Here is a 69331-nt window from a genome sequence, read left to right as displayed (position 1 = left end):
GCTCTGTGCTCAGCAGGGAACCTGCTTCCCCACCCCTTTCTCTCTGCCTGCCTCTCTGCCTATCTGTGATCTCTCTGTCAAATAAGTAAATAAAACCTTAAAAAAAAAAAGGAGACAACGATTCTAAGTTCTAGTCCTTGAAGGAGGATAACACTGATGATGTTAGTGACAGCCACTCCCATCTTTGGAACACCTGTTGGTTCTGGGTCCTCGGCAATGGTCTCAGGTCACTGGACCACAGAACCGGAAGAGGGAGATACCCTTGTCCCCAGTTTACAAATGCTAATGAGGAGGCTCAGAGAAGCGAAGTAGCCCGAAGTAGATGGCACAGTATTCAGATGAAGCGCATTCATTCAGCCCAAGAGTCCTTGTTCCAAAGCAGGCACCTGTAGACTCTGCTGTTTTGTCTTCATTCTCCCCATGTCGGAGATGTAAGTACAATTCACATCTCTCCTACCTGAGGCTCTTAATCTTTAGCACCTTTTTTTTTTTTTTTCCAACTTTGGGATCTCTCTGGGTATTAGGCCTCCTTACAGAAGAATGAACTGAGACTCTGAGCAGTTATTGAGTTGCCCAAAGTCACACAGCCAACTAGTGTGTCTACAGCCATTTTCCAATGATCCGCCTTCTAGGCCTCCAGACCTCACAGCCCAACCATCTCTGCCTCTTCGACCAGCCCCAGACAAATCTCCCTGGCTGGACGGTTTTCTCTCAGGGCTGTGGCTAACCTGCCAATCATTGTGGCCCTCCCCAGAAACAGTGACCCTGTGGCTTTCATCCATCCTTGAGAAGATCCCTGAACTCCCTGGTATGGACCCCCAGGCCGCCAGCATCCAGCCCCCCCACCCCGTCCCCCTCAACACGCCCTTCTCTGCCCATTCAAACCACTTGCATCCACTCTTTCTGGAGCCCCCAGGACTCTGCCTTTCTCCTCTTCCTTCACCCCGACTCCACCTGAGGCCAAGGCCAGAAGAGGTAGAGGGCTCCTCTCCCCCAGCAGCAGGAGGAAGAGCTGCCTTCCATGGAACACTGACTCTCTGGCAAGAGCAGTGCCAAGTTCAACATTCGTTCGACTTCTGTTCAACTTTGTTGTTCAACTTTTACTGAAATCTTTGTTCAACTTTGACCTAAATCTCATAACAATCCTGTGATGGGCCTCACTAGCCTCATGTTACAGAGCCCCATTTTATGGAAGGAGTAAGCTGAGGCTTAAGAGACGTTAGATACTTGGTTGAGGCCACATGGTAGGGAAATGGCAGAGGAAGGATTGAAACTCTAACTTCACATGCAAGTTCTTGACCCCTTCACAGGCTCCCAAACCCTCCCCACCCCGCCCCAAAATTGCTCTCACAGCGCCCATTCATTTCTCCATGATCATACCTCGTGGTGCTTTTTTTTTTTTTTTTTCAATAGACTTTTATTATTTCTTTTCAGCACTTTTGCAGAAACAGTGAGGGAAAGGTACATAGAATTCCTGTCTACCCCCTCATCCGTGCCCCCCACCCGGTTTCTCCCATCGTTAATATCTTGCCTTAGTGTGATACGTTTGGTACAACTGACGAACCAATACCAAGACTTTATTAACTAAAGCCTGTAACTTACATTAAGGATCACTCATGGTCATGTACATTCTATGGGTTTTGACAAACGTATAATGACATGTATCCCCCATCGCAGTATCATTCGGAAGAGTGTCACTGCCCTAAAAATCCCCTGTGCTCCAGAAATGCATCCTTCCCTCCCGCTAACTTCTGGCAAGCGCTGATCTTGTTACCGTCTCCATAGCTCTGCCTTTTCCAGAATGTCATATAGTTGGAATCACACAGTACATAGCCTTTTCAGATTGGCTTCTTTTACTCGGTAATATGCATTTAAGGTTCCTCTACGTCTTTTCACGGCTTCTTAGCTCATGTCTTTTTATCTCTCTTTCATCGTGTGGCTATATCACACTTTGTTTATCCGCTCACCCTCGGAAGGACATCTTAGCTCTGAGTTTTGGCAATTATGAATAATGCTGTGATAAATACCCAGGCGCGGGGTTTTGTGCGGATATAGGCTTTCAACTCTTTTGGAGCCTTGCCAAGGAGAATGATTGCTAGATTCTCACATTGTGCTCTTTGGCCTGCGGTCCTGGACCCTCTTGCACTCCCGACAGCAGAACTTTGGAAAAGCAAAGAATGTACCTGGTATTTCTCAGTCTCTAAGACTTACACGTAATAGGTCCTCAATAAATATCTGTTGAAACCGAAAACACAAGTAGACAATTGTGTAGCTCAGATTTTCCAGGACGCTTTAAGTCCCGTATCATTTTATTCTTTGCACCAAGGTAATTTATTATAAACACAACCAAATGGAGATTGAAAAGGCCTGCTTAAGGCTTTCTGTGCTAAAATATTTCACAAGTCAGTCTTTTTAAAGGTCCTTTGCCAGGTGCTGACTCCAGCTTTGGGGGCTTCCAGTCTGCAGCTGCTAGAGGGAAGGTGAGAGAGACATCCACTGGGCATCGGGTGTGTCCTCTCTGACCTTGGCCTCGCCTCTTTCCCACAGGCGCCTTGGTGTTCCTTTATGAAACAGACCCAAGACAGGAGCTCCCTAACCTCTGGGTGGCTTCAAGCTGGACTGTTCTAGGATTCCCCATCCAATAAACCACCCACCCCGACCCTCTGGGCTGGACTGGAGCTGAGAAGGCAGCCGTGGGCGTGAAGGCCACGTCTCCATCACCCACTCATAGAAAGGGTCCTCAGGCCCCAGCAACAGATAGACAGAAGGTAGGAGCACCTTTCTGTCTTTTACTGGGGATGCCCCTTTGTACCTTTTATCATTCTAAACCATTTTAACATATTAATCATAACAGCATTCATTCACCCTACACTTATCACCTGCCAGGCAGGTGGCTAGGGTTAACAGATTGATCTAAATCTGACATAGCCCAGTGATATAAGGATTGTCACCCACATTTCTAGATTTGATCCACTCCACAAGTAGATACTGAGTGCATACCACAGGTGCTCAGAGACACTGTTTTAGGGCCATGATGGTACGCAAGGGAGGCAGAGTCCTTGGCCTCACGGAGTTGATCTTTCAGAATAGGAGACAGTAAGCGATCTCACAAGGGAGCTTTACAATTTGTTAGAAGATGACCAAGCTACATGGAAATAGCAGAGCAGGGAAGGGGACAGGAATGGTAGGGCACAGAGCAGGGTCAGACTTAGCTATTAGAGAGGATAGCCAGGGTCCACCGGTTGAGAAGGTGGGGTTCTTAGCAACAACTTGAAGGAAGAGAGAGGGGGAGCCCAGTGGATTTCTGGAAACAGCAGGAGGGAGTGTGTCTGGCATTTTGCAAAAAATACAGAGATGGCTTTCTGTAAAACTGAGAGTACCCCCTTCCACAGCTCTCTGTCCCCACCCCCCGTGCCTGCGTAGGCTCCTGACAGAGTATGGGTTTGGGAGGGTAGGAGTTCCACTTCCAGTTCTGCCCACTTCCTCTTTAACTGGAATGCTGGGCCAGGTGACTGGGAGGTCAGCCTCGGGGGTGGGCAATAAAGAACCCAATCATCATGCCATCCATGGTTATACGAGGGCAACTTGGATTGGGGCCCTGCACTCTGGGAAAGGGGAGGTGTAGGGGGTACTTCCGGCTTCTGGGGTGGCCCTAGTATTGCCATCCTACCTGGGGAAGGAGCAGCCCCAGAATCTCCCACAGAACTGTCTCTGAGCATGGGCTGGGGAACGGCTTTTACCTTGGATCATTCACGTGAACTACGATTTGCTCAGGAACTCATGATGGCTCCACCTTGCCAATAGATCACAAATCCCACCTCTTGTCACCCCTCTGCCTTGACCAGCAGGTCCTAGCCTCTTATCCTGTCTCTGCTGAATGCCTGTAGCAGCCCCAGCAGGAGGTCTCTGTCTTTCTACTTTTTTCTCCCCTTTCCAAAGTGTATTCTTCTCAGAGAAGTCAGAAGGATCCCGTCACTCTGCTTCTCATTTTTCCCTGAGAAAGACCCAAGTCCTTACAGGGAGCACCCCCAACACAGAACCCCCCCCCCCCGCCCCCCAGACCCCCCATGAGCAGTCCTTCTTTCTTGTCTACCCTGCTCACTCCGCATTTTTTGCAAAATCTCTACTTTGTTGCCGTGAATCCAGCGCTTAATGAGCTCCTACTGTGTGCCCAGCCACTGAGCTGGGTGTAGTTTGCACATAGGTTTAGAAACCAGCCTCTGGTGGAAACAGCCCTGGCATTCAACTAGGCAGATCAGGATCGCTGAGTCCTGTTTTGCACTTCTTAAGGACCTGGCCACCAGCACCCCAGGAAACACTCCAGGCCTCCAAGCATCAACTTTAAAATAGGGTCAGTGGAACTTATTCAAGAGAGCTATAACATGAAAAGGTCTTGATAAACACTGTGCAAAGGTCAAAGGCTAGAGGGACAGACCCACACATGCCCAGCTAATCACAGGGCAGGACACTCTGGGGTGAGGGCGTCAGACACAATAAGGATGTCACCAGAGCCCAGATGTGTGTCTGTTTGGTGGGCAGGCAGGAGGGGGGGGGCTGCTAAGTCATTCTGACCTAACTGGAGGACAGGGAGGGCTTCGCAGACTGCGAAAGGACCTTGGAGAACGGGTGGGATTCCATTGGCTCAAACAGAGAAAAAAGGTACTGGGACTCCATGGGCAAAGGCTAAGGGTGCGCAAATATGCTGCCTAGGGCTACGGGGAGTTATGGAAGGGTATTGAGCAGGGCAGTGGCAGAACCTGATTTGTCTTTGAGGTCAGCCTGGCTCCCAGACAGGACTGGAGTGGCCCAGCTGACCATCACACAGAAGCTTAAGCCAGCTGCACTCTCCAGAAGAGAGGGGGACACAGGGCACTGGTCGCCCCCAAGTCTAGTCCAGATCTGGCCTAAAAGGCAGATGGAGTGGGAAGTAGTTGGGGAGGGGAGGAGGGGCAGGGAGCCAGGGCCAGGCTAAGCCAGCTGGCTGCCCCTGCCCCTCCCCCCATTCCCCCTCCTTCCAGCCTAGCCCAGCCCACCCCCTCCCCCTGGGGGCCCAGAGACCTGTTTGTTTTCCTTGTAAAGAGGGGAGCCCTGCCCTTTGTGAGATTTCTGCTGGGGAAGGAGCGAAATGTCTGCTTGTGCTGCTGCCTGGATTTCCAGCTATTGACACAGACTCTGACGAGGAAAGCAAAGGCCAGGAGAGGGCCGAGACAAGGTGGCTGATGAAAATGTTCTTCCCGGGGTGGCTCAGCCCTGCCCTGCGGAGGCTGGCTGGAAAACCCGGGCAGGAGCCCGTTCCACCGCCGGAACTTCTGGCCCGGAGAGAGGAGGGGCTTTGGAAATGGTTGGGGAGGTTCTGCACCCCTTCCCTGGCCCGCTCATCCCCGCACCTAAACCCACTGCTGCCCTGATTTGATCCTCCCTTAATAACCGGGGCCACTTACACGACTTACACGACTGTTAACTTCTCGGAGGCCCAGCTTTCTAAAACAGGACAACGGTAGTGCTCCCTTCCTGGAGCTTCTTATAGGTCACATTCCCCAAAGAGAATCTGAGATGAAGCCCGGTTATAAGATAAGATATAGGACACCCAGTTCAATTTGAATTTCGGATAAACAATGAAGGATTTTTTTTTTTTTTTAAGGAGAAGTATGTCCCAAATATTACATGGGACACACTTCTACTAAAAAAAAATTATCTATTGTTTAACCAAAATTCAAATTTATTTTTTTAAAGATTTTATTTATTTATTTGACAGACAGAGATCAGAAGTAGGCAGCGAACCAGGCAGAGATAGAGAGGAGGAAGCAGGCTCCCTGCTGAGCAGAGAGCCTGATGTGGGGCTCTATCCCAGGACCCTGGGATCATGACCTGAGCTGAAGGCAGAGGCTTTAACCCACTGAGCGACCCAGGTGCCCCCAAAATTCAAATTTAAATGGGTGTTCTACGTCTTTACTTGAGACTCTAAAGGGGAGAATGTTCCAGGATGGGGTGTGTGTGTGTGTGTGTGTGTGTGTGTGTGTGTACTGAGAACTTCTCTCAGTGTCAAGGAAGCAGGATGGGGCAGAGGGAGAAGGCAGGGTGTGATGCTGTCACACGGAGGTCTCAGCTGATCCGCGGAGTGGGGGAGGGGCGTCCCACTCTGGAGCTTACCTGGCTTTCAGAGCAGCTCCAGACTGAGGCCAGGTGGGGCTCCAGGCCTTTATACTCCCACTCCCCACTTGTCACTGGATCCCTGCTTTCCTGGAGGGGTGTGACTCTTGGCCGGCCAGGTGGCTCTGATCTGCTCTGCTGAGGGCAGTTCCAGAGGGGGGACTCAGCTCAGAGGTGGGGGTACCCGAGCTCTAGGCCTGAGGGGGCATCCGGGCAGCAGTCTATCACCACAACGGTGACCTGGTTGTTACCCTGTTCCAGGAGACAGTTGTGTAAAACAGCTTAGCCTGAACCTGACACTTAGTAGTGACTTCGGGATCCTCTGAATTGAGGGCAGGTCACTTAGCTGGGGCCTGGGAGCCCATTAACCAACCACTCCTGTCCAAATTCCCTGCTGTGTCCATCTCCCTCCTTTTAGGACAGTCTTCCCAAATCCGGTCTGTTGATTTAGCATCTGGGTGGGAGTGGGGGGCACACTCACAGTCCCCTCGTGGATCCGATGGCCAGATCTGCTCCTGCCCTGAATTCTGCAGATGCCAACCCATGGCATTCACCTCCTATCTCCCTTTCCAAGGATTCCAGGGGCTGTCTGATTACCAGTGACCTTCGCCATTCCGGCCCCTGGGCTCCAGCCGCCCTTCTTTCCCTGCCTCCCACTAACATGAGACATATTTCAGTTCTGGGAGCAGAGAATCTGGCTTTAGGAAGAAAGGCGGCTAAGCTTGGAAGTCGGTAAAGAGGCTGGGGCTTCTGAACACATGGAGACACAGTGGCTCACGTACCCTCATTCATCGCAAATCACTAAGCAGTCCGGGAAAGCATGCTGCCAACCCTTGTGATCCCCACTTAATTTCCACAACCACCCCGCAGAGAGGCATGACTCAGCCCCATTTGACAGATAAGGAAACGGAAGCTTAGCAAAGTGTCTGGCCTAAGGTTCCACAACAACAACAAAAAAAAAAAAAAAAAGAAAAAGAAAAAAGAAAAGAAAACCAACCCCCCCAAACAACAATAACAACAAAACCAGGAGACTCGGGATAAGAACCCAGCTCTGTCTACCACCAACAGCACTTGTGCTCTGAACAGTAGAGTGTGTTCTTAAGTATAGGCTGCACAGTCACCTGCTTGTGGGCAGACTGGATGGCCACGAGTCACTGGATTTTCAGTCACCATTCTCGTGCAACAGGTCAACAACAAAGAAAGACAAAACACCCCAAAATCCCAAGCCAGCCTGAGATTGGCACAGCCGGGGAAGTTTGCAGGAAGAAGCAGGAGCATACTAGCCAGCAGTGTTCAGGAACAGAAGTCCCTCAAGCTCTGTGACACTGACAACATTCAGGGGAAGAAATGAGCATGGGAGACGCCATTGGGAGACACCATTGGGAGACACCATTGGGAGACACCATTGGGAGACGCCATTGGGAGACGCCATTGGGAGGGCCAGGGGATGGTGTTGGGGGCTGACCGGTAAGAAGTCTCCAGAACCCACAAGTCTCCAGAACTCACTTGCTGAAAGGGCTGCCTCTTTTTTATTTCCATTGTGGTAAAAATCATAGAACATGAACTTTACTGTCAACCATATTGAAGTGTACAGTCAGTAGTGTTAACTACATCCACATTGTTGCGCAACGGGCCTCTAGAACTTTTTCATCTTACAAAACTGAAACTCTATACCTATTGAACAACTCCTCATTCCTTCCCCTCCCCCCAACCAGCCTCTGGCAGCCACCATTCTTTCTGTTTCTGTGATTTTGACTACCTTACATACATCCCATAAGTGGAATCCTACGGTATTGTCTTTTTGTGACTTACTTCACTTCATATAACGTCCTCCAGTTTCCTCCCTATTGTAGCGTATGACAGGATTTCCTTCTTTATTAAACCTGAGTAATATTCCATTGTATGTATAGTTCACTTTTTCTCTTTTTCTTTTTTAAGATTTATTTATTTATTTTAGAGAGAGGGCGCATGTGTGTTGGTGGGGAAGGAGCAGAGGGAGAGGGAGAGAGAAACTCAAGCAGACTTCACATCCAGCTTCTACCTCTTGGCTGTTGTGAATAAAGCTGCAGTGAACATGGGGCAGGGGACAAATATCTCTTCAAGATCCTGCTTTCAATGTTTTTTGGTGTATGCCCAGACATGAAATTGCCGGATAATACAGTAATTCTATTTTTAATTTCTATCTTTAATTTTTTGGGCAACCTCCACACCATTTTCCAGACTGGCTTCACCATGTTGCGCTCTCACAAACAGTGCACAAGGGTTCAACTTTTTCCACATCCTCACCAACACTTACTTCCTTCATTTCTTTTTTTTTTAAATAATGGCCATCCTAATGGGGTCGAGGTGATATCTTATTGTGGTTTTGATTTCCATTTCTTTAATGATTAATGATATTGAGTATCATTTTATATGCCTGTTAGCCATGTGTGCATCTTCTCTGGAGAAACATCTATTCAAGTCCTTTGCCACTTTTTAATCCAGTTACTTGTTTTTTTTGTTGTTGAGTGGTAGGAGTTCTTTATATAGCTCGGATATTATCCAGTTATCAAATGTGTGATTTTTTAAAAAAGATTTTATTTACTTATTGAACAGAGAGAGAGAGAGCGCGAGAGAGCGAGCAGGGGGAAAAGCAGAGGAAGAAGGACAAGCAGACTCTGTGCTGAGCATGGAGCTGGAGCCCTGAGCCTGATGTGGAGTTCGATCCCAGAATCCCTCATGACATGAGCCAAAACCAACAATTGGACACTTAACCCTTAACTGACTGCACTCCCTCCCCGCCCTGTACCCCTCCAGACTTGGGATTTACAAATGTTTTCCACCATTCCACAGGATGCCTTTTCACTCTGTTGATTGTTTCCTTTGAAGTGCAGGAGTTTTTAAGTTCGATATGATCCCATTTGTCTATTTTTGTTTTTATTGACTGTACTCTTGGAGTCCTGTCCAATAAATCATTGCCAGATCCAATGTCATGAAGCTTTTCCCCTCCGTTTTCTTCTAGGGGTCTTGGGGAGAGGGCTGCCGTTCTGGCACAGGTAGGAAGATGGGGAAATGACTAACATCGAGAAAATCTGATGTCACCAAGATTCAGAGCTTAGAAAGCGGCACCACCGCACCTTCCCGCCCCGACCACCGCACTTTACCCTTGACGTTTATGAAGTCAGTGACTAGACACCGGAACCTGGGTGCAGAGAAACCCACCATGCCCGCAGACACGTCAGCAGTGAGAAGTAACTGGGGTAGCAGGGGTGGTCTCTACCATACGTTTGCTTCCCAACATCTAATCCTGGAGCCATATTTTTGTTCAGCAGCCAAGGAATCTAAAAGGGTGGTGTTGGGTTGTCAGCCTCTGCACTGAAACAGAGGCCCAGTAAGGAGGTCGGAACAGTTGAATGGATGATTAAGGCCCAGGGAGGGGGGAAGGGGGGTAAGGTAATAAATTAGATGATACACCTCCAGGCTCCCACTTAGCAGATAGCGGAGTGTTAGTCTGTGCCTCGACTTTCCAGGTGTGAAGGCATGGTGGAGTTGATGAGGCTGGTGCTGGGTAGGGTGGCCCCACGGCCCTGGGCACCGTTTCTGCACCTGGACAGGGCTATAGAGGAGTCCCACTTCTATCACACATGAGCTGGGTGGCTTGAGCAGGTCACTGAGTTTTTCTGGATCTCCTTGTTTTCCCCCTGTCTCTGTAAAAGGAGTAGCCCAGAATATCTTGCAGCTCTCTCCTGGGCTGCTGGGCCATTTCTCACTCAGGTCAGCGAGACCTGACTTTAAGTCTTCCTCCTCGGCCAACCTGCTCTGGGAGGTGAGTGTGGCCCTGGGTCTCTCGCTCCCTTTTCCCCTCTGCGACATCTCTCAAGAGCCAAGGAGACGCTGGCTCAGAGCTGCAGGGCCTCCTGAGTGTGATGATGGCATGAGGCCTTCTGCTCTCCAGCATTGTCTCTAGGCCTCCCCTCAGAGCAAGAGAGAATTTTGCAGTCACAGCTGAGAATGGATGGATGGATGCTATGTCTTGGCCCAAGAACCTCCCCCTCTGGTTCCCCCAAACAAAATATTTTAAATAATCGAACCTATAAAACAGATTTAAAAAATTGGGGGTGCCTGGGTGGCTCAGTGTGTTAAGCCACTGCCTTCGGCTCAGGTCATGATCCCAGGGTCCTGGGATCGAGTCCCGCATCGAGCTTTTTGCTCAGCAGGGAGCCTGCTTCCCTCTCTCTCTCTCTGCCTGCCTCTCTGTCTACTTGTGATCTCTGTCTGTCAAATAAACAAATAAAATCTTTAAAAAAAAAATTGGAGCTGGTCTGAGTAAAGTGGTGGAGGGGATCCCTGCGGCCCTATGGAAAGAGTGAACACCAATGCCAAAAGGCCTAATTCTCTCCCAAACTTGCTGTTATTGGCTTGGATGGTGGGGCTGGACAAAACCACTTAACTTTCTTTGGTCCTCAGTTTTTTCATCTATCAAATGGGAATAATTTCCCTACTTTCTGTGCTGTCTCTTGTCTCTGAGTCCATAGATAGGAAAGTACTTTAAGCTGAAAACACAGAAGTATGGGCATGTCGGGTTTTGTTTATAACTTGCTTTGTTCTGCATTTTTTTTTTTTTTTTTTTTTTTTTTTTTTTTTTTTTTTTTGCAGTGGGGGTTAGTAATAGCAGAATCAGTTAGACTTCCGGGCTTTCAAGATGAGTCTTTCTTGTAATTCTACTCCAACCTCAAAATCTGAAATGGTCTATCGGCTTGATCTCTTCCTTTCTTACAATGGAAGCCCCCTTCCTCCCTGTCTTTCCATGTTCCCAGAATTCCAGGGTCTACCTGCAGCCTGGACCTCTAGAGTCTCCGATTTCCCCTTCTCCCAGCCCCCTCTTCCCTGCCACTACCCACACTTCTTTGGTTGCCTCAGTCTCCCTCTGGCAGAATCCCCTTTCCAGAAAGGGCACTCCCAAAGAAGCCAAAACATATGTCATTTCTGGGCCACTGAGAACAGAGAAAAAAGAAGAAAAGGGCCTGACCACCCTGATAAAAGGGTTGGAGAGAGAGGGACCGAGCTCCACAGCCCCTCCCTCCCTTCCTGCACACGGGAGATTTTCCTTCTTGTATCTTAGGTTTGCTAGGCTGCAAATGGGGAGGTAGGGAGCCACCGTAGTTCTTCAGATTCAAAGACAGTGTTGTCTGCCATCCTCAACCCCAGCACTGGGGACATTGGGGACCAGAGAATTCTCTGCTGTGGGAGCTGCTGTGTACACTCTAGGATGTTTGAGAGAGTCCCTGGACTGTACCCGCTAGGCACCAGGAGTCCCCTGACCCTGAGTGGGGACAGCCAAAAGTGTTTCCAGACAGTGTCCAATGACGGTCCCCTTGGAAGCAAAACTCCTCTCAGCTGAGAACCACTGGTATAAGTTGAACACACTGGAAAAAAGAGACCCTTCATAATACTACCTGTATGTGACCAATACACATTTATAAATTCATCCGCTGAAAGACATAAACTGAGAGCAGATTTGGAAATGAGCATCAAAGCTGTCAGGCAAAACCCTTCTCTCCTCTCCCCACCCCCACCAGCAAAGACCCAGTACGCTCTGTGTGCTCGGGCGAGAGTCCTGCCTTCATCATCCTGGCTGACCCCCGAGAACTCCCCTCCACGGGCCCGGATAATTCCCGCAGCGTGGACCTCACCCTTGTGAAGTCGAACACATTAGTACCAGCAAAATATTTCTTAATCTCCTAAGCCTCAGCTTTGAATCCTTAAAAAGAAAAGAAAGAAACAGCACAAATCTCTTAATTAGGACGCCCAATCACTTCGATAAATATTTACCCGGTTCCAGCATGAGGCTGGAAACCCCAAGCAGTTAGTCAATAGGGGTCAGCACAGTGCACCCTGGGAGCCGCCGGATGCAGTCCAGCCTGGCTTTGGATGGTGGCTTGGAGGATGCCTCTTTCAGCGACAGGTGAGCAAATACATTCCATGCCTACTCTGCACACCTGCCCCCTGACAAAGCCCCAGGTGGGCATGGGGGGCTTATCATAAATCATTGCCTGGCTTCCTTGGCTTTCTGGAGCGAGGTGGTGGCCTCCTGTGCCAGCTGGGCCACCAAGCCAACCAAACCATCCCCTGCATTCTGTCACGTGTCCTGGCTGAGCACCTTTGCTCCTATCTGGAACTCTCCTCTTTTCCTCCACTTAGCCATGTTACAGGCCACGCTCTACAGGTAACTTCCCCGATTGTCTCCTCCATCCTTCTACCCAATCCTCTTTCCCTCTATAGACTCTTTATAGCTCTTAGGACCTGTACCCAGCCTTGAAGTAAGTAGGAGCTGTCTGGCCTTGCTACACTCCAAAGGCGAGGGCTTCCCTTAAATTTTGGTACCTCCAAAGGGGTCTTGCATAAAGTAGGTTTTCTGCCCATTCTCACCAGGTGAGCAATCAGATGCCACTATTCCGTTCCCATTTTATAGAAGTGGAAACTGAGACCCCAGGAGTTTCAGGTTTTGCAGATCCTCAGGCCTCCTGACACAAGTGGGAGCCTTCAGTTGCCACTGGAGCCTGAGATGGAAGTAGGAACTAGGGAGGAGGTCTTCGGGAAGCAAGCTCTTAGCTCCCTTCCTTGGAGAACAAAGACACCTTGTCAGGTGGCAAAACAGAAAGGATCCAAGGAAGGTTCATATTGGCCCTTTCCACTCACTGGAACTTCTGTCCATCCTTCTGGACTGAGTTCAAGGTCCACCCTTCCTGAAAGTCCTCTGAGAACCACAGAACGAGACTGCACGTTGATATGCAGGTACTTTTCTCTGAGGCTTGTCTTCTCAGAAAGTTAAAAACTCCACTGCTGTTGCAATAAGACCTCTCTGCCTGGATTCCCCCCAACCACACCCCCACCACCACCCAAGGTGTGGCTTTGAATTGCTCTCCCTGTCCTTCCCTCACAGACATACCCCTCAGGGGTCCTTGGGCAGTAGGGGTCTCCAAGGTCACCCCAGGGCCTAGATAAAGAATGGGAATTCCAGAGAGGGAGGGGACCACCCACAGATGTCAGGGGAAGGGAACTAGGTGTTCCCACTTGAGTGTGGTTACTGCCTGGTTTATTCCCCCTAGGAGCTCTGACACTAGATCTTCCTGTCTCTGCAGACACCCAGAAAATGCACAAGAACTTGAATCACTCCTGGTTCTGCATCACCATCGTGGCCACCATAGCTGACTGTGATTGATTGCTTCACATGCCAGGTTCTGGACTAAGTACATCGTGTGCATGATCTCCACCGAGCCTCAGAACAATCCTCGGCAGTAGACAGGATTGTAATCTCCACTTTACAGATGAGGAAATGAAGGCTTAGCAAGATTAAATAGTCACATAACTGGGGCCAGCCAGAGAATTAGAAGAGGGGTTGGGAGACCCTGGGAAGTCCCCCCCACCCCACCTCTCAGAGCTTCGTCCCCTTCCCTGATAAGAAGTGGCTCCCTGATATGCTCTCTAGGGGCTCCCTTTGGGACTTCCTGCGGCCCTCCAGTTTCCTGTGCTGTGTCCTGAAGCCTGATCTGCATTCCCAGGGGAAGCCAAGCTCTCCTAGTGGTGAAGACCTTGGAGCAGAATTGCCTGGGTTCAAGTCTAGCAGCCTGCAGAGTGACCTTAGGCAAGTCATTTTACCACAGTGCGTCAATTGGTCCCCTGTAAGACAGGAGTGACCCTGATAGCACCCACTCCATTCACTGTGAAAGGATTAAGTGTGTTAATATTTGTCAAGTGCTTAGAACAGTGTCTGGCAGAGTAAGCACTATGTAAGAGTTTGTTAAATAAATAAAAATTCTCTTTCCTCTTGCTCTATGGCCAGGTGCTTGCTTGCAGAGTAAGGCCTAGAATGACTAGGGGGGAGGGGCGGGCGTGTGGCAGGATTGCCTTAGCAATGGAGCCAAAAGGCCAATCATGAGAGGAGCCTTACAGAATCAACCAAAGGGAGAGGGATGAAGATTTCTCTTCCCTCCGGGCAGTCCAAAGGAGAGGTCTTAAAAAAAAAAAAAAATCAAAGTCACTTGAGGCAGAAGAAGGGATGACCGGGGAGAGCTTCAAAACTCCACCGGAAGCACTGGGATTGGTTCCTCCAACACGGAACCATAGCCTGGTGGCTGACCTGAGCCAGACCCTTTAATTTCTGAGAAAGGGAGAAAACATATATTAAAACTCTCTCTCTGAAGTGTTTGGCAATTATTTTGAAAGAACCAGAGCAGCAGCTCTTGGAGCTGGCAAACAGCTGCCCATCAACCACCCTGCACCCCAAATGAGGGGCTGGGGAAACTCGGTTTAGGAAATCCAGGCCGGGCTTTCTGTCTCACCCGGGTGACTTTTTTTTTTTTTTTTTTTAATGTGCCAGGAATTCCTCTCCCACGTGGGGTGGACTCCGAGGTACTCAATTAAGCAGCCAATGAAAAGTCAGCTCTCCGGTAGCAAATGACCCTGACACTTCTTGTAACATAAACAGTTGAAACGTTTCCAATTAGAACTGGAGACAGAGACGTTTGAACTCTTTCTCTCCACTCCCCTCCTTCTTTAAAAATAATTGTCAAGCGCTTTGGACATGGTGTTGTATACATGTTTTTTTATTTTCTTTTCTCTTTCTCGAGCATAAAAGAAATGTATATTTCTCCTTGTTCTTTTTTAATTTGTAGGGTGTCGCGCGGGTTAGAGTGGTGGCAAGCCTAAGGGGGTGCTGGCCTGGTTACTTACCTCCGGCCCCTCTTCCGGTTCTGGACTCGGGAGAGCAGGGAGTGATGCTGGGTGTGCATCGAATAGGATTCCGGAGGCGGGCGAGAGGGGCCTGTGACCCTACAGCTTGACCCTCGGAAAAGGCTGCTAATGAATGAAAGAGTGAATGAATAGGAAAGAATCAATGCCTTTCCTTCAGCAAATGCTTGCACAGATACTCCTCCCGCAGGCAAAGGAGGGGCTGAGGTTGGTTCTTGAGCTGGCTGCCCCGGATTCTAATCTTAACACTTCTGCCCAGCTTGGGGCAAATTGGGAGCTTTCTCTGCCTCTCTTTTATACTCTGTTAAATGGGGTTACCAGCCGGGCAGCTTTCCAAGGGCGTGAGGTGAGGACAGAGAGAAGTTCTCGCTTGGCTAACAGCGGCCTGCCTGGTGTATAGTAAGCGCTCTAGGGCCCTAACCATTCTTGACTTCGTGGCTGGCCCTCCTGCTGCGCCCTACAGGAGGCGGCGCTCTGCAAAACCAGGTCCGTCTATGCATCCGCGCACTCTTCCAACGTGCTGCGTCCCGCGCGGGCGCTGGGGCTCACAGGTGAACTGGACGGGAGTCCTCCCTGTGGGAGTGTCCAGGCTCCTGGGTTCCCGGAGACTGCGGACGTCCGGGCAAGAGCCGTGCCTACGCCAGGGACAGAGCTGCTGGGCTCTTCTGTCCGCAATCCGAGTAGACCTGACCGGGGGGCTGGGACTAGTCGGCCTACTGCGGGCGGGCGCCGTCGGAGTCAGTCCGGAATCAGATCGAGAAAGGGAGGCCGGACGAGGCGCATCTTGAAGGCATTGTGTTTAGTAAATCCAGGCGAGACGCACACCCGCTACTCCCCCTCCTCTTGGCTCCCAAATCGAGACCTGCTGTGGGATCCCCAGTTTACGGGGTCTTAAAATCCCCTCCACTTTGATTAGCAGCTTCAAAGGGCTCCCTTTAAAGTTTGCCCCCTCCCTGCCCCCACCTTTCCCTTTACAGGCCACCCCTCCCCCATCTCTCCTTTCTAGACTTCTGGACAACAACAAAACACAACGCAAGTATGGGGCGGGGATGGGAGGGGAGGGAGAAATCTTCAGGTTTTCTCCTAAACGTGGGCTGTAGAAATTACCTGTTTCGGGCGTGCGCAGGAGTCAGAGAACCGTGGAGTTTAGGGTTTTTTTTTTTTTTTCCTTTCTTTTTCCTTTTTTTTTCTTCCTTTTTTTTTTTCTTTTTTGGTGTGTGTGTGTTTTTTACCTTTTATTATTTAAATTGATACGTTTCATTACTAGGGAGAAAAATAAAATATTCCTTTGATACACAAAATCAAATTGATATTTAGCCTCTGCTTACTTTTTTATGCATGGCTCCTTTATACCACATGGTAGTGACAGATTGTTTGAGCTGGAAGGAAAAGCCATTCAAAGCTAATTAAGCAGCCATTCCAAGCACTATTTGCAAGCGGGAGGCTCAGAAGCCTCGGCATTTGTCAGCGCTCCCCCACCCCTCGTGGTTTTGACTGACAGCTCTGGCCGCGGACTGACAGCTCCCGGCAGTTTCACCAATCAGGAACAAGGAGCCCCCTCGGAGGTCTCTGATTGGTTTTCCGGGTCTTGCTCGGGGGCGGGGTCGACGGCTCCCACGTGGGGGGCAGGAGCGAGAAAGGGGCGGGGCGGGTAGGAAGCGGGTGCGCCCACCCGTGACGTAAAGGGGAGGGCAGAGAAGGGGGAGGGGAAAAGGAAGCTCCAAAGAGGAGCCATTTTGTGTCTAATGAATGCTGCGGCCAGATGCTCGCATCTGTCGAGCTGGGCTTCTCCCTTCCCACCCCCTTTGGTGCGCGCCGCAACGATTTATGTTTTTATTTAGGAAAATAAATAAATGAAGAGAGGAGCGCGGTTCAGGGCTGGCGGCCGGAGCGGGCGCTGGAGGTTCAACTCCGAGGCGGGCGCTCACGTGTAACTCCCTGCGCACCGGCCTCCGAGAGCCCGCTCGCTCTCAGCTCCTCATTAAGATGCAAGAGCGAACTCCATATCCTAATGAGGGGAAAATATAGATCCGGGGGCGCGCGGCCGGCTCGCTCGCGCCCGCCACCGGCCCCGGGGTACGTGCGCTCTCATGGAGATGCCGGGGAGGAACCCGGATTCCCCCCCACCGGGGCCGGTCCACCTGGCGGTGCCCGAGGGGGTCCGGGGCAGGGCCGCTTCCCTCCACCCCCTTGGTCCGTCTTCCCTGACGTAACCCCGAGCGGCAGATCGAGGCTACCGGTTTGCGGGCAAACTGGTCCCCGCAGTCTGAGTGGCCTGTGCGACCCCGCGGGGAGTCCCGGGGGCGCGGCGGTGGGGGTACGAGAGGAGCGCACGGGGGCGGGCGAACGTCTGCGCCTCCCGGGGCGTCGAGGCTGGCGGCCGAGACACCCACGGGCCGGCACGCGCGCCCCTCCGGAGGCTTCCGCCGACGCTGTGACACTGCAGCGAGCAGGCCGGCTAAACCGGGTGGGAATGGGGAGCTCCCGGGCCCGTGCAGGGCAGGGCCGCCTCCCCATCGCCTCCGCCGCACCCCGGGCTCGTGTGCGCGGTGAGGAGCCGCGAGAAGGAGCCCCGAGTGGGGAAAGCGCGATCTGGGCGGGTTGTCCGCCGGCAGCCGGCCCTTCCATCTGCGCTGGCCGCCGAGCAAGAGTTCCTCGGACTTCTCGCAGGCAGCCGCAGCACATCAAAGACGCCGTTTATTTGGCTTTCTGAAAAGAAGGAGGAATGAACAAAGAAGAAAAGCTGGGGACCCGTGGGGGGGGGGGCAGGAGAAGGGGTAAAGAAAGGGGCACCCTCAGTTCCCATCGAATTTTTTTAAGGTGGGAGGCAACTTTGTGACCCACCATTTTATCAGTCTTAAATCTTGCGAAGTGAAAACGTTAAAGTGACAAAGTGATTCTGTTTGTTTTATAGTATCTAATTGGGCTGCTTTGCAGACCTAATGAGATTCGAGGGAGGAATCGTTCGCCGCCACTGCAGAATAAACTGATACATTACTACCAGCCACAGGTTTTGAGGACCGTACAGCTTGTCTTTTTTTGTTTTGTTGTTATTCCTCTGTTTCCTTTCTTTACCCCTCCCGCCAAATAATTATTTGCTAGTAGATCGTGGGGGGAGGGGAAGAAAGAGAAAAGCGGGTGGGGGGAGTCTAGCAGCCCGGGACTATAATATATATCTATTTATTATATGTCTTTCGGTTAATTCCTGATCTGAGGAGCGCTGTTTTTCACTCCCATGCGAAAGTCACCAGCGGGTAGGGCCTGATTGCTACTTTTCATGCATAGTTTTAGACACAAGAGGGCATTGTGACGTCGCGCCCGGCGGCGCCCAGTCGCAGGCCGAGTCCGGTAGCCCCACGTGGGGGCCCCGCACTCCCATTGGCCAGCGCAGGGCGAAGCTGCCACATTATTTTGTTACTTTTCAGTCCCTATTTGGAACTGCTCTCGCGGCAGTTCAGACCTCGTGCTCGTCCCCCTCGCCTGTCTGTGTGTGGTATCCGCAGGTCCGGGGCACTTTTTTGGGTGTGTGTGTGTGTGTGTGTTTGGTAGTGTGTGTTTGGGGGGTTTGTCGGGGCGCGGAGAGGACAGCCAGGCCGAGGGGAAGGAAGGAAGCCGCAGAGCTCCCGGGTCTCCGGCTGCGCTCTCCTGCCTGTGCGCTCCGAGGCGGCTGCGGTGGCGGCGCCGAGCGCTCCTCGCCGAGGACGCGGCGCTGGAGCTGGGAACAGCGAGGACCCATTTGCGGAGGCTTCCTGTGCCCGCTGGAGTTAGGATGCCAGGGCGGCTGATTTGCACCTACTGAGCCTGGAGTTTCCTCCTCGGCCCTGGGAAGGGCTTGCAGCGGCGGCGGCGGCGGCGGCGGCAGTAGCAGACGGAACAGCAGGCTCTCCTCTCCGAGGGGGGGCGTCGAAGCGCCCGCGCCGGGCTCCCGCCCTCACCCTCCGGCGCTCCTGCGGCCCCCAGCCACCACATCGGTGCTTGCCTCCTTCCTCTTCTCCACGAGCGCCGCCTCTGGGATCGGACCCGCGCGCCCCGGATGCTGGGGCAGCCTCGGCGCGCCCCCCTCGCGGCGCGAGGCGCTGAGTGATCCCGGAGGGGGCCCTCAGTCGCCCCAGGAGGGGACCCCGGCCTCGAGACCCCGCGCCGGAGCCACCGTGGAGACGACGATGTCCGCACAGCGCCCGGCTCTGAAGCGCTCCACGCAACTGGGGGAAGGCGGCCGGCCGCAGCCCGCCGAGCCCTAGGCGCACAAAGCCCGCGCCCGCCGCCCGGCCTCGGCGCCCGCCGACGACTTTGCCGCCTGCTCCGCAGCTCTTTGTCTCGACTTGGGGCGAGCGCCCGACTCTGGGATTTCGCTGCGAGAGCGGGCTGGGGGGGCCGGGGGCGAGCTCTAGGTTTCCCGGCCGCCCCCCGCTGGGGCTTGGCTCCCCCCTCCCGCGTACCTCCCCGGCCCGAGCTCTCGGCGCTTCTACGCTCTCGGAATCACGACCCCTCCCTGCCATGTATCCGCAAGGCAGACATCCGGTGAGTAATTGCAACTCGGTTTATTTAAGCATCTATCATGGCAGGGTAAACGAGGCAGTTTATCTGGCACCTCCATTTTGCTTGTTGCTACCTTTATGGGGTGTGTGTGTGTGTGTGTGTGTGTGTGCGCGCGCGCGCGCGCTCACACAAAGGGGATAGGGATGGGGGGGCGCCGTTGAGAGAGGAGGTTAATTCCGCCCGAGTGGCGCGGGGGGCTGCCCGTGTTCCAGCGGCACTGTTTGTTTTCACGCTGCCCACCCGCCCCCTCTCCCAACTCACCCAGCTGTCTCCCAGTCCCTGTCTTACTTGGGAATGGGAGCCCGTTCGTGCAGGGGATGCAAGCCCCGGCCGCCAATGGGGAGGGATATGGGGCGTCCACCGCCGCCTCCCCCTCCCCCCGCCTCGACGGGCAGCTGAGAAACTTGCTAGGAACGTTCTGGGCTGTGAGGGTGGCCTCTGGGTTGGGCGGGGGGAACCGGCAGAAGCCGCCGAGGGGCAGAGGCAGCCCGGAGCCCCATCTGACTCCCCCGCCCCCTCCCCTGTCTTGTCCTCGCGGACTCCAGGCTCCCCATCAGCCCGGGCAGCCGGGATTTAAATTCACGGTGGCTGAGTCTTGTGACAGGATCAAAGACGAATTCCAGTTCCTGCAAGCTCAATATCACAGGTAAGGCGGATGGGGGCCTCCCCGGGGCCGGCGGGGAGGGGCGTCCCCGCCACGGCTCCTGCCACCCCCAGCGGGGACGGTGGGGGCTCCCGACCCGGGGCGGCGGGGCAGCCCGGGCCTCCGCCTTTTGTTTCCCCTTTGCGAGAGCGCGGCGCCTTAACCCTTTGCTGCCCGCAGCCTCCCGGCTTTCCCCGCCGCCCGCTGGGCCCGCGCGAGGTGAGGATCGGTGTCGCGGGGGGCTCATTCCAGGTTCCGGGGGTCGCGAGCCGGGCCCCCCGCCCCCGTCCCCCGCGGCTTGGAGAAGTCCACGCGCTCGGCCGCGGGAAGTTTCAAGTTGTTTCACTCCCCTCCCGGCGGCGGGGAGCAGAGCCCCCTCCGCCCCGAGGCTGCGGGATGATCGGGGTACCCCCGGGGCGTCAGGAAGTAGTAAAGTGGCTCGTGGAGGCCCTGGCGCTGGAGCCTCGGAGGAGGCTGCGCGGGCTCCAGGCCTGAGCAGGCTCCTCCTGCCCTCGCAGCCTCAAAGTGGAGTACGACAAGCTGGCGAACGAGAAGACGGAGATGCAGCGCCATTACGTGATGGTGAGAGGCGGCCGCGGGCCTGGGGCGGGGGCGGGCCGAGGGCGGGGGTCCGGGGACCCTGCAGCGGGGTCCCCAGCACGCGGCGGCCGGCCAGCCAGCCGCAGGGTAGCTCTGGGAGCCGGTGTTAGCCGCAGTGTACCCCGACCCTCCACTTCTGCTGTCCCCCTCCACTAACCCCCCCACCCCCACCCCGCCTTAGCCCGGGCCACTTGCAGGAGGGTGGGTGAGAGGAGGGGCAGAAAGAGAAACCCCACTCCAGGCGGGGCGCTTGGACGCTACCTCTATGCCCCTTTCATTTGTGTTTTCAAGGTTTCCCAGAGGGCTGCTTGCCCTGTCTTGGCTAGTGAGATAGCATTGGATCAGCCCACGTCGGGTTGGAGGAATCTCTCTCTTAGAGACCTCCTGGGAGTGTTTGGAAACTTTGCTGCTTTGCAGCCCTGGGATCTGGCCAGAGTGGGACAGAAGCTCTCTCTGCCTCCCCCTTGCCTCCCCCTGGGTTTTGTGAGCCTGGAGGAGCCTTTGAAAGCCCTTTGCCTCCATTCCCCTCCCTCCTCAGGGATACCCCAACTGGAGAATCTGGTCAGCCTTGGGGCAGGAGATTGATTCTCACCCGTTTCCCAGTGTCTGTTTCAGTGAGTTTCAATCTTCCGTTTGTGAGAGAACATGGAAGGCACTTAAGCGGCCTCCCTGCACTGCTTTTCACATAAGAGGCCTTCGACACATTGCTAAATAACTCTCAGAGGACAAGAGGGTCCCAGTGTACACACGATTCCCTGTTGAACCCGAACCTTGTATAAACAGGATATATGGCACATGGGATGCTTGTGGGAGGGGTTGGGCTCTGCTCTTCGCACTACTGCATGTATAATGTCCTGTAGAGGAGAGAACAACACTCGCCCACTGTCAGCTCTTAAACCCATCTCTGTAGCTTGCTTCGGGTTTGGGCTGAACCCCTTTAGCAGACGTATCATAAAAGTATGACTTGGCCAGAAACCTGCCCCAAAAGCTGAGTTTGGAAAGTGAGCAGATCAGTGTGTTGCCTGTTAACGGTGATTCTTTTCACTTTTAGTACTACGAGATGTCCTACGGCCTGAACATTGAAATGCACAAGCAGGTAAGTGCTTTTCTTTCTAAAAAATCTGATGGTTAAAAACATATAAGCCATGGGTTTCTGATAGCCTCTCCTGTTTGAAAATGAGCCTAGTCCTTGTGTTCCTCCTACTTCCCCTTGAAGAGTGAATGGATCCAGTCTCCAAAATTCAGGGTCTGAGGCGTCGCTGATTTCTTGGACATTTTGAGGTTTTTAGCAATCAAGCTTGTGAAATTAGTCCCGGTTTTGGATCTTGGTGGACGATAAAGGAGCAAAAGTAAAGCTGTACCTTCAGGATCTGCTTTACAAACTCCTGAAGCTCAGAGTGGGGATTGCTGGCTGCTTTGAAATGTTTTAATGTAAAATTCTTGAGGGGAAACACAGGAGGGATATGTCTGTGTGTGTTTATGTGCGAAAATTTGATGTTCTACCTTGATAAGATTAACTTCAAGAGTCTTAAAAGCCAGGCTGAGCAGTCAGAATTTAAGGGCACAAGTCACTAAATGCTGAGAAATAGGAATCCAGGATGAACTACGGCTAAAATGCCTTGGAACCTTGCAGTTCCAAGGCCGCTTTCTCCTCTCCATCTTCATTTGAAGGCAGCTGGGTTCCCATTTTACAGAGAAGGAAGCTGAAGCGGAGAGATGAAGTAACTTGCCCTGGGGCAGCCTCGTGGGGGCTGTTGAGATGGCTGGTAGTTGAGCTCAGCTTTGAAATCCTGAAGTCAAACCAGTTTCGCTAGTGTGCTGCTGTTTGATGGATATGTAAACTACCTCGAATTGTCACTCTTCTAATAACAGTATACCTCAAACCTAGCAAATACAAACAGCCTTTATCTCCAGTGCATATCAGTAACTAGTCCCAGGCGCTAGGCTGGGCTGTGGGAGAGGCCTGTTTGTGTATTTGTGTTCCAAGGAGAGGCTGCCTGTAATTTGGCTTGGCCAGAGATTAGAAGTGACTTGGCACAAATAAATGGCCCAGGCCGGTTGTTCTTTTTAACAATTGGTGTTCTTGAAATCTCAGAAGGCTGTTGACTCATTCTAGCCTTTGGTGACCGTGACTTGAATGGATTTTTTGCTTCAAAGGAACAGTCATTTACAAGGTCTAAATTTTGTTCTTTCTTCGGGGGGTGCACAGGGACCCAGGCAGGTGAGAAGGGCAGGTGACCCAGGAATGCTTGTAGATTGCCACCTGCTTTAGCGGCTTCCTATAAAGCTTTTTGAATCTGTGGTTTCCTTTCGGTACTGGAGGAGCCCCAGTGTTGGGTAGAGGGCAGCCAGAAAGGGGCCCGAGTTTTTGGAGCAAGGTAGGAAGCCAGTCTGTGGCTTCCTGAGGGATTATGAGCTCCTTAGGAAGGCGCAGGAAGGCTACCAGGGTCTTACTTCTTGAGCCATGGAAAATCATAAGCAGACACAGCTTGGTACGTAAGGATATTTCTCTTCAGAAGAATGAACTGGAGACAGGTTCTATCCACAAATTTTAGGTGGGACCAGCGGGATCTGACTCGTCCAGTCCGAATGCCTGCAGCAGCCCTGGGTTCTCAGGAGTTCAAGGATCTTGGGGTATCAGGCAAGGTGCCACCTCCTCCCTTTCTCCACCCCCACTATTTTCCCCGTCAGTGCTTAGTATCTTGGGTGTGTTTAAAGAGGGTAATTGCACCCAGGTTTAAAATTTATAGCAGCAGTTATTCTAAGAGCTTCGTAATTAAGGTGTAATACGTTGTTGCATGTTGAGGTCTGCATGGGTGGTGTTCCCTAGTCTGTGAGTGGATGGTTCTTTGGCACAAAGAATCCATCTTGGCCGGTGGAGCAAAGGTGTTCCTGGAGTCCTGGGGAGACTCTGAACTCTGGAAGAGTTAGCCGTCAGAACGCCTTCGGTGGTGGGGTTCGCCCCAAGAGCAGCTGTGTGCGTCTGGGACCTCTGGCGATTCCCCAGACTGAGCTCTTAGGGGGAGAATGCCTGAGGTTTGGCAACATAGTCTCACAGTCCTCCCAGCTGCTAGAGGCAGACAGATGGGATTCCTTGTGCCCTTTGTAGAGGCCAGGAAATTGAGGCTTCAGGGAGGCCAGTGGGGCAGAGCTGAGACTCCAGGCCACACCTCTGGATTGCCCCACTGAGCACTTTGACCCCACTCCCTGCTCCCCTTTGCCTTCCAGCTCGTTCCACTTGGCTTCCGAGCATGGACAAGTGTGCTCTGAGCGCCAAGGCCTTCGCAGGGTTTAGGGCACAGTCTTGCGTTGGGTGTAATCGCCCTGTGGCTGTGGAGGAGCAAAGAGGCAAGAGGTGAAGAAACCGGGGCTGAGAAAGGCAGCCCTGACCTAATGAGGCCGGCCACTCCCTAGGCTTGTGAGGGTTCTGCAGAAGAAAGCCCAGCCACTAATTGTAGTGTGGGTCTTGGGTGCATTTGGCGGATGGTGGTTAGGCCTGAGCAAACAAGTTTATCAGCTGACCTGTTTAGCGGTTGACTGGTGTTTTATCTGCACACACAATCAAGTGACTGGAGTGCTTGAATTATTCATGCAGTGTCCTGCCCTCTAGACTTGACTGTTCGTGTGATTACATCTGCCTGGAACAAACACGCCGGATTCTTCATCTTTAAGCTCAGCAGTGGGGGCGGGGACTGGGTGTACCTTTATGTAATAGGTAAGGTCTAGAGCCAGCATCTTGGGAACTGGGGGGGGTCCTCAGCCTGCTCGCCCGCAGCGCCACACCCCCTCTTTCCACCAACCGCCAATACACACACACACACACACACACACACACACACACATAGACACACTTTTTTTTTTAAAGCTCTCCTTTGCTGTCTCTATGGGAAATGCCTATTGGGACGCCTGGGTGGCTCAGTTGATTAAGTGACTGACTGCCTTTGGCTCAGGTCATGATGCCGGAGTCCCAGGATTGAGTCCCGCATCTGGCGTCTAGCTCCACGAGGAGTTGGCTTCTCCCTCTGACCTTCTCCCCTCTCAAATAGATAAAATCTTAAAAAAAAAAAAAAGAAAAAGAAAAAAATGCCTATTAGTCGGGAACCTCAGGTTCCGCCAGCTGGGCCGCAATTATTGGGCAGCTGACAAAGTGTATCCAGCCGAGAGGTAAAACTCACTGGGGCTAGCTCCTTTCCTGGCTGTTTCTCTGTCTCCTCCTTGCTCTTTCTCCAAGCTGTCAGATCCCAGAGAAGTAATAAATGGATTTTCCTCCTACTCATCTGCCTATCTCCTTGAGTATTGCAGAGCAAAGATTACAGAACCACGGGCCAGGCCTCAGGCTTCGAGGGGGTCACCCACCTTCTCCAAGCTCCGGCTTCCAGGCAGAATGTCAAGGGTGATACAACGAGGCCAGGGAGGCGATGGTGGCTGTCGAGCTCATCGGCTCCCATCCTGTTCCTGCTGAGGCATTTGGTGCCAGCCACCATTCCCAAAGCCGGCTTAGAAAGGAGCGCCCCAGAGCACCTGTTGGGCGCTGGGTTTGAGGCCGGAGAAGCTGGGTCAGGCTGTCTTTACCTCCCCCACTCAGCACTGAGGTTTCAGAAGAGGACTTGAGGCATTTGGAACTCTGGGGCAGCTCCATGCCGATACCTAACAGTCCCCTTTCTTCTGTAAGCCTGAGGAGGAACCCTTCCTCCGAGTTTCCTTTGGCATCCCAGAACTGGGAGAGCCCTTTGGCTTCTCATCCAAACCTTCCATGTTACAGATGAGGAAACTGAGGCACAGGAGGGGAGCTGAGCTTGACTCAGTCACCCAGTCCCGAGTTAGTGCTGGGGCTGCTTCTGCAGCCTTCTGTCCCGTTCCCTGGGTCTCTGTTTAGCAGGACTTGAGAAGTAAAACATATTTACTAAGCCATTGCCCTCTGTGGCTGAGTATTCCTGCTTCTCTCTGCCTTATAATCTCAAAAGGCTCAAAGCTGGGTATAGGAAAGTACAAAGTACCCCATTTCGGGTTGTATAACCTTATCAGCTGAACACTTTTTCCCATAGTCCTCTTCTGAATTGCCCGCTGTTTGCACAGCCAATGACTTGATGTGCGTAATAATAAACCCAATGCATAACTAGCAGCCCCAGAGGGAAGGTTCGCTGGCGAGGTAAAGTGGTACAACCTGTGAACTTTTTACCCGAGGATACAGGAAACCACGAACATGGGGCTGAAGAAGGAGATGGCAAATTTCCGTCCCCTCCCCTCTCCATCCCCCCAGTAATTAGGGCCTTGGCTGGAAGGTCTCCAGGTACAAGTTGATGTTCTGTGACCATCACTTTAGCAGGTGCTGGTGGCCAGAGGGAACCAGCAGGTGGCGAGGTTACAGAGTCCACACCCAGGAGTGCCAGTCTCTGTGGCATCGGGATTGAGCTAAGAAGAGATCTGGACTAGTGTTTTCTTTTGGCATCCAGGCACCGCTCCTAGGCCCTGGTTTCCACCTAACCTTTCCCGGCTGGTCACTGTCGCCCAGGACAGTCTTCTAGAGTCCCACAGGTTCTCTCACTGCCCCGGGGGCCTGCCTTGGTCGGCTTTGGGGTCTGCTGAGCTCCAGGCCCCAGACTGCCTTCTACCCCAGTCTTCTCTGGACCTCTGGTCTTCACCTTCGAATGAGCTGTCTGAGCAGGGTTGGTGTGGTTCTCTGGCTCTTTCCCTTATCATTCTTTTGATCACTGGGATGGCCCAGGAGATGGGCACATGGATGGCTCCCCCCTTACTCAAGGACACTGAGCCTGGGTTAGAAACCTGGCTTCTTAATAAGATTCCTTTAGTGAACTCCTCTAGGCCAGTGGCCCCCGCAGGGCACAGAGCTCTTCTTTCTCTCTTTGGATTCTTCCTCCTCCACTTAGTATAGGAAGGGCCTGGTCTGTGTGGAAGGCCCTTCATTTCCATTTTATCCTAGGAGTGTGCTGGTCAAGGAATGAGTTCCCTTTTCCCTCCTGCACAGGGAAGTGTTTTTAATCCAAATCTGTTTGTACAATATACTGGGACACGGGGGGGGGGGGGGGGGGGGGGGAGAAGGTGGTCAAGGCCAAATCTCAGTGGGGTTTCCCCCTCTGCTGTGGCACACTCTGGCTGTCTTTCTCACACTTCATCATCTTGTTTCTGTAGCCATGGAGGAAACCCCTGGGCTGGGGTCTGTTACGCGCACTTAGCACGAAATAGGTGCTCAGGAAACACGTTGGTTTTCCTTTACTCCGAATTCCTCAGCTTTTCAGAGGGTGGGATTCCAGATTCCCTGAGCCCCAGCGGGAGGAAGTGAGGGTTTTAATTGTGGGTTGGCCCCCCAGCTCTGCAGGCTTCCTCCTACAGCTCAGCATCCAGCTTCTTCATCAGGAAAATGAGGGGGTTGGATGCCTGCCAGAGCAGTTATTAGGGGCTGGGATGTGCCGGGTGTGGGCTGGGGCCCGTTACACAGCCGAATAAGACACCATCCCCTCGCCTGGGGAGTCGGCATCTCAGGAAGTCATGGAGCACAGTGAGGGAAGTGCTACTAATATGGCCCAGTCTCCCCGAGGAGCACCCAGGACAGGAGCGGGACAGAACGGCTTATTCATCCCCGGAAAGGGGAGTCAGCTCGGGTCCAGGAAGACTACGGGTCCAGGAAGACTACACCGAAGGGCTGTTACCTGAGCCTTAAAGGGGGGCAGGGGTTAGGAGGAGGAGGAGGCTTCTCGGCTTCTCTCTCTCTCTCTCTGTCTCTCTTGGTGACAGCAGCTCTTGGAAAGGCCAGCGGAAGCACAGTCCACAAGTTGGGAATGGCGGTGGGCGTGGGGCTCCACTTGGGGAGTGAGGTGAGGTGGTGACATTTTGCAGCAAAGTGATCTCCCAGGCCTCTCTGCTCTCACACTCCCGCCTCAGCGGCTCCCTCTGTCCCCATATGGCTCTGCAGGGCTGGCCCATGTCCATCTGCCTGGGGCCGACTGGGGGGGGGGAGGGGGGAGGGGGGGTGGCGGTGGAGGCGGTGGGGGGCAGACGCCTGGGGCTGGTGGAGGCCTCTGGGCCCTGCTTCTCCACCCCCGCCTGCCGCTTTGACCTTTCTTCTCCAAAGTGGCATTGCCTCCTTCCCCCGTGTGGGTAATTCTGTAATGACTGGTTCTGACCCGCCCCTCCCCCATATTTAATTCTCATCAGCCGGCTCTCTCCACTTTGCTATTAATGATAGCAGCCAGCGAAATAGCTTTCAACATGCCATTGACAGTCTGGTTTAAGAGAGCACTTGAAGTAGTGCTAGACAGCTGAAAGCACCCATAATTGTGTACCAGAGTGAGAACTGCGTGCTCGAGGGCCTTGTTTTTATATGCTTAAAGGGACAATATCTTGTTTTCAACAAATGCTCTTGCAGACTCTGGGCCAAGATGCTGGCTCCTCTTCGCACGCCTCTCCTGTCCCCTGGCTTTTTCTTTCCTCTCTCTCGCCTTTCACAAGACATGTTCCCCCTCAGGTTGGGGGCTGAGGAGAAACTTGGGGAAGGAGGTTTTTTCGGAAGGGCTGTTCTCCCCTGTGTGTGGATATGGAGTTCTTTTGTTGGCTAAGGATGTCACAGCCTGAGGAGGTGGGGTTAGGCTTCCAAGGGGCCCTCTGTGTCCCTAGGATTGGGGGGGGGGGACCTCTGTGGGGGCAGGCTCCACTCCTTGGAGAAGCACATCAGGGACCGTGGAGGCCTTGGCCCCTTTCAAATCAGATTCTGGGAGGCTGTTCATTGTGCAGAGGCCCCTCTAGAAAGCTTGAAGGTCCGTAGGGCAGGGACTCGCTCTTAAGTGGAGGTTCATGCAGGGCTTGGGGGCTTAACCAGAGGTCCCATCTTCTCAGCCCTGGGGATTTTGCCTGAGAACAAAATCTCCCTCCTCTCCACCCCAGCCAACTTCATAACTGTGAAGATGCCACTCAGCCCTTTGGGCTGAAATCCCCCTCGCCCCAAAGCTCCCCTTCACCAGTGGCATCCTTGGCGGGTGAAGACAGAACCAGGTTCCCAGGGGTGGGGCCTGGAGTCCGGCTGTGGCAAAGGCCAGGACTGTGTGTGGATGGGCTTGGCGTGTGTGTCCAAAGGGGCGTCCTCCTTTCACCCACCATGTGAGTGACACCACCAGGGGCCTGGGGTCCTGCAGCAGCTTGCCACCACCACTACCAAGTAATTCCAGCCGAGGGCCTTTGTGGAGGACTGAGCGTTTGAACGTTGTGATCTTCCAAATATTTTGATACTGTTGACTCTTGGTATTTCTGTTGCACTTGGTCGTTTGCAAAGCGGAGTAGACCTTTTCATCTTAGAGACCCCAGATAAGAGGCATTCGGGAGCAGGACAAACACACACCAAGAGGAGAGCATCAGAGTATGGGGTGTGAGGACCTGGGTATATCCGGGGCACTAGAGGGCTGTGTTCATAACTGGATGGGGCAGCAGGGACTGGTGGGGCGGGGTGTGTGTGTGTGTGTGCGCGGAATGCTGTCTTTGTGAGTTCCCTGAGGGGTAGGACCATTTTGTATTCATTGGGGCTCCTGAGCCCTGCATGATTCTGGGCCCATACTGGGTGCACAAATGTAAGTTTTACGGGGACTCGTGGAGGGCAACATTCTAGTTTGAGGTTCTCCCCTGACTCTGTAGAGCATTATGGACTTTCTGGGAAGGATATAGGTTTTCTCCGGCTTCTAAGAGAGATCTGTTGGCTGCAAAGTTGTGATTGGAGAAAAGAAGCATGAAAGTGTCCTGTTGAGCTTTTGTGTTAATGCGTCTTTAATACAGTTTAAGGGTTTTGTCTTGTTTTTGTGTTTTGTCTTGGTCTGTGGGCAGTTCAGTCGTACAAAGGGATGATAGGAGGTGGTGAGGAAAGAGATAGTGGGGAAGAAGATGATAAAGCAGAGATGGGGGAGGAAGGAATGAGGAAGAGAAAACATGCTGAATTGGGATTCTGAGAAGGAACCGAGTAGCAGGAAGGCGAGAGTCAGTGGCTCGGAGGTAAATTGGTAAACTGTGCCTGGCCTGCCTTGGACATCTCTTTGGCCGGGGAGTTCCACGTGCCACAGCCTTATCCTACTGCCCTTTAAATCCTTGCTGAGCACTGTTCACACGCTTCAACTGTTTGTTGTTGTTATTGTCATTCTTTTAAAAAACGGAACGACATCTAGTCTAGCCCAGTGGTAGAAGTTCCTTTTTTGTTTGCCCCCAAAAGTGACATCTTCCCTTGCAAGGAGACTCAAACGAGCAAGAGTCCTTCCCACAGTCCTGCAGCACTGGGGGTGCCAGGAGCGCCTTGGGGACAGGGGAGGGGCAGGGAAGGGGTCTCCTCCTGGTTGGTTGTGAAGGCTTTGGTTCTGGACTCCTACACCACCCAGCTAGTCTCTGACCGGAAGGTTGGAGGAGGAGGGAGGAGGCCTTCTACCCGGTACCCAAATACTTGGCTAGGGAGAGCCCTCAACAGGTCCGTCCGGACCCCGAGTGTCAAACTGATTGTCGGGTCAAGGGCATGCTTGGTGAACCGGTGGCAATTTCTGCTAGGAAGAGCCGGGCAGTCTGGGGGAGACCAGTGGGTGAAGGATGGGAGTCAGTCCTTGGTCTAGGGTGGGGGGCAGGAAGTCTCCAACTTCCTGTGCAGGAAGAGGTAGGGCAGACTTGGCGAGCCCTGGAGCATAGGTGGTCCCAAGTGGTCTGGAGCGAGGGGCTCGGTGGCCTATGGGAACGGAGTGAGCACGAGACCCAGCAGGTGGAGGCCGTGAGTGGGCCAGGACTGATGGGCCCAAAGGAGCTTTAGCATCTCCTTAAACCCTTCCCTGTTGCTTTTCCTGGAAGCCGTGCCTTCCTCCGAGCCCCCTCACTCCTGGAGAGGGCAGCAGTCCAGTACTTACCTGGCTTTGCCTCAGGGCAGAAATCCTAACAGAGCGGTTGAGGTTGGTGGTTGGTGTTGCCCCCGGTGTCCTGTGTCCCACCACCCTCCTCAACCCTGAGGCCCTCGGAGAGCAGGTCTGCTCCTGCTGGAGTCCTCTTACTGTTGGCTTGATGCCAGCCTCTCGTGCGCAGTATACAGCCTGTAGGGACTACTTAAAGGGAGTGGGTACAGTGCTTTCTAGATACCATTCTCTCTCACACTGTTTGAGTTTCTCTGTTCTCTCACCTGTGTCAGACCACATTTCCACAGGGACCTCCTCTACTTGACGTTCCCTCATTTTCCCCCTGCCCGGGCTCCGCAGTGGGGACTGGTGCCTGTCCCTGTTAAGACTTTCTCCTGACATCTTTGTGCCGGTGCTGAATTCCGAGTTTCTCCATCAGAAGCCACTGGTTTTCAGAGGGGTGTCCTGGCAGTCCCGTGCTGAGCACCAGCTGCCAGGAGGTGGTCAGTCCTGGTGGCAAAGCAACAGGCGTAGGAGTCAGACAGCCTTGGATTTGAGTCCCCCATCAAGACCCCCTGGCCATGTGACCTGGGGCTGACCATGGGACCTCTGTGAACTTCAGTTTGTATTGGGGGGAGAATGGGAACCCCTGCCTGCCAAAACAGTGCCAACCGGGATATGGCTACCATGCCTGAGGAACTGAGTTTGACATGCAGTCGTAACTAACAACTTAGTTACAAATTTTTAAGTAACCACTAGCCCCACCTCCTCTGTCTGACCCCTCAGTTACAGGCAGCGCTAGGAGGAGTGTGTGTCGCGTGATGGATATACAGTGACTGTTTCGCACAGTCCCCAGCGTGTAGGAAGGCCTCAGCAGTGTCCTCTCTCAGCAGGACGTAGTGCCACAAGTTGCGAAGACCTCCAAGAGTGAGGCTGAGATCCTTGGGGTTGTGGATGTTGTAGGACTTCCTAGAACCCTGCCATGTGTGGCTGGCTGGCCCTGCATGCAGCTGTGAGCACAGATGTCTGCAGAGGGTCAGGCACTGGCTTGTGGTTCCCAGTAGACCGGGAGCAGGTTCAGAACCAGAAACTCAGTCTGTTTCACTCCTGGCCGGACCGCTTGTCTCCCAGGCCATATCAAGGCATGGTCTGCCCACATGGCTGCCTTCAGGACACGCACCTGAATGTGCTTCAGGACTTAGATTCTGGGCCTGGAAAGACCCCAGATAAAGCCTTGAAGAATTGGGTAGGTTTGGGGCCCCCCCGTGCACAGATTGGGCTGTCTCAGTATGGGCATTATTGACATGTGAAGCTGGATAATTCTTTACTGTGAGGCTGTCCTGTGTTCCCCAAGGTTAGCAGCACCTCTGGCCTCCACCCACTAGTTTTCAGGAGCACTGCTCTCCTTGTGACACCCTTAACTGTTCTCTAGACATCGCCAAGGGTCCCTTGGGAGGCAAAATCACTCCCCAGGTGTAAACCCTTGGTGTCAGGGGAAGAAGTCTGGCTGGAGAGCTGAGAGAGTTGGTTGCCACTGTCTAGCTTTGTGACCTAGGGCAGTTTCTTGCCTTCTCTGGGCCCAGCTTTCCTTGTCTGTGAACTGAGATGTTGAATGCGGGGGTGGAGGTTTGGGAGGCGGTCCCATCTGACCCATGAACAAATTTCTAAGTAACCATCTTGATCTTTTCGGCCTGTGATCCTGCCATCCTTGTCTGGGGGAAGAGACCCTTTCAGTCTAAGAGGGATGGTCTTGCTTATTGGCTGTGAACTTGGTGGTGGGTGGCTAGAATGGGGCTCTGTGTCTGCCCACAGTCCGCCTGTCCCCTCCCCCGACACCTCATTTTCCTTTCCTGCCACCCGGATTTCCCCGCGAGCCTCTGTCCTTACAAAGTCCTAGCCAATGTTCCATTTGTAGTGCTGACCTTACAGGGAGACCCCCAAAATTTAACGAGCTGCCTCTGCAAGGGTAATGTGACTTTTACAGCCTGTTGAGGGGCAAAGGGAGATTTGCATAATGTTCCAAGGGGGATTAGGTGGCTGGGGGTTGCCATGGCAACCCCACAGGGATGAATTGAGAATTTTTCCTCCTGGCAGGAGTTGGCCAATGGAGTCTGGGAAGGTGGGGGAGGGAGGCAGAGGGTTATCTGAGGGGAAGGAGGGGACCAAGGGCTCTAGGGATGGGGGGGGCGGTTGGTGGCGCCTGGAATGAATGGGCGGTGTTGGGGGAAGGTCTAATCGGCAAAGGCTTTCCCTGTTCTGTCTACACAAGCAAGCTCTTTGAGGGCCATCCCCTGGAGTGGGGGTGGGAAGCAAGCAGAGTTTAATGTGTTTGGGAACCAAGAAATTAAAGTGAACAAATATTTAAAGATTATTGGATCTTGTTAACAGGAAACCCGGTGGTTGGAAATTGAGAGTCTGAGAAATGAAAGTCGTGGAGTCTGAGAGCCAGGGAGGGACTGGGCTGTCACCTCGGCCCAGTTCCCTCCCAGGGAGTGGTGTCTAACCCTTGTCCCTGTTAGGTGGCCATTGAATGCTCCTAAGGACAGGATGTTCACTTTCACACACACCTAATTCATTTTTGAGAGCTCTGATGACTCCTGCACCCCGATCTGCCTCTTTCATGCAGTGGGAACTGAGGCCTGAGTACCGGACAGACCTGGGACTTTGCCTTGCCAACTCTTCTGGGGTCAGTGGCCTAGATGCCTCTTCTCCCGCCCCTCTCTCCACAAGCTCTTTCCCCTTCCTTGCTGGACTTCACCATTCCCAGTTCCCTTACTCCCTAGACTCTTGGAAGAAAGTGCCAGAGATTTCTGGTAGACAGAGGAAGGGAAGGTGGGATTCCGTCCAGGGTGGCACGTGGAGGGTCATGTCCCAAGCCGGGCACCCTGGAGTCTCTTGCCTTTCATCTGTCTTAGCTGGGTGGGGGTACGTGTGTCGAAGGTTCCTTGCCATCCTTACCTGCGTGAGGAGCATGGGGGCTATCGCCAAGTGCCAGGTCCAGGCTGGCCACAGCTAGTGTCCTGTCCCGTTCCCTCCCTCAGGAGGCAGATCCTCAGGGTCACACGGGGCTGTGCCTTTTCTTATATCCACCCCTCCTGGCATAAAGAATTCAGCAGGCTTCCACAGAAGGCATAAATATTTAATGGCATTGTAGTTATATATAATTTGATCAATATGTCAGTGCTAAAAGGGCCTTTATGGAGGCTCACCTATCATTGAGTGATCCGTGATGGAAACCCTCCCGGCCCCTCCAGAAGCAGGGGCCATTATCTCCCTGGGCTGCTGAGTGGATCATTTATTTGCCCCCTTCTTTAAGACCCTGGATGCTCCTTTCCCGTAGAGCCTGTGGCGGGGCTGGAGCGGGGCTGGGGAACCCCGTCCTGGTGTTTCCTGGAGGTGTCACCCCACTTTGTCCCTGGACTTCCCTCCCGCTGGTGATAAAACAGCCACTTGCTATCTTTCAGAGTTGTCTAAGCCCTGACTGAGGAGAAACTGCCTGGCAAGGAATTTCATGGTCTAGTCCAATAATTGAGGGCCTATCAATTTAGAATTGCCTGGGACATGAGATGGGATATTTTAAGTTAAAAACACTCAGGCACATTGTTCCAGAATCTTTGAACATTTGATTGCTTCGTGGTTATGGCACCCGGCTGCCGCGGCCGCCGCCTCCCACCCCTCGTGCCCCTCTCAGTTTAATTTGAGATGAAGCAGACTCATCTGGAATACCCCAGAGCTTCATTCAGAGAACCTGGTAATACCTGATTAAAATCCAAGAACCGTGGAGTCCCACCCCCAACCCCAAACATGCATGTTTCTGGAAGAGAAGGTCCCGGGCGAGCAGGATGAGCCCTTCCTACCGTGGCTGCATGGGACTGACAGATGGCGTGTCGCTGCTGTCGACCCCTCTGTGCTATGAAGCCTGGTCCTGGGGACTGAACTCCAGGCAGCAGCAGCCCAGCCACATCATGAAGTGCCTCTCTCTCCTTCCTCATCACCCTTTAAATTCTTGCCGTGCTCTCGATTCCTACGCTGTATTGAGGAAGGACATGTCACAGCGCCCTTCAGGAACCGTTAGCAGGCTGAGACACAGGGACAACTCCCAGATCTTCCAAGTTACCTCTCTGCCGCCCTGTGTCGCAGACAACGCAGTGGGACCCCGGAGGAGGGTAGTGATTTGCCCAAAGCCACACAGCTAGATGGAGGCAGGGCTGGGGGTTGGGGGGTGGGAGCCAGCTTGCTTCTTCTTCATGGCTGTGGGTCATAACATGCTCTTTAAAGTGCCAGGGTTCTTCCTCACCTTGTTTTTATGGAGCTGAGGTTACAATGATGTATGTATTCCCAAAAGCTGGCGGGACAGACAACAGGGCAGTTTGAAATAAATAGCAGGGAGACTGTTGGGTGCAGGGGGCTGTGGACTGGGTTGAGCAGTCAGCTACATTTTCAAGAAAAAGAAAGATGGAGGATGCGGCCAAAGCCTGGCCGGCTGTGGAAGCCCAGGAGCAGGAGACTGGGGGGTGAGAACCAAGACCAGATTGAGGCTGGCGTCTTTTGGCGTCCTGGGTCTGGGGGCTGTGGCTGGAGCGTGATGGGAGGAGAGGCAGGGCCTGGGGGTGCTGAAGGACCCTCTGTTTCCAGCAAGATGGTTGCAGGTCCTGCTTTCCTGAGACGATCACGGCGTGCCCAGGAGCTAGGCAGGCGCACTGAGCAGATTGCTCCTCGGGAAAGTCACTTGCCCCCCGCCCCATCTTGTTTTTCGTCATTTATTAGCCTAACCATTTCACCGGAGACGCTGGGCAGATGTTACTCCTTGTGCCCAGTTGGGAGCACAGATTCTGAATCTCACAGGGTCTCTGGGCACATGTCTCCGAGCTGCTTCTGTCTGTGTCTGCTAGATTAGCTCCTTCCAAGGAGCAGTGTTTTCCCACCAGCCAAGCTGCCTTCTTTGAACCACACTTGAAAAGAAACATTCAAAGTCTGTGCCCGCCTCCCCAAACGCCTCTTTCCAAAGGCAGCGGTCTCCCCGCCTCCGGCACCTACCTTCTCCTAGGTCCGCATCTGAGGGACCTCACTCAAAGGCGATGGCTTTGGGCGACCCATGTGGACCACATGCAGCTGCCTTATTGATAACATGGTGCCCTGGGTTGCCAGGAGGAGTTTTCCAGTGTGTGGTCTGGTTCCAGTTTGTGATTTGTGACCTGTCCTAATTGTGGAAGTCACATGTCTTAATTTCTTTTCCCCCCTTTCTTGGATCTGAATGTTTAGGGCTTATTTGTGTTGGACCAAATGCTGTTTTAACAGCTGTTCTAATCGGAAATGCTGTCAATGATTAACCCTGACAGTAGTTTTTCTTTCAAAATTACTTCTCCAAGCTCTCTCAAAATGTCCAAATCGGGCTTCTTGGTAGGAAGTCGTTTAGTGTGGTTGCTTCATTGCTGGGCGGGCCTCAGTTTCCCCATCTGAAACGTGGAGCTGCTCATTGGAAGGGCCTTCCCTGGAGGGTGTTATGAGCTCTCATGTGGGAAGTGCTTGGGGGCAGCTGGGGTGGTGCATGGTAACGGTCATGATGGTTGTTGTTGTGAAGAGTGGCTCTGTCCGTCCAGCTTACATTTCTAGGAGCTTCCCCTCTGGGATCACCACCCTCCAAAAAATCAGTGTTAAGGAAAAGTCATTGAGGGGGATAGTCCCGTCCATTCTTCGTGCACTGGTGTGCGGAGCCCATTCCACACACAGTCACAGAGAGATGGGGCAGTCACAGAGAGATGGGTAAGGTTTACTCCCTGCTTCTGCTGTTTGGGGAGGCCAGCAGGGGAGTGTCACTCCAAGGCAGGGGAATCACCCTGCAGTGACAGCTGGGAGGGACTGAATGGGTGTGGAAAGCCCACCCCAGGCCCGTACCCAGGGACAGGGAAGCCCTAGTTTACTATAAATACTGGCCAAGTGTGCTTCCTCTACCCCAACCCACCCACTCTCTGCCCACTTCCCAACCCTGTTTCATTCTGTCTTTATGCAGTTAGGCCTTCCTGGAATTTGGGCTCAGGAAAGGGCCCGAATGCCCGTATCCCAGGGCTCCAGAAGGTTCCCTGTCTATGTGGAGCGGTTCTGATGTTTGTGGTCTTGGGAGGTGGGCGAAGGAGGCAGGAACTGCTTCTAGTGGGGGTGGAAGGGTGACACTGGGAACTTGCTCAGAGCCACCTGGTGGCCTGGGAGGCCAAGGCTGGAGCTGGGCACAGCTACAGGAAATCTCAGCAGGTCCCTTTTCCTTATAACTGGAAGATGCTGGACTCCCGACCACACCCTGCAGGAAGATCCCACCTGGACAGAAGCTGTGGCCACATGTTGGCTAAAGGGTATGGGGAAGGGGAAGTCCAGCTCCTTTTCATATTTTGCCTGGAACTTCCAAGACCCTGACTGACACTTGACCTATTTGCTAGTGGAAGTAAGCAACAGATGGGAGCCCATTTATAACCACCTGCCCCAGAGGTTGTGTGAGAGCTGGAGCTGCTGTGTAGGCCAGAGTAACTGGGAAGGTTCAGAGCCTGCCTGCTGCCCGCCTTCCTGGCTCAGGGTTTGGGAGGGCAGCAGCCAGAGACCCATGGGGATGGCCGTGCCTCACCCTGTTGAAGGGTGCCTGTCTGCCCCACCTCCCACTTGTATGTACGTCAGCATTCCGTCCACTGCCACCCTGGCCACAGATGTCGCCCACCATGGGCCAGGCCCAGATCTGCACCCAGGGGGGCCTTTGAAAATCAGTGCAGGGTGGCTAGTGATACTATACACCTACTGTGTGCCGGGCACTGCTGTGCTGGTTGTTGGTGGTAAGAGGCCTTTGGACCAGTGAGCCTGGGTGGTCTAATTTATGTCTGTTTCCCGTTTTTGATACGTCCTTCTGTTCTGATGGGGCACATGAACATCTGACAGTTGAAGGACCGTGTTACCCTTTGCAATTTTGGACTGAGATGTAGGGGATTGTTCTAGAACTCCTGCCAGATACAACCTTGATCCTGTTTCCTTCCCCTTCCCCACTGTCAATCAAGAGAGGGAGGAACAGAAATGAGGAAGGATCCTGTTTGGAAGAGAAGATACTGTTTGAGAGAAGAACTCTTCCCACTTACTTAGATTAATAATTTATACAGTAATTACTTAGTCATCTTCCTAGATTCCTTACAATATAAATGATGGGTATCTAGTGGGTCAAGCCCAGAGATGGTGCACAGAACATCTCCGTACAGCAAAGAAGTATCTGGCCTCAATGTCAACAGCAGTGAGGCAGAGAAGCCCTGGTGTCCAGTGTCCTTACTGGAGCGTACCCAAACAGCAAATGGGGTGGTAAGGCCAAGAGGGCGTAGCTAGGGGAACGCTCTCTCTCCACCCTGGAATTTGGAAGTGGGACCCATTACTGGCATTCAGTGGGTCATTCGGTCCTTTATAACAAAGAATTGTTCCACCCCAGATGCCCACAGTGGGCAACTCTGGCCCTGTCCCGAGGATCGGAGTGTTCCAGGAGAGGACCAGTCCCTGGACCCCACCCAGGACTCCCCCATGGGGTAGACAGACTGTCCCCGTGTTGGAACCTGCCTGCTGTGGCCGGCAGCCCCAGGATGTAGGGCCACCCTAGCCCATTCCCTCTCTTGGCACTTCCCCAACCAGACAGGTCCTCCTTAGTGGCGGGGGGCTAGAGAGAGGTGGGGGGTGCTAGCCCCAGGAATTCTCCCAAGGTCCGCACTCTGTTTGTAAGCCTTCAGACAGTGTTGTTTTTATTTTAAGTGCACCAGATTTCTCCTTGAGAGCCATTTGACACGCAGATGATCAGAGATTTTTAAAGGCTGTTGTCATGGTTTTGTTTCTGGAAGATTGCTGTGTGCTGATGAGAGCTTTGAAGCCTGCGCTGGGACCCCGGTCCTGGGGGCCTCGGGATTCAGCAGGAGCTGAGGAAGGCAGTCTGTCCTGAGCCCTGTCTGTCAGGCTATTCCTTCCTGTCTGGACAAAGTTAACCATTGGGCTCTATTTTTTTTTTTTTTTTTTCCCAAACCACTCTGGATCTGAGATTGGGGGTTCACATAGGACAGGAGTGGGAGAAGCAGTTGGTACTTACCTAAATATGATCTTGGCTGGCATGATGGGGGTGGAGCAGAGAAGGGCTCAGCTCACAATCTACTTCTAGGAAGGATTGGGGTTCCAACGACTTACCCGTGAGCAGCTGCTACAGGAAGGCAGTGTTGTAACCTTAAGATGGGGAGGCACTCATGGTAGGATTTCAGGCTGCATGGGGGAGGGATCTGTCTGGTCGGGGAGAGGCCGAGAGAGAAGTGGAGTGGGCTGAAGGAGACCCTCGAAGGCACCTGTGGCCCTGGGGACTTCCGGTCACCTGCTTCATCTGAGCTGGACAACCTGTCTAGCTGTTGCCATTGGGCATGACCAAGTCCTCACCACTGTGCGCTGAACTCGGATAATAGGTTTTACTGGGGTGTACGGCGGAGGGCACCGGAGGGTGGGAGTGGTTCTTGTTTTATTTATTTATTTATTTTTATTTGTTTTTAATTAGGGCTTCCATCCAGAGCTGGCAGATTCTCTGGTGTGAGCCACACATGTAGACTCCCCTCTGAGGAAATTGGAGCTCCCCAAAGCCCAGGCAGCCTGCCTGGGGGAGGGCCACGGATTCAGCAAGGCCTCCTGGCAGGGGGCCTGATGGGGGGGGGGGTCTGTGGCTTCAGGGGAGTGTGCATTGACCCCTGTGCAACATTTCGGCAACTCGATGTATCTGCTTGTACTTCACACCGTCTCTCTTCTTTTGCAGACAGAGATTGCGAAGAGATTGAACACGATTTTAGCACAGATCATGCCTTTTCTGTCACAAGAGGTAAGACCTTTGCTCTGCATCTTTCTCGTCTTTTGAGTGCAATGCCTCCCGGTGTCGCCTGGGTCCCCCTGGAGCCCCAGCCCCTATTCGTTCATAGGGACTGAAGTTAGCAACCTGGGGTTTTAGAGAAAACACTCCAGCACATCAGAGGGAGTGTTGGCTCGTTCTTCTGGTAGAACTGGTTGGTTCTCTGCCACTTCCTGAGACTAAGGAGGATCCCAGCCTGTGATGGGACTAGCAATGGGCAGTGGGTGCCCTCTTTGCCTCCCGCCCCCCCATCCAAATGGGCATTCCTAAATGCCTCTGCGTCTCTCTGTCCCATCTCCAACACCTGAAAACATCTAGGAGCAAGACGCCTGGCCACATAGTGCGAAGGGGCACACGCTATAAAGGGAATGCGTACCCAAGGGGGACTCCAGCCCCTAGGACAGAGGGTCCTCCCTGGAGGCATGATCAGTCAGTCATACTACCTTCTAAGCATGCCTTCCAAGAGACCGCCACCTGAGGCCTGGACGGGGCTAATGGGTGAGACAAGGGAAGCGTCTCCAAGGAGTCCCCTTGGGGCAGGTCAGACAGGTGAGCTGTCTTTCCAGCATAGCTCACTCCAGCTGGGGCAGGCCCCAGCCACCCCGCCAGCTCCCTTCCAGAATTCTAGGTTTCTTGAGTCAGAGGAGCAACCCATAAATGATGGCGTCCAAAACACGACCCACTGATGTCCTAGAGCTCACAGCCCAGTAGGGGAGACAGGTGGACATGAAGCAGATGTTACCCCAAGGCCGAAGGGAATGAATGCACCAAAAAAATATGTACTTTTCAGAGTGGTTTTAGGTTCACAGCAGCCCACGGGTGGAAGGTCCAGAGCTGTTCCCAACATCCCGCCCCAGAGCGTTGTATTTATTACTCTTGATGAACCCGCATGGACCCATTGTGACCATTCCCAGTCCCTGCTTGATTTAAGGGTTCACCATGCCACTTTTTCTTTCTCTCTCTCCAGACACATCTTCATTTTCCTCTTTACGTGGCTAGGGATTGTATATCTGTAAAATCACATACCTCACTTCTGAACTCCTTGACTGTAGAGTGCCACTCTCCTGACTCGGCACGCACTCTAGCTGCGTCTCCTAAAACATGGGAACACCCTTCTATGTGACGATGCTGTTCCCGCATTTAGAACATTAATGGGGGCTAGCCTCTCCCACTCGGCTCCCATTAGAAGGCGCGGAAGGACTTTTTTTTTGTACGTGTGGTGAGAGGAGACGGGTGACTGACAGGCATGTTTGGGCTCATTTCTTTTGAAACTTAAAACAATGTGCGGGAAGTGGGGCTTGAACACGCGCTCTTTGAAAAGTGTTTAAAAACAGAAGGTAGAAAGGCCCCACCTGTTTCAGGGGCCTCCTCTGCCTCATGTGGGGGCCCCGTCCCTGCCTGGCCCCAACGGTCCCCGGTGCCCCCTTCGGTCGGGAAGACAGTGCAGCTCACCCCTCCCTGTTCCCTCCAGCACCAGCAGCAGGTGGCCCAGGCGGTGGAGCGTGCCAAGCAGGTCACCATGACGGAGCTAAACGCCATCATCGGGGTACGTGGACTCCCCAATCTGCCTCTCACCGTGTGTATAGCCCTTTTATTCCTTTCATTTACCATAACCAGAGATCGACCCTGACCTTAGCTGGCCTCAAAGGATGGCGGGCCCAGGGCTTCAGCTTCCCATGGCTTAGACCCATCTGGGGCTCTCACCCCATGATCTCCCCAAGTGGACGGCTTGTCTGACATGCCTCAAATCCACCTCTAAACTCTCCAGCCCTAACCTCCCCCAGCTTTTGGTGTCCCCTCACCCCGTGGTTGGGGGGGCAGGCTCTGAGATAACCGTCAGACCTAGCTGCTCCTCAGGGCCTCCCCGGGGGGCCCTGTCGGCCCTGTGTCCCCCTCTGCCCTGTGTCCCCCTCTCTGGCAAAGGTCTGCCCTTCTTTGGCCAGCTGAGATCAGAATTATCTCTGTTGTACTGTGGATCTGAAATGTGCTGTGGAATTTGGGTTGGGGCCTTCCTGTGCCATGCACTGAGCTGCCTGACTGTGTGATTGGTGCGCCCTTGTGAATTCCAGCCGGGATATTCTGGGAGTCCTGTCTCACCGGGAGTGGGAAAAATACCCAAGACCGCTTTGTGAGGTCCACTTCTGGTTGGACCCCTCCGTGGAAGAAGGAAGCCGGATCTCTCCTCTTCTGGATCCCTTTCTGGCTTGCATCTTGAATGCATTTCGTGGATTCACAGAGCATCTCTCTCCTGCTTTGGTGTGAGGCTAGGGATATTTAAGAGAAGCAGCTGAGGAAAAACAGTTTTTGCATGTCCCTCTGGGCAAAACTCTTAGCCTCAGGTGTTTCCTCCACCTTTTGTCCCTAAAGTGAAAGAGGGTCAGGGGGCTTCTGAGCTATATAAACTCCAGGACACGCACCCTGGAGCTCTTTTCCATGGGTCTGGGGGTGGGGCTGGGAATGTGTGTTTCTGAAGTTTTCCAGATTTTTGTGAAGCAGTGGCCCAAATGACTGACGTCTGGGACCCTGCTTGGTCCTCATTTCTCTTTTGTTCTCGTGTGAGGTCATGATTTTAAGGTGGAACCGATAGTCCCAGAATGTTCTGCTTGGTGGGATAAAGAATAACTCTTAGGTTTTCGGTCTGGGGCAGAAACCCCAAAACATACATTCTAGTTACGGTTCTTTTCTGTATGGCCTCTGCAGGTTCTGTCTCTTCCCAGGCCTCAGTTTCTGCATCTGTTCAAGGAGGGAGTGGACCATCTTCTGGGGCCACATGTGCAGGGAGGCTGGGGGCAGAGGAACAGAGGGATGCTGGTGGCTTCTGCTGCTCTGTCGTCCTGCTGTGGGGACCTGTGATGGTGACCAGTTTCTGTCCTGGTCTCAGCCCCGTGGTGGCCGCTGAACGCTGCCGCGAGAGGGCATGGAAGCATTCGCCTGGTCCAAAGCCTGGCAATGTTTGGGGGGAGCAGAGCAGAGTCCAGAAAGAGGACTGTGATTAAGTGGTTTGTGCCTTTAGCCATTAGGCTGGGAGGTGGCACCCTGATGGGGAAACTGTGCTTTCATAAAGTTTATTGTCCCTGAGATCAGCCAGCCTGAGCCTCTTCAGCCTTGACACTGTCAAGTTTGGGGCCGGATGCTTTGTTGTGGGGCCTGTTCTGTGCACTGTAGGATGTAGGATGTCTAGCAGCAATGCTGGCTTCTACCCACTGGATGCCACTGGAACCCAAAAATGTCTCCAGATGTCAGCCAAATGTCCCTGAGGGGTGGGGCCTCCCTGGTTCACGGATCTTGCCAATGCCCGTATTTCACAGAGAGGGGCAGTGATTCGAGGATGGGCACAAAGTCAGCCAGAGGCCTGAGGGCTGACTCCCAGCCCCGGGCTCCCTCCCTGCTCCACTCACTGGTCAGCCCGCCTGCAGCCCCTGGGGGCCTTGGTCTCAAGGACCAGTTCACGGCTGGCTGGCTGGCTGGCTGGCGTGGTGGTGGTGTGGCGGCTCTCCAGCAGTGGTGGAAAGAGGCCCCAGGGCGGGAAGTGCGCCGTGGGTTCTGTCCTCCGAAATTCCTCCTCTTCCAGGTCCTCGTCTCAGTCCCCTTTCCAGGCCAAGCCCTCCCGCCTGTGCAGTGGCCCCGGTAGGTGCCCCCTCTCCCACTCCTGCCTCCCTCTTTGGAATTAAAATCCTCTTATGAAAATAACTTTTTTCTAAATTCTAAGAAAAGAGTGAGATTGGGGAGGAAGTGCAGCTTGGATTAGCTCCACTTCCTTTAAGTAGTATTTAGGAAGCTACAAGTTAGGTCAAGGCAGCTCGAGGCAGATATTGGAATTCAATTAAAGCCAACGAGTGGGGCCTGTGACCCCCATTTCCAAGGTAATTGCTTCTCCGGCTCTGAGTGAATGCAGCCGTCGGCCTGTCATTAAGCAGGAGGCCGTCTCATCGCCGCGCCTGACAGAGCCTCACAAGGCAGAAATTACGGACAGCTGAGGCCTGCTCGCACCGGGGAGCCGGGCCTGACTGCACTCTGGGAAGAAGGGGCGGCTCTGCTCCCTGGGAGGAGTGGGGCGAGGGGGCTGGCTGCTGTGAGCTGACCGGGGAAGGTGGGGTGGAGGTGGGGGGCGGGGGGTGCACCGCAGGGCCGGGGTTCTGGCCCCATTGGTAAGGCGCGGTGCAGGGACGGGCCCAGGAGGCTCTCAATAGCAACTGGTGGCTTCTCCCCTCACCCCATGGTGGTGTTGGATTTGCCCGTCCAGAAGGAGAAGTAGTCTGGCCGCCTGGTCCGGGAACTAGGATGGCTTTGGGCAAGGCCATCCAGAGTTCCTCCAGGCCTCAGTTTCTCCAGTTGTGACCAGACGGAGGAGGGCTGGGTAAGTGTCCTAGAGTGTGCCTGCTTCAGTCGGGTGTTTCTGGCTGTCTTGGGCATGGGGTTGAAGGAGACTGAGGTCATATCTTGGTTCCATAGTGCAGTGTATCTGGTGTGGGCACCTGTCCTGGCTTATTTATCACACGAAGTAGAGTATTTCTAGGGTCTCCTGGGGTGGAAGACTCGGAACCGCCATCAGGCTGGTGTGAAGGGAGCGGGGGACAAAGGGGCAGATGGAGGGAGCTCAGGCTTGCTGGCCCAGCACACCCCCTCTCTGGGGAACTCAGGTATTCCCCATGGGCCCAATGATCTGTTACTGTCGACCCCGTACTGTGCTAGGGCCCTGTGTCTTGGATCCACATTATTATGACAGGGGTCCTCAAAGAGTCAAGGTCCCTATGCATGGGGGCGGGGCACGGGGAGCCTTGTCCCTGGAGCAGCATCTAGCGGAAGGCCTCCCTAGGCCGATTATAGACCCTGTGAGCTGACCTAGCAGCCATTTCCAGAATCCTCCTTTTCCATCGCTCTGTGCTGGCCCAAGATCATTGAACTTGACGGGCGGCGTGGCCTTTACCCCATCCGCCCACTGACAGTTTGGTCTGTATTCCCTTGGAGATTCATTAGCGGAAGACATGTTCTAAAGTGTTGATTTGATGGGGCGGGGCTGGGGGGGAGGGGGAGGAAGAGGGAGATCACAGCTTGTCGCAGACACTCGGTATTCTAAAGCCCTTCCTGAGGGTTTTGCATTCACTCCGGGATGTAGATGGGCAGGATTCACTTGACTGAGTTTTCCAGGAGGAAGAAGGTAGCGAAGGGCATGCTTCAGAATGTATCAGTTTGTTTTCAGGCCGGCGGCGTGGAGGGGAGAGGGCGTGCTGGCTCTCAGTCCGGGCTGTGCTTGCCTCCCCGAGCCAGTCCCCATCTCCGAAATAGGATAGCAGGCATTGTTGGGAGCTCTCAAAGCTATCTCAGCACGGAAGCGCGGTCCAGTGCGGAGCTGTGGGGGGGCCCCCAGCCATGCAAGTAGCAGGAACAGGGAAGGCCCAGGGATGCTCCCCCACATCCTGGGGAGGCTGTAAGTGTCCATTTTATGCAGACAGACCTCTGGGTTTCTTCTGGTGGGTATCCTTAGTGGGTCTGGGCTTTGGAAATGCTTGGACAACTTCACTAAGTTTAACCCAAATCATGAACCTGAGAAGTGAAGCATTAAATCAGCCAGCAAAGGCATTACAGCATGATGTGCATAATCCAATTACCCGTACTTGGGAAGGAAGCCCCGTCAGCCTCTCCTGTAAGCGGCCCTAGCTTCTGAGCCCAGGGCATTGGCACTTGACACACGTGAAGAAAGGCACACACTTAGGGCCCGTGGGCCGCCTGCTTCGACGTGCTTGTGTTCTGGCATGAAATATTACGGGAGGGAGGAGTCCTCCAGAGCGGGCTTGGTTCCAGGCACTTAGCCAGTATTTGGAGGTTGGTGGTGGTTGGGGGGTGCTGGTGACTTCCTCTCCCATCCCGGTATTGGAAGTAGTAGCAACTGGAAACAGGCTAAAGCGAAGTGGTGAGCTCCATCCCTTCTTGAATGGCGGACTCGATTCCATGTCTCCCCGCTTGTTACCCCCCCCACACACACACACATGACAATGTATTGCAGCACAAAGTCCTCTGAGGTCAGGGCGGGCCATAGGGGATTGAAGTGCAGCCTAAGGCCAGCTGCCGCGCCCTGTCTGCCTGTGGAGGGGCTGGGTCGGTGACACGGAACAGCAAGGCAAGTGCATCGTTGCCAGCCAGCAACCCCTGCCCTGCTGGGGAGAAACTTTTGTTTCACTCTCTTTTTTGCAACCAAGACTGTGATGAGCAGACCCCACCCCACCCACGCCCAGTAAGCGCTAGCATCTGCCCTCGCCCCAAGAGATAAGCCTTGGAGGCCAGGGCTTCCATCCTTACTTCCTGAAACCTGCAGGGCCACTCCCAACTCTGTCTTCAAACTGGGCAAAGGACACCTCAGGGGACTTTCTGGCTGCACAGGGGGTGCTTTTGTACTTGAAGATGAGAAGTATAGGGAAATTTCCTTTCCTCTGTTGCAAAGAGGACATTGATGTCCAACTCGCTGTGGCAGGAAATCACCCTCCCAGGCTTGGATGCGCAGTAGCTTTGAAAAGCCTCTGTTCTCCGAACAGCCACCACAGCCTTTGTTCCGATTTCTGATGCTTGCTCACGGGTTCACGTTTCCAGGAAGCAGGACACGCTCCACGGAAGCTCCTTGTCCCCATGAACTGTTCTAGCTGTATTTCAGTGGGCCTCAGAGAGGAGGCGCGGATCTAGGAGGTGGATGGCCCTTTTCAGACAGAGTCACTGTGTGGCCTGACTTTCCAGCCTCTCCATGTCTGCCTTTTGCAACATTATCACTTACTTACCCAGCAAGTGCACACTGAGCAAACAAACCAGGCACCATTAGAGGTGCTGGGATGGATAGAGCAAGGTCCTGTCTTCCTGAAACTCACAGGTCGGCAAGCATCCCATAGAGATGAAGGAAATGGTTATAGCTGTGATCCATTCATAGCTTTTGCTAACGTGAACTGCGCATTTGCTCTGCTTGCTATGTAGTATTACGTGTGTGGTCCTTGCACAGGGAGAAAACAGAGGCCCGGAGAGGTCCACTGACTCCTCTAAGGTCTCAGGGCTGATAAAGGGTAGAGCTGCACGTCTGCCTTAGCCTGTCTGGTGGCCCCAGTGTCAGAAGGGAGACCTCTGTGCTGACCAGGCTGGTGGGGAGGGCTCCTGGAGGAGGAGGCATTTGAAAGTGGGCCGGGAGCCGAAAAGGTTGGGTAAAGAGGACAAAGCTTACCCAGAAAGGTAAGAATTGGGGTATTTGGACTTACTCAGCTGTGTCTCTCCCTGGGCAGGAATCTGCAGTCAGCTCTTTCTCTAGCAAAAGAATTGTTCATGGAGGGAGCCAGCCTTGGACCCATGCAGCTGCTTCCCAGAAGCCCTTCTCCTGTCCTCCCCTCGCCTCTCCCTCTCCCTGCAGCGATCTCACTGGCTGTGCCCTGTGAAAAAGTAGATTAAATCCCCACTCCTTGCTTTCTGGGATTTTACTAAATAGTTAACACTGGCAGAATTAAACGGGCTGCCAGCAACCAGTCTAAAACCGCAGGGCTGCTGGCAGAGACGCATTTGAAGGCCGCCCGTGTAGGTGCAGTTGGATGGTTGGCCCGCACCGAGGAGTGATGGGTAGCCCTTGGAAAGGATGTGTTGGTTGGTACAGAATAGTCTTCAACTAAAACCCAGTTGTGTAGTAGTAGCAGTTGTGGTGAGGTTGGCAAGAGCCTATTGATTCAGGAACACATTTACAATATGTAGATTTTCATAAAGGAAAATTCTAGAGAGAGGAACAGTGGAATCTTCTAGAGCGTGGGATTGAAGAGTAATTTTTTAAGAATGACTTTTTAATCCATACTTATTTTACGTGTCTTCTGACTGCATGTTTTTTTTTTTTTTTCTTGTAATAAGACCTAACAATTATAATTTATTTGAAAAGAAAGAATAGGGGAGCTCTGCTCTAAGCTCCTGTGTTCCAGGAAGAGCCGGAGTGCAGGCTGGGTGGGGTTTCTGCATGGGGCCCCCTGCCTGGGTTTTGTTCCGGATCAGGGACCAGTGCCCACCAGTAATTTCCCTGAATCATCCAACAGTAGATGTTTCAGCTCTGAGTAATGGTCACTGGTCCCAGCCTTTGACCCAGAGCTGATAAAAAAGCACCTCCCCTTTTGAGTTGGGGGCAGGAGTGTGGTGGTGGCTGGGGTTCCCCCATTGGCTTCCAGATGAGCCAGATTTGCAGTTTGCTGTGTCGTGGTTGTGGGAGAGCAGGGCCCTTCACCCCAATTGCAAATACTTCCTGCCTCTGAGAGCCTCACCTCCCACCAGACTGTAGACTTTCCCCCTGTGTTCCCCCTGCGTTGTCTGCCAGCCTGGCCCAAAAGCCAAGTTTACATCAGTAGGCAAGCTTGTCACCCCCACCAAGCTCTTCAGACTTGAGGAGTCATGGCGGGGTGGGGGGACACTCGTTAGATAAGATCGATGGTTGACAGATTTGAATCCAGGTCTCACCTACTAGTGGTTGGACCCGGCTAATTACTGGCCACCCATTCCAGCCCCCTAAGTGTCAGTTTGCCATCTGTAAAATGGGCACAAACCCTCCTTTGCCACCCGGGCCGGAAGCGTCAGAGAGAATATTTGGAAAGTGGCATGCGTACATTTGGGCTTTCAGTAAATGTCGGTCCCCTTCTCTTGTGTTCCTGGAGAAGATGTCAGCATACCCAAGGCCTTGGCCACTCCTCAGAGGTATTTGGTGGGGGTGTAGCCCACCCCACAATTCCTGTGGTTCTTGGCACAAAGTTAGGAATGGTAAGATAAAGGCTATTTTGTAGTGGCTGCTGGGGAGAGGACCTGGCTGTCCAGAGGGTGTAGGGTATGGCAGGGAAAGAGAACATTCTGGGGCTAATCTGGGTAGGGGTCCCTTGTTAGCTGTTGTTGTGAGATCACTTAATGAGTCAGCTGCCTGAGGTCACACAGCTAGGAAGCACCATAGCCAGGATTGGAATACTGGTCCATGTAGTTCCAGACTCCACTCCTGTTACTCTGGTCTCCACTCTGTTCTCCACTCTGAGGTCCAGCGACGTTAGCTCTCATTCCACTGGCCCCAAGGTCCTCTTGATCTTGGGAGTTTTCTTCTGTGTCCTGGCCCTGGCTCAGCCAGCCAGCCTGGAGTTCCTGAGAATTAGGGAGGCTTCCCAGGATATGGGCTCAGGGTGGGAACCATCGGCTGCGAATGTCTGAAGGCATGCAAGCATGAGCAAGTGTGACTGCTGGCTTAAAAATGGGCCCTCCTCAACCGAGGGGGAGCCCCGATGATTCTTTGGTCCTGAGATGCATGCTTTATTTATCTGGGGCTTGGAAATGGACACTGAGGAATTGTGTCCCAAAATGGGGGTGGGGGGATAGGTGGAGAGTTTGGAGACAAAAGTCTGGTGCCTAAACTGCCATTGATTAACAGGCTTCCTTCAGCCAGACAGCATGTGGAATGAGCTGGGGGTGGGTAAGGGTTTTGGAGGGCATCCTCCCCGCCCTCCCCCGCCGTCCCCGCTCAGCTCTGCTCACCACCCACTTCATTGCAGCAACAGCAGCTCCAGGCCCAGCACCTCTCCCACGCTACGCATGGCCCCCCGGTCCAGTTGCCTCCCCACCCATCAGGCCTGCAGCCTCCAGGGATCCCCCCGGTGACGGGGAGCAGCTCGGGGCTGCTGGCGCTTGGCGCCCTGGGCAGCCAGGCCCACCTGACTGTGAAGGACGAGAAGAACCACCATGAGCTGGACCACAGAGGTGCGGCCCAGAGCTGGGGCAGAGGGCAGGGCTGGGCTGGGGGTGGGGGTCCTGTAGGTAGGTCCCACTGCGAGGGGACACAGCAGGTGTTGTCACCCTGGGGCCAGGAGTGAGAGAGTTAGCAAAAGATGGGGGCCGTCTGTCAGATTTCGGGTACACGGAAGCCAGAGCCCCACGCGCCGTGACTACCCCTCCATCCCTGCTGTGGACCTGGACTTCTCTGGCCTGGAATGCCTCTCGTGCAGCCTCCATCATCCCAGCGACACGCTGCCCATCTTTAAAGGGCCCATTCCTTTAAGATGCCTTCTAGTCTGTGCTGGCAGCTTTTTTCCAGGAGAGTTAAAGAGCTGGGGTCCCAAGAAGGAGCCCTTGGTTGCTGTCCTCTTCTAGCCTCCCCCTACAGAGTGTTTTGTCCTCACCCAAGAGCATCAGTCCTTCAAGAACAGGGGCCACGTTCCAGGCTTTTAACTTAGCATATGTGTCTCACCAAAGCAGGTGCCTTGGAAAAGGTACACAGTTGGCACTCAAGTAAAGACTTATAAGTCGACTGTCTTTAAGCAGAGATCGTGATTGCTGGGGAAGGAACGGTCATGGCTCCCTGGCAGGCCCTTTTCCAAAAGTTGTCATGTCGTGTGGTCTGCCCTTAGACATTTTTTTCCCCGTTTTATTGAGATAGAATTGACCTGCAGAATTGTGTGAGTGGAAGGCTTGCACCAGAATTGTATTGGCCCTTGGCTATTGCCCAGGGCATCTGGCCCAGACCAGAGCACCAGGGCAGCAGCGGAGTATGGGAAACAGAGACTGAGTTGTGTGTCGCTGCAGAGGGCTGGCACACTAGGCAGAGGAGAGGGTGTCCTTACAGCAGAGAGGAGAGTTAGGGAGCTTATGCTTGGCCACGCAGAATGATAGAAGCTTCTCTGCAAAGACACACAATGTGGTGTTAGTTTAAAAAAAAAAACAACAACAAAAAAAACCCCAATCCCACAGTTCCTTTATTTGTTTGTTTCTTTGAAACAATAACATGCTCAATACCCAGATCCTTTACAAATAGGTGGCTTTAAAAAGTGCTGACCAGGGATCTGGGTCCCCTTGTTGGCATGTCAGGGAGAGCAGGACCACGGCCCCGGCCCCACCCGGGACTGGCGGCCAGGGAGAGAGCATGGGGAATGGAGGCGGTTAACTTGCAAAGTGGGAAATGTCACCTACTGACCCTGCCTTGGCTGACCCACAGTGACTCAGAGAGCTAGGCCTGCTGCCCATTTTAAAACCCATCAACTAGCAAAGCATAAAAGCCAGCTGCATAAGACTGACCTTTTTTTTTTTTTTTTTGTCTTTTTCTCTTGGGGCGCCTGACCCTCCTCCTGTCCGGGCCTTCCATCCCCAAAAGAAAGAGAATCCAGTGCGGTAAGTGTCAGCGCTCTGGAACCTATGGAGTGTGGGGTGCTGGGGGAGGGGGGGGGAGAAGGAAGGGGGAACCATGTGGGATCCAGGGGTTGTGGGGGGGTCTTGCAGGCTTTCCACCCATCATTTGGCCAACGAGTAGCTTTAAGTGAGCTCTAACCCTCTTTTTTATGAGTGGTGATTCACCAGAGAGGTCAGCTGGCCAGTTCGTGGAGTCCCCGGGCCCCCACAAGCAGCCTGGGGGTCTGGTGTCCCAGGCAGGGTTGCTCCCCGTCTCCCAAGTCGGCTGCCCCTGTCCGATCCTGTATTCTCCTCCCTTCCTCCCAACGCCTGCGGTTTCTCCATGTTCTGGGCTTAAACTCGGTTTAAGAAAGTGCTGGCGAGCGAGCATCCGGGCCAGGCATTCTGTGCGTCTGCCAGCTCTGAGATTTGTCGTAAATCTTCCTGATCACACTGAGGCTCAGAGGTTCTGTTTCAAGTGAATAAGCCTTCTGAATAAGCGCAGTGGAGTCTGGATAAAAAAAAAAAAAAAAATCCTCCAGCGATTAGCAAAGCTATTTTATTCCTCATCGCTGTCCTTGTATCTGGGGCCATCTAATCTGCAAGAATGGCTTTGGTTATTACCTCGTGTTAAGTAGGACTTGGAAGGTCAGGCAGTTAACTAACCATCTAGACCGCAGCTTCCTCGGGCCGCTCCCTCCCGACCCCCTTCCCTCCTCCCGGCCCTCCACCAGGCTGATTTTTTAAACCTTCCAGTTAGCAGTGGCGCTCTCGTCCCCTCTCGACTTGCCGATGTGCTCAGAAATCCGGGTGCACGTTGGGGCCCAGCAACGGCTAGGGTAGATCCGAAAGGGAAAACCGAAGCTGAAAGTCCATTTTGATTGCTTGAGCGTTGATCCTCAGAAAGTGGCATTTTTGGAGAGTTGGGCTGGCCTAGATAGGAGTCGGGGGCTGGACTGGACCCCTCCAGGCCTGGGTCTGGTCCCGGCTTCATGGGACACCGGGTGACTCTCTCGGCCTCCTTGAGCTGCAGCTTCTTTGTCTGTGCCACGGGCATATTCCTGTGCAGCCAAGCCTCTCTGCTTAGGAGACCCCCCCACAGCCGCACCCAGCCTCCGGGAGGTGACCCGGTTAACACGACCTGCTGCCGAGTGACATGAGGGTTTGACGCCTGACGCCCTCTGTCTTCACGTACTCCTCCCCACTGCTGTTCGCATTTGGCTTTGTGCCCCTGTCTGTGAAAGCTTTCTGCTCCAAGAATCCCCTGGGGAACCCCCCAAGAGCTGAGCTCCTCACTCCGCAGTGCTGGTCCACACCTGTGCTCGGCAGACTCCAAGAGCGGGGGGCCCCCGCGAGCCCCCAGACTATCGGGAGCAGGGTTGGGGGGGGTGAGGAGTCAAGCTGCCATCCATCCTGGGGCGGTGGTGGCCTCGGCCCTGCAGCCTGCCGCGAGCAGCCCTTTGCAAAAGCAGGTTGTCAACAGATGAGGCCCCCGCAGGAAGGACAGGGCTGCGGCCGAGCGGGAGGGGGACGGCTGGGCGGGCTGGAAGCTGTCCCGGAGGGGTTAGTCTGGAGTCCAATTAGAGGTAGCTTCATTCATATTTCCTTGCCTCGCCGAAGCAATAAAAAATACTTAGTTTTTTGGCCGCCTGCCAGCCAGAGGCGGGCTGGATCGATGCCGCTAAATGCTTGACATGACTCTCTCCAGTAGCGGCGAGGGTTTTCAGCCTGACTGCAGGAGAAGAAAGGGCTTGCTGTTCCCCGAGCCACAGACCGGGTCGCAGGGAGAAAGCCGAGCAGCCGCGTGCCCCCTCTGCCCCGCTCCCCGCCCGCCCGGGAGCCTAGCTGCCCAGCGCGGGGTGGCCGCTGCCGCGGGAGGAAATGAAATGCCGCTGATTTCTGGGCCGGGCTCGCAGCAGCTAATTGAATTGCGGTGTGCGCGCCTCGCCACTGCTCCCGCCCGGCGCTGGGGAAGGCTGAGCTGCACTTCCATTAGGACCTCCATTTTTTCTTCAAGGCTTGATAACTCTGCCATTTTAATTTGCTTCAGGCAGAAACTTGGCAGGGAAGGGCTGCCCAGGAACCGGCTTAGGAAAGGAAATGAAGTTCTGCGGTTCCCACACCGTCCCTCCCCTCCAAACACCAGCGCTGGTCTCCAGGAGAGTGGGGGAGATGGGAGGTAGAGGCTCATTCCCTACCCGCACCCCCACGGCCCCCGGCCTTTCGCTGTCCTCCTCTGCCCATGTCTCTCTTGAGTTTCCTGCATGGCCGTGTCCAGCACGTCCACACTGCCGGGGGAACATGGCCAGACCTGCCTTGCCTGGTCCTGCAGTCCAGCTGTGTGCCCCAGGAGAGCAGGGGCTGTGTCTGGCTCCTTCCTCCAGCCCTGGCACCCAGCCTCAGGCCTGATCTAGGGTGGGTACTTAGGAGAGGCAGGAGATGAGTGGTGAGTGATGAAGGAAGGGGTAGTTTGGTTTCTTAGAAAGGAGTAGATCTCAGCGGCCCCCTGGAGGGGCATCGGTTCTGATACCGTCCTGGCCCAGGTCTGGAGAGCACAGGCTGCCTGGCAGGTACTGTGGCCAGTAGCTCCTCCCTCTCTGCTCCCCAGCCCGGTGCTGCCGGCCACACCATGTGGGCCGTTCCTGGCCCCCATCGGGGCCCCAAGCCAGCTGGACTCCATCCTCCATGGGATGCTCTCCACCTACCTGTGCTGGTCCAGCTTGGTCTGCTGGCCCTGACCCGCTCTTCCCAGGCCTTGGATTCCAAACTGTTGCTGCACTTGCTTGCTTTGGAGTTTGAAGGGGGAACTCATTAAGCCCTTCCAGGCCCCGCTCAGGTTTCCTTCATGTTGCCCCCCATGGGGGGCTTTGGGCGCGTCTCCCAACCTCTCAGGACACGATTCCATCTGCCCTTTCACCTTTTCCTGCCTTTCAGAGGGAAAGGCTTCACGAAGTTGGAATTCTTGTTTCTTTCTAACACTTTCTCTGAAGTGGCTCAAGGCCTGGCATGGGGGGGGGGGTAGAATGTTCACACAAAATGCCAAGTTGCCCCCCCATATGTAGAGAAGGCTTATTGGCAACCCGACATCCTCCCTCCCTGTCCGTCCCCCCATTCCAGTTGAGCTAGGCAGGGTTGGACGCGGTCCCCCGTGTGTCCACTGAGACCCATCTTTCAAGACTCAGTACAAATTTCTCTTGTCCCTTCTTTGAGCAAAGACACAGGGCCGGCCCAAGGTGGGGAGTGAAGGAGGGGTGATCCAGCTCTCAGAATGGAAGACCCCCCCCAAAAAAATGGAAGATTCCACAGGCTGGGAAGCAGAGAGCTCAGCGCAAGCCTGTTTATGGAACAGCTGCGTCATGGCTACAAAAGAGAATGGTGCCCCCAGGGCTCCCCCCACCATGGAGACCCTATCTGGAGAGCTGGGAAGGCTTCCCTGGCGAAGATCCCGTGGGGGGAGGATGAGAGGACACACACCACATCTCCGCTGACCTCGAGACCCCTGCGCCTACCTGTGTCTCAGGGTGCACGAAATGTTCACACCGAATCTCCTCTTGGTTTCCAGAATAACTCCGTGTCACCCTCAGAAAGCCTCCGGGCCAGTGAAAAGCACCGGGGCTCCGCGGACTACAGCATGGAAGCCAAGAAGCGGAAAGCCGAGGAGAAGGATAGTCTGAGCCGATACGTACGTCTAGTGGGCGCCATGAGGCTGGGGCTGGGGGCTGGGGCGTGGGAGCACCTGCAGGCCTGACTCATGGGTGAGTCAGAGGCATGGGGGGTGGTTGCTGGGTTGCCTGGTCAGGGGGTCAGGATCATAAACACACGCTGTGAGCACATGGGCCATGGCCAGGACGGGGAGAACTGAGGGGAGCTGTGGGTGCCCCCCCAACACAGACCAGGGTGCCCCATGCTGCCATGGTAGCCTTCCCACAATCCTGGTCTGCCCCAGGGGGCTGTCTCCAGTGCCCCCGTGCTTTGAGCCTACCGTGTGGTCACAGGATCTGCTGTGGGTGGGCTGTTAGGATGAGAACTGAGACCAGGGGGGAAGGCCATGCTTTGCTGTTTGCGGCTCTGGGCGTGTCACCTGAGGGCCTCGGCTGCGTTTCTGGGAGACAAGGCAGGTCACCCCTCCCACAGAGAGTGGTGGAAGCGATGACATGAGGCTAGCACGCTTCCTCGTCTGTGGTGGTGGCCATAAAGCCGCTGGAAGGAGCCAGGTGTAATGGGGCAGGTGTGGGTGAGGCTGCCAGTGGGCGTGGAGCGCAGTGATCCCAACGGGAGCCAGGGGCTGGGCAAGCAGACCGCTGACATCGGTGGGCCAGAGGGGAGAATGCGCGGACGGTGGGGTTTGGCCCCGGGTTCAGACTCCAGTGCTAGAAGCAGGGGGTGCTTCAGGCTCGGCATGGTTGGGAGTGGCCCCCCGACGGGCTTCTTTCTTGCTTGCAGGACAGTGACGGGGACAAGAGTGACGATCTGGTGGTGGATGTTTCCAACGAGGTGAGCACAGACAGGCCTGGGTTGCAGCATGCTCTGCTTGGGGTGGTTCTAGGCAGCCCATCCCCTGGCTGGGAGCTGTGTGTCTCGGCTGCTGCTCCAGTGTGGCTGGCAGCCTGAGCAGGGCAGCGAGGCCTCTGGTGTTGGTGCCTTGGGCTGCTCAGGAGGAGGAGGACAGGGCTTGGCTTGCATGGCTGCCCGGGTTCTTAGGACGGGGAGCCCAGGGGAGGGAGCGCAAGCATGCCTCAGAGGTCCCAGGCAAGGGCCGGCTCCTGTTCCCCGTGGTCTTCCAGGTCAGCTCTGTTTTTCCCTCCCATCCCCCAACCCTGGCATCTTGAGGATAGAGGTCATGAGCCCCTTGGGACCTGTCTCAGCAAGGAAGGAGGACCTGGAGAGAGCTGCACGAGGCCGAGAGGCCCCACTGCCCAGATTTGAGTACTGAACTTGTGTCTGGTCCTGGGCTGGTCACTGTCCCCCCACCTCCCACCAGGCCCCAGTCTCCCCATCTGTGGGATAAAGGGGTGAGACCAGATCCCCACTTCGGGGGCTCTGGTCTCTCTCAGCCCAGCTCCCCTCCCCGGCAGCCGTTGAGCTCCTGCCCCGTCCCTGGCACAGGGAAGACTCCTGGCTGGTTGTGACTGTCAGTGCATCTCTGCGTCCCTTGTGCTTTTAGGACCCCGCGACGCCCCGGGTCAGCCCGGCACACTCCCCTCCTGAAAATGGGCTGGACAAGGCCCGCGGCCTGAAAAAGGACGCCCCCACTAGCCCCGCCTCAGTAGCCTCCTCCAGCAGCACACCTTCCTCCAAGACCAAAGACCTTGGTCATGTATGTGGGGTCTGTCGCTGGTGCCACAGAAGCGGAGGGCTGGGGGCAGGTTGGGGTGGAGGGAGAAGGTTCTGGAAAAGGGACAAGCTGGAGTGGTCATAATTGGAGGGGAGAGGGGTGGAGTATGAAGAACGTGGATTGGGGTTTGGCCCCAGTTCAAACACTGGCTTTCCCACTTACTGGCTGGGCCCTGTGCTACCAGTGAAATGTTCCCGAGCCTTGGTTACTGCATCTGTAAAATGGGAACGATTGCCACAGTCCTGGCCCAATAAGGTTGGGCAAGAATTGAGGGGCTGTTGGGCAGAAAATTTAGAACTGGGGCCGGCACTGGGTAGTGTGGTTGGTTCCAGATGCCCGCCTCTTGAGAGAAAGGAATCTTGGTGTCTTCCCTGTTCAGAACGACAAGTCCTCCACCCCTGGGCTCAAGTCCAACACGCCTACTCCAAGGAACGATGCCCCGACTCCAGGCACCAGCACGACCCCAGGGCTCCGGTCGATGCCGGGCAAACCTCCAGGCATGGACCCGATAGGTATAATGGGTAGGCACGCTGGGGCTGGGGCGACCGCGCTGGAGGGTTGGGGTTTTCCCCGGGCCAGGGCTGGAGCTGCACAGCTAGGCCAGAGCTCTGAGCTCTATGTGGGAGTTGGGGCTCTCCCGGGACCCGCCTCCAGGGGGACTCCACAGTCAGGTTTGAAGAGGACATGGACACCTGGTGGGTCAACACTGATGTCCAGGGCTCACTGAGGCCACTGTTGGACTCGGCGTGTGCAAGGCACTTCAGATAGGTCAGGACACCTGTAGTCTGTTCCCAATTGTGTCATTAGTTCTGTGACACTCCCAGCAACTCCCTTCTCTGGGCCTCCATGTCCTGCTCTGTAAGAAGAAGCGGGCACGTCTCTCGGCTTGAACCTTTTGGACTGTGAGGACCAGATTCCTAGTTAAATGGTTTCAGTCCAAGAGGACGGCCTGGAACAGGCAGCTTTTGAGTGCAGGAAGGATTGCTGCGGGGCTGGGAGGCATCCTGGTGGCCTGAGCTTTGTCCCGGAAGGAGAGGTGGGCCTGCTCCCCCCTGGTGCCCCCCACCTCCCAGCTGACGCCCTCCTCCTTGCAGCCTCGGCCTTGCGCACGCCCATCTCCATTACCAGCTCCTACGCGGCCCCCTTTGCCATGATGAGCCACCACGAGATGAATGGCTCGCTCACCAGCCCGAGCGCCTACGCCAGCCTCCACAACATCCCACCGCAGATGAGCGCCGCGGCGGCTGCCGCCGCCGCTGCCTATGGCCGATCGCCAATGGTGAGCTTTGGAGCTGTACGTAGACCTTTTGGCTCCTTTTGTTGGCGGGGAGGGGACTGGGAAAGGAGTGGGGACTTGGTGGGGGTTGTCAGGCAGCTGCCTCTGGGGCAGTGTTTATTAGAAAAAGAAAGGAACATAAGCTTTGGGGTCAGCAGACCTACCCCCATTTGGCTTGTTAGTCATCAAAAGACCTCATGTAACTCCGGCTCGCCCCTCCCCATGTCCAGGCCATCTTTTTCCATCTGGAAAGTGGGGCTGCTCTCTTTTTCTGGGCTCCGTGGGGATGGGAATCCCAAGAGTCCCATGACTTCCACATAGCTTGGGTTTGGTAAATGAGGCTGCTTGCTATACCAGGAATGGGTTTGGATTTGGGTCGGCAGAGAGGGGTTCTTTCTCAGGAGACGGTTTCTCTCCTGGGTGGCCGCCTCTCCCTGTGACGGGCCCACCGGACGCCAGGGGAGAGAAGGAAGTGGGGCCGGGTCAGCTCTGCCTGGTGGGACAGGGAGCGCTGGGGGTGTGGGGCTCAAGGGTACTGGCTCACAGTTGGTGGTTCTGGACTGTCACCCTGTCCTCCCACTGTCCTGGGCAAGATACCTGGCCTGCTGGGCCTGTTTTTCCTCTGAGACCATAGGCTGTTCTTTGTCTTCTGGGTTTTCAAGAGGGAGCACTACGGGCAGGACGTAGGAAATGGTGAAGGAAGAGGCTGGGGGTAGGGACTGCGAGGCGGCGTCCCTCACTAAGGGCTGGCCTTGTCTTGCCTTACAGGTTGGTTTTGACCCTCACCCTCCCATGCGGGCCACCGGCCTTCCCTCAAGCCTTGCCTCCATTCCTGGTGGAAAACCGTAAGTTCTGGCTGGCTTACTGCATGCTCGTTGGGGAAGGCACACAAACCCCTACCCCTCTCCCCTGGCCCTGCCCCTGCCCCTGCCCCTGACCTTGGCCTTGGCCTTGAGAAGGTGTCTACCCCCTAGAGGTACGCAGAGACCAGATTGGAGCCGCGGGAAACCGCTGCCTGGCCACACCCCTGATCGGCCCTGGGGTTCCTGCTGAGTGGGGAACTGAGAGGGAGCTGGGGAACACCTCCATTGATGGGGCCTCCCTAGCTAAATGATGTGAGCACCTCAGCCTCAGGAGCTCCTCTGGATTTGAGCTGCAGGAAGGACCCCTAGCTAGCACCCACAGTGGCCTAAAACAGCAGGCAGCCTATGCTGGCTTACCTCTGGCTCTGACATGCACTCCATGATTCATCGTGGGGGGCACACCTCTTTCCCTCCCTGTTAACCCCTGGGCTTGCAAAGGAAGAGGTGACCTTCAAGCAGAACCCTTTCCACAGGGATTTAAAGGTGGTAGGAAAGGGCATTCCGCGGCCCATGTGGGGCCGATGACGAGATCTAGAGCCAAGGATCTGGGGGCAGGAGCTGAAGTCCAGGCTGGGTTGTTAAGCAACCCCCTACCCTGTAGAGCCAGGCCAAGGAGGTTGGGGTGCCCGGATTCCCTAAGATTTGGGGAGTGGGGTGCAGAGGTAGACCAGTCAGGGTGGTGCCATCTGACCTGGGTTGGACTCGTGGGAACTGAGAGGATTGGGGATGACGGAAGGGACGGGTTCTCCCTTTTAGGGCGTACTCTTTCCACGTGAGTGCTGACGGGCAGATGCAGCCCGTGCCCTTCCCCCACGACGCCTTGGCCGGTCCTGGCATCCCCCGCCATGCCCGGCAGATCAACACGCTGAGCCACGGGGAGGTGGTGTGTGCTGTGACCATCAGCAACCCCACGCGGCACGTCTACACGGGGGGCAAGGGCTGCGTGAAGATCTGGGACATCAGCCAGCCAGGCAGCAAGAGCCCGATCTCCCAGCTGGACTGCTTGGTGAGAGGCCCCAGGACCGCAGACACTTCCTCTGGCTGGCGGGGGGGCACCCTGGCTGGGCAGTGAACTGGCTGGTGGACCCTTGAGCCCTGGGTTTACCATCCTTAAGTGGAGATGATACTGAGCTTGCCAGGGTTGGTGAAGACGTGCACAAAAGATTGAAGGGTTGTGGGTGGGGGGAGGGAACGGCTTCCAGAGGACACTCAGTGTCACTGGGTGGGATTCTTCTGGTCCCTGGGAGGAGGGGTGGCCAGAGCTCAACGTTGCCCCTCTCCCTCCAGAACAGGGACAACTACATCCGCTCATGCAAGCTGCTCCCCGACGGGCGCACGCTCATTGTGGGTGGCGAGGCCAGCACGCTCACCATCTGGGACCTGGCCTCGCCCACGCCCCGCATCAAGGCCGAGCTGACGTCCTCAGCCCCTGCCTGCTACGCCCTGGCCATCAGCCCTGACGCCAAAGTCTGCTTCTCCTGCTGCAGCGACGGCAACATCGCCGTGTGGGACCTGCACAACCAGACCCTGGTCAGGTGCGGCTGCATCAGGGGGCCGGGGAGCTTCGTTCTTGGGAAGGTCGCACTGGTCCTAACAGCGTCCCGCCCGGGGTGCTTTGGCTGTGGGCTGGTCACATCTGAGTGGGCCGGCTGAGGGGGCAGCCGTGTGTCAGGTGATCGGTGTGGGTGGGGGACAGAGGGCACCTCTGCAGAAGGCTCCGAGGAGAGGGGAGCGTAGAATCCAGAGCATTGGAGACGAGCAGAGGGAGGTAACTGAGGAAGGAGGGCATGGGCTCCCGGGCGTTTGGAGCAGTGTCACTTGGTGGTTGTTGTGGGGCCTCAGGAGTGGCGGTCCCATGCGAATCCTGCCTCCATTATGACCCCGTCCCAGGGGAGGAGACCCAGCTCTACTGCAAGCTCACCGGAGGGCCGTGGGTGCACGGTCCACCCCCTTCTCAGCCTGAGTTTCCTCTTCTGCTCAGACACAGCTGGCCTTGGCGGTCAGTGGGTCCGGAGGGCTCACTCCCTCTCCCTTCTTGGCCTCCGTAGGCAGTTCCAGGGTCACACAGACGGGGCCAGCTGCATAGACATCTCCCACGATGGCACCAAGCTGTGGACCGGAGGCCTGGACAACACCGTGCGCTCCTGGGACCTGCGTGAGGGCCGGCAGCTGCAGCAGCATGACTTCACCTCCCAGGTGTGTGCGCTCCTCCCCTCCCCCAGGACAGCGTGCGCCCTTCCCTTTGGGGGTCCCAGTGGCTGGGTCAGGGGACAAGGGAGACCTCACAGGTGGTCATTGCAAATGGACTGTGACCAACTTGAGCCACCTCGGAGGGCTTCCTGGAGGAGGCAGCAATAGAATAGAATGGAGAAGGAAGGCCCTGGACTTGGATGTACTTGACCCAGCTGCTGTGATTGGATTCTTAGCTCCTTTGTTGTTGAGCACTTTGGCCCCAGTTTTTTCTTCCCTCGTGGGATGGACACGGTAGTAGCTATGTTGTAGGTGTGGTGTGAGCCTTGAAGTGGTCCCTCTAAAAGCCTTCGCCATAGTCCGACTCGTAGAGGATGTTCTGTGGACATCGGGTAGCCTTATTTTTCGTTGTTGTTTGTGTTACTTATTTAAATGTTTTAACCATATGTATTTAGTATTTTAGCATTTCTATTCACTTTTTTCCTTAAGGAAAGGCTAAAGTCCCAGGGACAGAGTAACTTTGAAAGTGAAACACCTGTGCCACCTCTGAGTTGGAATGCTGGCTCTACCACTTACTTTTATTTTTTTAAAAGATTTTATTTATTTGATAGACAGATCACTAGCAGGCAGAGAGGCAGGCTGAGAGAGAGGAGGAAGCAGCTCCCTGCTGAGCAGAGAGCCTCATGCGGGGCTCGATCCCAGGACCCTGGGACCCTGGGTCCATGACCTGAGCTGAAAACAGAGGTTTAACCCACTGAGCCACCCAGGCGCCCCTACCACTTACTTTTTAGAGTCAGTGACCTCTCTGAGCCCCTACATCCTGGCCCCTAAAAGGCATTCCAGGGCTGAGGGAGAGGAGAGGGGCTTTGCCTTGCAGGTGGGGATGTGGTGGGAAGGGGAGCAGTGGGCCTGGGGTCCCTGAGCGGGGCCTTTGAGGAGCCCCTGGGGCCCCAGGTGGAGTGTGGGGGGATAAAGGAGCTGAGTCTGGTCTGCCACCCCCTGCAGATCTTCTCACTGGGCTACTGCCCCACTGGGGAGTGGCTGGCTGTGGGCATGGAGAGCAGCAACGTGGAGGTCCTGCACCACACCAAGCCGGACAAGTACCAGCTGCACTTGCACGAGAGCTGCGTGCTGTCACTGAAGTTTGCCTACTGTGGTGAGCGTCAGGGGGCCGGGAACTCCGGGCAGCCTGGCCTGCCCTCTGCGCAGAGGGGGGCCCAAAGCTGAGAGCAGGGCAGAGCCTCTGTGCCAGCCACGTCCTGGAATCCAGCCTCCCGATCCCGACTGTTGTCATTCATGTTCAGCGTCCGTCTGCCCCCCTGCCCCCCGCCCCCCGCCATCCTTGTCCCTTGGATGCAGATATGGCCACAGGGTACCAGGCACTCATGGCAGCAGGCTAAGACTGCAGGCTGTGGTGGCAGATAGCCCCAGGTTGGAGCTCCTTCTCCCTGGTCTGGCTGCACAACCTCAGCTACCCCCATCCTCTCCGCCTGCCGGGGGTTCTTTCTCCAGAGCAGCCCGGGGCCCCCGTGCGACTTTGGGGAGCAGGAGCGCATTAGCACAGGCAGAGCCCTGCAGAGCCCGAGCACCGGCCCATCTCCGCCTGCGGCTGGCTGGGTCTCCAGACCTCAGGGCTCTGCCATTTCTAGCACTTTCTGCCGCCTTCCAGTTGTAAAACTGAGAAGGGTCACTCAGCTGGTGGCTTTACAAAGAATCTTTTGGGGAAGGGCAATGACTGTGATGAAGTGCAAATCCTACTGTTCTCCGTCCCAGCTGTGTCCACCACCCCCCACCTCCGCCCAGGACTGCAGAGAGTTCGTTCTGGGAGGGCCTGTGAGTCCGTTACAGGTCTCACTTACGAAATGCCCCCTACCAGCCGAGAGTCCAGCTGTGGCCCACACCACCTCTCCATGGCAGCCAGCCATGTCTGGGGTGGGTCTTGCTTTCCAAGGCAGCGAGCCACGAGCTGACGTTGACGTTCCCTTTGCCACCCGCCTGCAGGCAAGTGGTTCGTGAGCACTGGGAAAGACAATCTCCTCAATGCCTGGAGGACGCCGTACGGAGCCAGCATATTCCAGGTACCGCCCGGGGGGCCCCCGGCTCCTGCCCCAGGTCTCGGCCTCCCCCGGGGATGGGGATGGCCCCTTCCAGCTCTTACATGCTGGGGGTCTGGGATGGGTCCCCTGGAGCCAAGTCCTGGGACACATCAGCGGGCCACACACTGCCGCTCGTGGCCTCTGACCCATGGGGTGAGGGCTTTTAAGCGGGGATTCTACAGGATTTCTAGAACAGGGAGTTAAGTCATGTTCTTGGTTCTGGCCAGTGCCCTGAGCACTCACGGGAGGTGCACTGGGCAGCTCTTTCCAGAGAAGTGTTACCTGATATTCAAGTTAAGTTTGTGTTTCGACACTTCAGTGTGAGGAGTGAGGTGAGGCAGGAGAGAATGGTCTGGAAAGAGATGGGAGAGTGGGGAGAGGCTTTTGGTGATTTTTCAAGATCTGGGTCCCGACATACAGCTCTCACTCACACACAGTCTTGACCACACACACGCACGTGTATGCGTACACACACAGTGTGCTCCCAGCCTACAAGACGCTTTTGGGACCTGTATGGCATCCAGAGTGTCCCACGTGTAACCCTCAGTCTCCCTAGTCACACTGGACACCTCGGGTCGGGCGTAGGTCCCCTTCCTAGCTCGGCCCCGTGGCTGCCCACACCCTGATCAGAAGTGCTCACTCCTGTCTCTAAACTCCGGGGAGAAGCTCGTGCTTCCATGCTCTTTCGGCCAATACAACTCCAGGATCCCCCTGGACCCTGCTCATGAGCCTTTCCCGGTGGGAAAGCCAGAGGACAGGACATCTGTACCCAAAAGTGCCTCTCCAGGTGGTGCTGGGTGTGCTCAGGGTTGGAGCTCCAGGGGCTGGCAGGTGGGACATGACACACACAGCACAGAAGTCATGCTGAGTACCAGGAAAGTGAGTGTCTGCCTTTTTTTCTCCCCCCACCCTCCTGCCTGCCCTCGCCTTCCTCCTGCAGTCCAAGGAATCCTCATCTGTCTTGAGTTGTGACATTTCGGCGGATGACAAATATATTGTAACAGGCTCTGGTGACAAGAAGGCCACGGTTTATGAGGTCATCTACTAAACAAGGACTCTACTGGGCTGTCAGACTCTGGGAGAGACAGACTCGGCGGTGACAGGGCGACCCCGCGAGGGGCCCCGAGGCTGGCAGAGGCTGGCGGCGGGCAGCCGAGTGGTCCAGGGCTGCGCTCCGGCAGGCCGAGAGGGCGCGCCCGCCACAGTCCAGACCCCTGGGCATGGACCCCTGTGTCTCGAGGACTCCGGTGGATATCTCTCCTCCTCCCCGTCCACAACCCTGGCAGATGCTACAAGTAGATCTCTTTGGAGGGTTGGGGCTCCAACCCCCCAACAGACGCCCTCGTGAATCTCCATCTTTCCTTCCCCTCTATTTTGCTCTGTCCCCCTGCCCCGGGTCGGGGATGCCGGAGTGGACCACGTGCTTGTGTTGGGGGAGGGGGGGAATCTCATTTTCCCGATTGTGCAGCGCACAATGTTTGTGAAAAATGTAAATAACAGACTCCTCTATCTCGGACTGGTCAGTGGGGGAGGAGGCTCCTTCCCACCGAAAACGCTAGCCGTGTACTTCGCCTGCTGTATTTGTAACCCACTCGTGGTGGTGGCTTTTTTTTTTTTTTTTTTAAAGGGACATTCCCACCTGGGAAGGGGAGGCCGGGAGGGGGAGCCAAATGGAGAGGGCGTGGAGGGGGCAGAGGAAGGGAGCTGCAGCCCGTGACCAGACTGACTAGGAAGTGGGGGTCCCTGGGACGAGCGCACCTCCCCGAGGACTTGGGAACAGCCTGAGTCCTGTCAGGACCCTGGCAAGGCTTGCTTGGTGGCCAGCTGGGCTGACGAAGGTCAGACTTCCTGTGGCCGCCTGCGCTTGCCTCCCTCTGTCTCAGGGGACTGACTTGCTCTCTCTTTCCTTCTTGTCTCCCTCACTCACGCTCTCTCTCTCTTTGGTGCACACTCAGTTATGGTGAGAGGTGGAGGCATAAAGGAACTCCATCTCTGGACCTTCTTGATCTTCGGATACAACCTTCAAAGGACAGAAAGAGGAAAGCATAGCAACTCAGCTCAGGGAGCTACCAGAGAAAAATAGCAAAACTGATGTGGGTGCTTTTTTTTTTTTTTTAATTTGAATAAAAAGAGTTAGAATCGATGTCCTTTATAAAATGCCTTCTCCCCCCCTTTCCTGCTTCTGACCCCCTCTCTCCCTAGAGGGGAAAAGCGTAATCAACCTATATAAGAGTTGGGAGTCCGAAGGGATACTCTCCCCCCCACCCCCTCCCCAACCCGGGCCCACCCCAGGGGGCACAGCAGGGCTCAAGGGACCTGGGGTTGGGTGGGGACACCGGTCCTGGCACTGTGGTGATTTCTTGTAGCTTTCAGTCTTTCCTTGGAGCCCAAACAGTTTACAGGTAGAAATATCGTCTCCTGTAGGTGCCACTCTTTGGTACCAAAATGTTCTGAGGTATTAGGATTTGGGTTTTTTTGTTTTTGTTTCTGTTTTTTCCTCCCTTCTTGGTCTTTTTTTTTTTTTTTTTTCTTTTAAGGAAAAGCTAAAGGCCGATGTGAGTCCTGGTGATGGGCTCTCCGTGGATGTAGCATATGGAAGATAATTTTGATACTGCATTTTTATGGATTATTTTATAATGTGTGATTCTGTCTGGTGAGAAAGAAGGAAGGGGCCCCAGTGGAAACTGCCGGTCTTCAGTGATCTTGCTCCAGGCGAGCAGCTCCCGTGACGTGACCCAGAGACTGTGGAGACGGGCTGGGTGCCCTGTACCTTTCGGAGGGTGGGGAGGGGCCGTCTGGAGAATTTCTCTCTCTCTCTCTCTGGGTCCCAGGTATGCCTCTGCCGTGTCTTGTTAAAGGCTCCAGCCACAAGGGAGGGTGAGGGTAGAAGAAAGTTGATTCCTGAAGAAAAAAAGAAAATGAAAAGTCATTGTAATGAGCTGTTTTTATATTTTTAAAAGTTGCTATTTAAAGGTTGGCTTGATTGTTGTGTCTTAATTGCCTGTACCTGTCCCTCCCACCTGTTTGTCAGACCTCCCCCCAGAAGAGAGGGGGGCCGCTGTCGTCCGTACGCCCTGGATTCTGGGTGATTTCCCTTGTCATCCCTCAGCAGAAGCTCTTCTCATCTCAAAGCACTTCCCCGCACTGCCCCCAAACCCTAAAAGTCTGATCTCGCGGGACAGTGAGGCGTGGGTGCTCTTCCCTGACTTGCCCAGGCCGTCTTCCAGCAGGCCAGGGAACGGTGGGTGGCAGCCGGGATTTCCTCCAGGTGCCTGCTCAGGATCAAGTTCCCGGAAGGGAGGACCGCAGATTTATACCAGAGTCTAACTAAACAGCCGTCCGTGCTAAACGTTTTGGCAAAAAATGACTCAAAGAACTTCAGGTGTAAAGTGTCTGTGAACGTCTGGGCTCTGAAAGCCTTCACCATCTTAAGTTTCAAGTTAGATGTCACACGGGGGACTTCAGTCTCTAGTTCACAAAGCTGCGCGTGAAGGCTTTCAGAGGGGGTATTTTGCAGAAGGGGGAGCAGGGTAGGAAATGCAGGCCAGTGCTGGGAGGGAAGCAGGGCTAAGGCTGCTTCTGAGGCTCTGGGATTTCCTCCACCCAGTAGAGAAACCTGTCCTAAAGCTGGGGACTAACGTGGTTTCCAACTCCTTACTTGGTCCAAGGCCTTTTAAATCACAGGTGCGCACTGTCGTTTTACACAAAAAGGGAGTAACGGTAACGTTTTTAAAAAGGGGTTACAGTTAGTATAAAGCACAGTCTTTATTAGCCTAGAAAGGACAGCAGGACTGCATGCGCAGGGCTTGTCCAGCTGGAGAGGCTTCTAGAGGAGAAGCTTCCAGCAGGTAGAGCAGGTCGGAGGAGGAATGCCGAGGCCACATGTGGCCAACAGCTCTGTATTGATCTCATGGACTTGAGTAGACCGGCACACTGTGTTGACGCACCGAAGCAGAGGGCCAAATGGCTCTGGCCAGAAGATTCTAAGAGTCTGCGTATGCCCAGGACCCACCTGGGGATTGTCCACCAGTGCTAAGATAGGATTGGGCTTGCAGGCCTCAAGGAGAGGACAAGCAGCGCACCTGTCTCAGACGAGGAAGCAACGCGCGGAAGGCTGTTGTAACCTGATGTCTTGGGCGCTGTCCAGGGTGCAGAGCTGACCATGGACGCTCACAGTCAATGGTGGTGAGCTTATACAGCCCTGGGTTTGACTGTGTACGTGCTGCTGGCAACACCGCCCAGGCCCCAGCCGCAATCGCCTTGCCTCCCACCTGTTGTCACGGCCACTGTCCCTTACACGGGCTCGCCAAGCCTCCATGCAGATAGTCCCATCTCCTGCCTCTTCCTCGGCCTCTCTCCCAGCACTCTGCTCCGCTCCCCACCCAGCTTGTTAGAAACCTGGAACCCCAGTCCTGCTGCAGCTGACTCCGCATTTTAACGGCCCCTCTGTGATCCCACGGCCCCTGTACGTTTGTCTAATAGTCCAAGGCGAGGGGCCTACTCGCAATGAACGATACGCCTGCCTCCCTCAGTACCCCCAGGTCACTCCTGCCTCCTCCCCAATGGGGGCAGAAAACCTTGACACTATTTTCAAAGTCACCCCTAACCTTTCCCTGCCGAAACCCAGACCCAGTCAACCCTGGCATTGGCCACCTATCATCGCACCTGTCTGTCTGCCCAGCTAGACGAGCTTCCCCGGAGGGCAGCATACAGGACTTCAGGACGGTCCTGGTCAAGAAATGTTGAACTTTCCCCCGCTGGAGGTTATCCTATCTCTGTGGGAAGCCAGGCATGTGGATGCTTGGAAATGAAGCAGAGAAGTGGCCTGCCTTCTGGAATCTTTCAATTCTTCCATTGCTCAAGGCTAGCAGATCTGTTTTTTAAAATGGGGAGGGCACGGCTGTGAGAAGGCTGCTTTCCTGCTTTTAGTCCACATCGGGTCATGTGCAAGTGTCTGGGCCATCCCAAGCCACGGCCGACCAGGCCGCATGCCTGCTGGCCTCTCTCTGAGTCACTGCCCATCCCCTCTCCCCACCCCTCAGCTATTCAACCCCAACCCAGGCAGAGACTCCTAATTTTAGCATCTGTGAGAAGGTACAGAGACACGCATCTCGATACAGCAGCCGGACAGATCCTTAGCAAGACTGCCAAATGGTAGAACCTGGCCATCGAATATTTCATGATGATAGAGTATACTTTTTTTTTCCCCCAGAACACAGTGCTTGAAAATGAACATTATTTTTAATGTAAAGTACGGCTAACAAACATGATTCATCTTTAAAAAATTTGTGCAGTTCTGCACCATTTTATTTTTCTTCACGATAGCAATAGAAAACACAGTGGATGCCAGTTCCGGGGCAGCATTTTTAAACCTTACGCTAAAATTGGACCTTTTGTGTTTGAAGAGGTAGCTCGACTGAGCCCTTGATTTTAAGAATGGGACAGTTAGACCCAGAAAGGTCAAGAGACTCACTGAGTCAACCAAATCACATCTCCCTTTGCTCAGTTCCTTTTCAGGGAGGCCAGGACTGATGTTTGGAGGATTCGAATCCAGAGCATGAGGGCTCCTGCCCCTTCAACAAACAGTGCAGGTGAAAAAATTCCTCATGGAAATAGATAGGCAGGAAAAGTCATGGAAACCAGCCGCCTCCTTTGAGAACCTAGAACTCACCCACTCAACCATCCCTCCCCCACCCACTCATCCAGCCACCCATCTGTTGAACTATCCTTGTATCCACCCAACCAACATTTATGTAATGAGCATTAATATGATAGGCATGGTTCTAGGGAATGCAAAGATCAATAAGACATAATGCTTATGCCTACAGAACTTTCTCAGCCAGAGGTAGGAAAGAGCTGATCCCAGACAGGGGAGATCAGTGATCTCGAAGTGAAGAGCATAGAAGGGAAAGTGAAAGAAAAGAAGCCCCCTTCCCAACTCCAACCCTGCCCAGCTCAGGCCTTCCGTGTGTCAGCACCCAGAAAACTCCCAATGTGCTTGCCCTGACCCCGACTCAGCTCTCTCCCAGGCAGATCAGAGAGGGCAGGGTTGATGGCTCAAAAGTAGGCTCTTGGGACCTCCCGGACTGTGGAGGCCGGATGAAAGTCAGATGGGGCTGAGGCGTTTCTCTCGCCTTGATACTGTAGCTGTCCAGTGCAAGTGTTACATGTTTGAAAATAGGTTTTCATGGTTTGAAAAAAGCAGGTCTGGAATTTTTAATTCTGGCAAATGAAACAGCAGGCTAGTAAGATTTCCCTTTAACTATGTGGATACTGAGACATGATGGATAAAATTAAGCTAGAACATTTTTAGTAGCTTACCTAGAAAAAAAAAAAAAAAGAAAGGGAGGGAGGGAAGAAGGCAGGAAGGAAGGGGAATCCTTTAATATAGATTTTAAAACTTTAAAGGCAGAATAGGGAGCTCCCAAACTCAGAATAATATCCCAAACTACATAGAGCAAAAATTGACAAAATTACAAGGAGGAGCAGGAGTCTTTAACATCCCACTAACAGGAACTGGTAGATCAAGCCAAGAGTAATGTGTAAGGATGTAGAAGATGTGAGTAGCATAACTTGCAAGCTTGAGCCATCAAACCCTACAACCAACTACTGAAGAACAGAGGTTATTTTCCAAAACACCCGAAACACTTAGTTTTACCAATCAAAGGAGCAGATGAGGCATTTTACAAAATTCAATCCCCAGTCACGACTCTTCCTAAAGTACCAAACTAGGAATAAAAGAAAATGTCTTTAATCTGATAATGGATAACTAAACCAGACCAGTGGCCGGATAATAGATAGTGGTTAAGTTTCAAGAGTATTGGTTTAAAGTCAGCAAAAAACCAAGAGTGATCATTATTACCGCTTCCATTCACCATAGTTCTGGGGACTTAAGCCAATGTAAAAAGACAAAAGAATAAACAAGGTACAATGAGTGAAATGAAAAAAAAAAAGTTGTAATTATTTGTTGCAGATAATATGGCTGTGTACATAGAAAATACAAAACAAAACAAATAGAGTTTAGTCAAGTTGCTG

At 54.3% G+C, this 69331-nt stretch overlaps 1 protein-coding gene across 10 annotated transcripts; it reads left to right on the top strand.

The window, feature by feature from the left end:
- Window positions 1–18301: 18301 nt before the first annotated feature.
- On the top strand, window positions 18302–65273 carry TLE3 (TLE family member 3, transcriptional corepressor). 10 transcript variants are annotated; one of them, XM_059180537.1, is made up of 20 exons: window positions 18302–19401; window positions 19965–20065; window positions 20581–20644; window positions 21714–21758; window positions 39317–39379; window positions 40878–40952; window positions 48931–49135; window positions 50523–50539; window positions 54099–54218; window positions 54980–55030; window positions 55701–55853; window positions 56251–56383; window positions 56966–57150; window positions 57916–57992; window positions 58767–59016; window positions 59298–59545; window positions 60059–60206; window positions 61206–61356; window positions 62202–62278; window positions 63237–65273. In XM_059180537.1, the coding sequence occupies exons 1-20, from the start codon at window positions 19378–19380 to the stop codon at window positions 63342–63344; spliced, it is 2295 nt and encodes a 764-aa protein (XP_059036520.1). In that variant the 5' UTR covers window positions 18302–19377; the 3' UTR covers window positions 63345–65273. The 10 variants fall into 10 exon arrangements, with proteins under 10 accessions (XP_059036520.1, XP_059036519.1, XP_059036517.1 ...); XM_059180536.1 differs by having other exon boundaries at window positions 56251–56392; XM_059180534.1 differs by having other exon boundaries at window positions 56251–56392; window positions 56966–57165.
- Window positions 65274–69331: the final 4058 nt, after the last annotated feature.

Source organism: Mustela lutreola, chromosome 7, assembly GCF_030435805.1.
Source record: "Mustela lutreola isolate mMusLut2 chromosome 7, mMusLut2.pri, whole genome shotgun sequence".
NCBI lineage: Eukaryota > Metazoa > Chordata > Mammalia > Carnivora > Mustelidae > Mustela > Mustela lutreola.
Note: the sequence above shows the minus strand (reverse complement) of the source record. Positions and strands in the feature narration are given on the sequence as shown.

Excerpts from the sequence above, each read along its gene's own strand:
- TLE3 (XM_059180529.1), top strand. The coding sequence starts at position 19,378 with ATGTATCCGCAAGGCAGACATCCG. Across the intron at positions 55,854-56,250 it reads AGACCAAAGACCTTGGTCAT|AACGACAAGTCCTCCACCCC; the intron begins GTATGTGGGGTC and ends TTCCCTGTTCAG. Across the intron at positions 61,357-62,201 it reads ACTGAAGTTTGCCTACTGTG|GCAAGTGGTTCGTGAGCACT; the intron begins GTGAGCGTCAGG and ends ACCCGCCTGCAG.